Source organism: Ammodytes marinus (assembly GCF_949987685.1).
Source record: "Ammodytes marinus genome assembly, chromosome: 6".
Classification (NCBI taxonomy): Eukaryota; Metazoa; Chordata; class Actinopteri; order Uranoscopiformes; family Ammodytidae; genus Ammodytes; species Ammodytes marinus.
In genome coordinates, this window is record NC_137235.1 from 20,894,717 (window position 1) to 20,955,772 (window position 61,056).

At 40.7% G+C, this 61,056-nt stretch overlaps 2 protein-coding genes across 4 annotated transcripts; one reads left to right on the forward strand and one right to left on the reverse strand.

The window, feature by feature from the left end:
* Positions 1 to 13,570: 13,570 nt before the first annotated feature.
* LOC307251462 (fibroblast growth factor 20-like) lies at positions 13,571 to 15,324 on the reverse strand (the record flags this gene model as incomplete). Its single annotated transcript, XM_080028833.1, has 3 exons — positions 13,571 to 13,816; positions 13,980 to 14,083; positions 15,000 to 15,324. The coding sequence occupies 3 exons, from the start codon at positions 15,322 to 15,324 to the stop codon at positions 13,571 to 13,573; spliced, it is 675 nt and encodes a 224-aa protein (XP_079884959.1).
* Positions 15,325 to 19,415: 4,091 nt separating this feature from the next.
* On the forward strand, positions 19,416 to 58,778 carry LOC307251825 (calcium uptake protein 3, mitochondrial-like; the record flags this gene model as incomplete). 3 transcript variants are annotated; one of them, XM_080029247.1, is made up of 14 exons in its annotated part: positions 19,416 to 19,690; positions 32,632 to 32,779; positions 34,513 to 34,544; positions 35,915 to 35,993; positions 38,484 to 38,531; positions 39,762 to 39,844; positions 41,248 to 41,319; positions 42,327 to 42,368; positions 44,679 to 44,774; positions 50,860 to 50,954; positions 51,103 to 51,274; positions 53,340 to 53,448; positions 53,570 to 53,727; positions 54,844 to 54,912. In XM_080029247.1, exons 1-14 carry the CDS (start codon positions 19,427 to 19,429, stop codon positions 54,910 to 54,912), a joined length of 1,467 nt encoding a protein of 488 aa, XP_079885373.1. In that variant the 5' UTR covers positions 19,416 to 19,426. The 3 variants fall into 3 exon arrangements, with proteins under 3 accessions (XP_079885373.1, XP_079885371.1, XP_079885372.1); XM_080029245.1 differs by lacking the exons at positions 42,327 to 42,368; positions 44,679 to 44,774; positions 54,844 to 54,912 and adding an exon at positions 56,666 to 58,778; XM_080029246.1 differs by lacking the exons at positions 42,327 to 42,368; positions 44,679 to 44,774.
* Positions 58,779 to 61,056: the final 2,278 nt, after the last annotated feature.

Genomic DNA, 61,056 nt, shown 5'->3' on the forward strand with positions numbered 1-61,056 from the left:
GATAATAAAGAATATAGCTTTGGCCATTACTGTATTCAGGGTCTGCTGAGCAGTTAGAGGGGTCATAGGTCTGTGACCCCTCAAGCTAGATTATTGCTATGTCCAGTTAATATTGTTTGTGATTACTCTTTTTATAATTTTTTTTTTTAAATGTAATTTACAGTCACTACATTTTCTTGTGTGATTAAAATGTGACTTAGTTTCAGTAAAAATTCATGGCAGTGTTCAAGCTGTTGGTTGGTTCGGAATGACAAAATCAAATGGAGAACACATCCATTCTTATTGACTTCATTGTGATTCATGAACCCCAATGGCCTGAGCATATGACTTCTAAATGTTGTATATCCACGTGGGTTGAAGACCCACTCACAGTGCAGGTGCAAGGGCTTTGCTTTCCTTGAATCCAGGAGAGACCAGCACATGGCTACAAACTATAGCTTGTCCATGAGAGGCTGTCCTAGTTAGAAAAATAATGACAATTACAAAGGTTTATGATGTGTATTTCCCAGAAACAAAGGCAGAAGTTGTGTGAAGTTCTTATACCATAACTGTGGATGCTGTAGCCGTATGTTCAGCGGGTCCACCCTATGAGAAAAAATCTGAGCTGAAATACTAGTTAGATGAAAATATTAATACCACTTTCATTTGAAGAATATTAGAATCGAGATAGAAAGAAGGGTGAAATAACTAAAAAATACCCCTCCAGTACCTCTAGGCTTTTAACCTGCATGTCAACCAGCAGAGATACGTATAAAGACCTCTTCATTTTAACGTGTTTGTGTGCAAACTAAACAAACAAGCTAGCAGTTCCACTCTTTACCTTGAATTAAGCTAAGCTAAGCTAAAACAAACCATCTTCTGGACCTAGCCAACAACAACAACAACAACAACAAATAGCATATTTTCCAAAATGTCTACCTATTCCTTTGGTGGTTCAGTTGGTGCAATTACCTGCTCTTTTGGTCAATCAGATAAAACTTTCCTTGAGTCAGGCACTGCACATCAAATTGCTTCATTTATTTTATGTAGCTCTTAATCATGTAGATGATTATTTTCCTACATAAATAAATAAATCAAGTAATATAAAAGCAGATAAACTAAATGCAGTAATTGGCTTCTACTTTGTCATCTCTAAACCTATCGTTATTGACACAGATTTGACTACTCCCCCTCTCCCTTTGTCACCCCCCCCCCCCCCCCCCCCTCCCGCACTCCTCCTTGCCTGGCATGTTATAGGGTGTTTCCACTCCTATTTAGAATTTAAGAGCAAATGTGTCTGTGAATCCATACCATTGAGCAAACATGTCCACCGTAAGCCACATAAATGATTTCACACCAAAACCACATGGGAATAAGTGTCTGCTGTCTCTATCTCTAATCCCCTCTGTTCCAACCTATCGGTTCAGTTCCCAAGACATCTATATCAGCTCTCTGAAATAACAGGAAGAAAAATAGTCTACCATTAAGTTTGGTGCAAATAGCTATAGTGCCCAGAGAATCACTTATAATCCCGTCATGATTGCAACTTGTCCAATAATTTGGTTTATCACAAAATACCTACCTGCAAAATCAATGGCATTCCCATCAGAATCAGCTGTAATGTGTGTGCATTGTAAAGTATATTCGCATACTAAAACTAAACTAAGATAGGGATTATGGTGAACATTACACCTGCCTGCAATACAAAAACATGTTAGCATCGCCACTGTTAGCATGCTAATGTTAGAATTTTGTTGAAATCCCTGCACTTCCTAAACTGCTGGATATAGACTGTTAGTCTTGTATTAACAATAGCATGAACTCTCCCATCTGGAACACCAAAAAACTGCCTGCAGGTCTTTGACTCCTTTCTTTCCTCTGCCCTCATTTGACGTTCAGGAATAAAACCCTGGAAATTTCACAGTGTACAACTTAAAGGAGGAAATGAACCTAAACTCACTTACAACTTGCCCGAAAGATGTCCAGCTTAGGCGGTTATTCTGCTTGAGTGCATCATTACAATGATCATTTCCTGAACAGGTTTTTTTTCTCAATCTGCTTCTGCTGGGATCACACCTGCAGGTTCAACAGAGTATGTTTTTATTTATCCTCTTGTGTGTGCTGGCATGCGTGCATGATTCAGTCGGCAAACTGGATGCTGTTATATGCAAACCACTGATGCATGTACATCTTCAACGCCAATTATAGCGTGTTGATATGTATACATGTCCTATAGTGTAATTACTTTCTATGCTCTGGCACTGATTTGACACCTCAGGGCCAAGGAGAAGCTTAGGGCGCAGTCACACTAGACCATCTGTTCCATGCCCAAGCCTTTTGCATCCTAAAGTCTAGAACGTCTGGCTAGTGTGAGCACGCCATCCGTATTCCAGCACGGAACACTTCCTTGGCCACAGAATGCTTGGGAGAGGTGTGCCAGGGCACGGAACAGATGCTAATGAGATGACAAGCGCACAAGCAGGCGCACAGGTGGTGTTCCTAACATGAATTTATTAAGGATGCATAGTCGGTTAAACATTAGCTGCCTTACTAGTCGGAACCGAATTTGCCCATCACTTGGACTTGAACATAAAATGTGTGAGAATTAATCAAAATCAAATCAAATCAGTTTTATTTGTATAGCCCAATATCACAAATAGTCATTTGCCTCAGTGGGCTTTACATTCCATACAATATGACACCCTGCCCTTACACCCTTAGCTCGGCTGAGAAAAAACTCCCAGTAAAAAACCCTTTACCGGGATTTTTTTTTAAAAAGAGAAATCTCAGGGAGAGTCGACAGAGTAAGGGATCCCTCTCCCAGGACGGACATACTGCAATAGATGTCATAAGTAGAGAAAAATCACAAAGGAGTTTGATCATTGACCATATGTTTACATGGTAATACTAAAGTAAAGTGTGAATAGTGTGGATGCAGGACATTAATAATTATAAAAGAGGGAGAGAGCTAAAAAGGTGTGAGCAGCATAAAGCAAAGCAAAAAGGTTTTCTTGACCGCTGCCCTAAGGCCCGCTGTAATTATTCACGCTCGTCAGATGATTTTTTTCTTTTCCTTTCCGTCAGCTATTATAATGCTGCCTTTACGCACGGCAGTGGAGACGAACCCCAAACAACACACAGCGAGACTCGGCGGTCCAGTGATAAGGAAACAGTAGCCCATTTACGTTTAACAGAAATTTTATAAAGACACACTTAAAATAACGCTCTCTGCCCATACAAAAAGTTCTGACTTGGATTACTTTATGCCGGGGCTATCGATGTGTATAAAACCATCCGGTACGTATGGTCTGATGACGGGCCGTTATATTAATAATAAACAGCGCGCTGCACATTTATATGAGACTGTCCACCCCAACCCATAACATCACGGCTACATTTTTTTTTAAACAATAGCTTATCCTTAAGCTATTGTTTTTGGTCTGTTTGGTCTAATGTGGAAGTGGAATATTTTATGCAAATTTGGCCGAATGAAAATTTTCACAAACAGTCGTATTGCCTACAAGTAGACTATGCTCCAAATCCCAAACGCGCACGTTGACGTAGGGAAGGAGCAATCGTGCCCAGGCCAGCAGCAGTGGGAGCACAGGCCAGCGGGGGAGTAGGGAGGGCCGGGGGGGGGGGGGGGGGGGCAATCGTACTGGAGCAAGGTACAGGCAAACTCGCCTAGTGTGAGTGCGCCCTTAATGGCCACATGCATTGTAAATTAACAAAAATGCACCATGATTGTCATCATCTACAAAACAAAAGATAAACACCCCCCTCCAAAACAATGTTAAACATTTAAATCTATAATATCTTGGGTTGTGACCAAACAAGCTTTCTTTTTCCACGATGTGTGTAATTTGTGGTTTGTGGATCTGAGCTGAAGACAGTGGTTAGATGGGTATTTGACATGGAATCTGCACGTTGCCTTCTGCTCGACAACATGTTCTCCGCCTGCCTCAACTGTCGATGATAACAGGGTTGAAAATATGTGCACCGGTCGGTGTGAATCTTTCATCTGCAATATGTCAGGTAACAGTCTTTCATTGAAACAGGCAGAGAGAAAACAGCAGGAAGGTGGTGAGGGGCACTTCAGTTTACTTTGGCGTGTGATGTGGTTTGACTGCATAATGTTGTGTCTTCTTCTCAGAAAGTGCAACACTTATTTTGGCGAACTTCACATGTTTAAGACTTTCTACATTTATGTATTCCCTTTCCATAATAATGTTGCTTTTGCTTCTCAAATACATATTTGTTAATAAGCTTTAACCTTTTGTTTTAACCTTTAATATTTAGTAAACAAAGTATCTAGTGCTCTTTAAAGGTGCAGTGTGTGAAGGGAGTTGGCGTTTTTCTGAACAGACACGGTAGAAGTGGAATGCAATATCCATGAGTATGTTTTAATGAGTGTATAATCGTTTGAAAATATTTACTTATTTATTTGTTAATTTATTTATTTTATTTGTATTCATTGGTTTAGTTCAGGGACATATAAGTAAATAAATAAAATATGTTGTTATTTTATTACCTAAGAATGAGCGTTTTACATCTACAGTAGGGGAGAACGGGGTAATTTATCACACGGGTAGGTTGTCACAATCGTTATATCTCGGAACCAGAAGGCGCTGTCTGTTAAATGTTGGTATGTAAATATCCACAACTGGGATCAGAGGTCACCTACCTTGGAGTTAGACTGCTGCATTTGAGGTGAGAGGACGGTTTGTGTTTTTCATGTCAAATTGAAAATATTTAGCTCCTCAGTATTTTTCTTCTAGGCTTTTACACAATGGGTTTATAACAAAACACTTGTTACCCTAAAAAAGTGTGAAGGGTAAGCTATAGTTTAGATAGCAAGCTAATTAGTTGTCAGATGGTTGTTGGCCTTGATGCTAGCAATAAATTCCAGTTGGGGTATTTTTGGGGTAATTTGTCATCACTGTAACTCAGATAGTGAATGTGTGTATCCTAGTTGAGTAGGCTATTATTGTTAGACCTATTTGTTTTGTTCTTTATGTTGTTACATACAGTAGGTTGGTCTTAATATGGATTTCCTTTTTGTTAATTCCTTGCTCATTTTGTGTTAAGATGCATAAAGTTATGTATGCCTATTTTTCAACTTGACAATGAAATTAAACTTTCTGATGTAGTTCTGCTTTCTTGCCTTCTTTTTAAGATGTTTCCCATAAAGATAACATTGTGACAAACAACCCCATAGTGTGTGACAACCGACCCCTTGATGTGTTAGAGTGAGGGGTTCACATTTCAAGCCAACACCTTAAGCTTCAATTTAATGTAGGAATGACTATTGAAAGATTTTACTAGAGTAAAAAGTGTGCCTACTTACCCCGGTCTCCCCTACATAGGTCGCCATGTTGCTTGGCCATGTTTCAAGAGTAGCACATTACAGACGAAACTAACGGCCTTATGAGGTATTTATATATAGTGGGTGTCTGCTAGAAATGCACCTTTTGAATATGAAGACTAAGTAACTAAATACATCTTCCCCTCATCACTTGGCACTTGGCAGTGGTGGATGATGCCATCTTTAGTAACTAGATTCTTGTCCTTGAAGGCCACTGTAGATTTTGTAAATTCTCCGAATGGGAGGGGTATAGATGAAGTGCTGCAATCTAGAACTTTCACCACTAGATTACGCCAAAACACACATTATTAGACACAGCACCTTTAAATGCTAAAACATACATTGACTGATTTTTGGCTACTTGGGGGTACTGCAAGAATAATCACCTTATACATGTAATAATGAGAACTGGCAAACAGTGATTTATGCTTCCAGCAGGCAAAGATTGTCACTGGCATTTATCTGTTGTTGTTATTGTCTTCCTGTCTTAATGTTACCCTCTTTCTAGTTTTGTTCTACCAACCGCCGAGAGAAATATCTGTTTCTTTAGCTGCTAGTTGCTAACTTTGTCCATCTGCCATTTAGTGCTAGGCTGTGAAGTAATGTATGTTCTTACAAAGCTTTTCTGCCAAAAGCAGCTATACCGAGTTTGATGAAAGTGCCAAGACTGAACCAAAAACGTAACGTTTCTGGTTGTGAAACCAAAACAGTAAGTAGGAAGACACTAAAACACTTAGTGGACCTGGCAGGAAAAGCAACACTTTTGACAATTGCATTTCATTACACCTTTCACATCTCAAATAGTTATTTTATCCATTGTTGACATACAAATATTGATAAATGTTTTCCATTGCAGAAGTGGAAGAGTGAAATGTGTGTGCGGAGACAGAGGGGATGGTTTGGCATTCAACACATTTTATTATAACACCAGGGACTGGTTTATGTCCCGCCAATAGTCTACTTTAAGTCTGATAATTGCCATAAATTTTACCTTCAACCATGACCAGCACCTTTCCAAAAAACACAAACACACATGGATTACCCTTTGCCGTTCACATATAGATGTTTTTTATTTGGACAAACACACATGAACTCTATGTTTTTAAATTGGGTCCAACTCACAGATTCTGTATTTTTTATCTTTGGAAACATATTAAATCTAGTAGAATTTATGTTTTGTGGGTTTGAACATTGTTCAAATGGTTCAAGTTGTGTTGCTGCACAACACAACTTTGTTAGGATGGAACCACTGTTTGGTATGTCACTAGGTAAAGAGACAAAGTCATATGTTTGATGAGTTCATAGCTGTCTGATATGTCTAAGAATTTGGGAAGGATACGTCGTTTCTTTTGGTCCGAATTCAGCACAGCTGAGTCACTGCTACAGCACCATTAATCTCACACACAGAGAGGTGATGACAGACTGTGTGCACGTCTTAAGTGTGCGCGTGTGTGTGTGTGTGTGTTGACGACTGCAGGAAGAACACCTGTGTGGACTCTGCTAGTTAGATATGTATCAGTGGAGATCACTGGCTTCTACACCTGCCTGAAAAACAAAACACACACACACACACACACACACACACACACACACACACACACTTCACGAGACATAAAAGGGACAGTGGCTGAAATATCTGTGAATTGTTTTCTGCTCTGACAAATTCTCTTTCATATTGATTTTGATCACAGCACAAGAGGCAGTATGTTTAGAGCCATTTGAGCATTGAAGATTAGAAAATGTTTGGATAGACAAAAATGTGAATGTATTTGTTGTAGAGCTTTCTTGGACAGCACACTATAAAGATACATTTAAGGAAGATGCAAGAAAGGAAAACGTGAAATAATTGTTTTCTTTTTTTTGTCTGGTTTTGTCTGTATGGGCCATTACCTGCTGGATCCAACGGTGGAGATCTAACCAGTCAATGGAAAACCCCACAGAGGACAGACAGAGAATGAAGAGGGGGGTTGAGGCACAGCACTACACACAGACACACACACACGCACAGACACATACACGAGTCCTCACACATCAGTCAGACAGCCCTCTAGTCAGGAGAACCCCTGGCTCACCTTCACACAGATTCACAGATCACACACACACACACACACACACTCTCTCTCACACACACATACACACACACCAACACACACACAAAATTGTACTGACATGAATCTACGCCGTCACTTTGACTCACATAAACATGCATCCCCCTCCCTGCAAACACACACACACACACACACACACACACACACACACACACACACACACACACACACACACACACACACACACACACACACACACACACACACACACACACACACTTCAAAGGAAGTTTGTAACCTGACAGGCCGGCAAGACTAAGAACCCACATACAGCTTTTTTCCCTAATTCTTCTTCTCAGAAACCCACCTGTTTCTTATAAACTTTCAAGTCATACCTTTTGACTGGTTTTACTGTAAGATCTCTCTCCCTCTCTGTGTGTCTGACAAACACTCTCAGTCAGAGTGCGTATGCTGGTACTCAGGCTCTGTCTGTCTGATGTTCCCTCCATCTCATCCTACACTGTATACCCTTATCAGTGGATTATACATACACTGAGCCGTGTCCTAACTCGACACAATGTAGCCATGCTCCTGCCTGTACAACTGGGCAGATGTGAACCGCAGCGCCCTGTAATCTTATCTGAAACACGTTGCAGAGGCCGAGGAGCCTGTATGCTGGCACCGACCTATACATGACGATAACTCCTTGATGTGAAATGCAGCTGGAGACATAAAACAATTTGAGACAAATGTGACAGAACTGGTGTTTTCCCAGCGTAGAAGGCAAACACAGGCCAGATGTTGGAGGGAACAGGCTGACAGGTTCAACTGAGCTCTGCTTCACTACTGTGTAAGGTCAGTCAGGCTTTGTTGAGCCTTTTTTCTTTTGCTCCTATCCCTAGTACGCGGGGGTCCTGTGGGTGCCACAGAAGGAGGTTCAGGAATCGCACTTCACTCACATAACCTTAAAAAGCCTGTTAGAGCACTTAACCTTCACTAAATAGAACAAAGGTTACTACACATTACATGGGTGGGGTGGGAGAGGGGGTACATTCCTACGTGACTTGAAGTCCCCAGGTAATTCTAGTCCCGTGCAAAGAGGGCTTAAGATGTGCCAAGGTAATTCAAAAGATTGACAAGTTACTGAGCTCTGGTAACTGAATTACGCTTACTCCAGTTTCACCCCACTTTCAGAGTTTTACCTTAGTCTGATTACACCGGAATTATTCAAATACTTTTAAAGACACACACATGCACGCACACACATGGCCACACACACGGCCACATGGACACATACACACACACACAACAACAACAACAACAACAGATTGATAGAACAATTTCACTTCTAGGCCTGTTTAGTAGCTGTTTTGCGGCTATTGATTATACCTAAAGTTTATCCTCAGCAGATGGATTTTGTCTGGTTATCATTTGACTGTTTCTAAGCCACTCCCTCTTATGGCGTTATCCAGTACATGGTACCGGCCCTAGCCTAGTCTACTCACCTCTTTTGGTTTTCCACTATGAAAAAGTACCTGGTACCTACTTTTTTGGTACCTACACCATTGAGGTACCAGGGACCATTATCTGAAACAACGCATACCACTGATTCAGTTTTTGTTCTACTTTCTTTCAAAACTGGCAATCAACCACGCTGTGGTTGCTCTACAAAGTACAGCCGTTCTTCTTGTTGGTAGCCGACAAGAAAAATGCAGAGAAAGCTGGACGGGTCAACACGCAATGGGAAAGTCAACCAGCAACTCACCGATGTGACGGCGGTTCACATAAGCATGTTGGTTAACGTTACACGCTTTCACATTATCACCTTGATGAAGACTGAGTAGCAACACATAGATGCTAACGTTAGCCAGTAACGTCACTATAATGACCAGCTATCATGGGTACTATCTTGTAAAGGATAACCACCTGCAGAAAAGGACCAGGGACAGACACAACCCTCAGAAGTCTAATTTCTCACTGAAGTACACTAAAGCAGTCTTCTCTGTTATAGCTGGTGACCAACACATTTGCAGAAATGAAAACAGCCACAAGCTTATTTTATCGTAGGTAACTAATTAATCTTACATCCAAAAGTTAGTTGAAAAAAGGCTAAGCTATTAGCCATAAATTGAAAATCATCACTGGTAAATGTTCCACGTTGAAAGAACAGCATTGGTTTTGTACTGCAATATAGGAAGCAAATGTAATTCTGCTTGGTTTTACTGCTACACAACTGTTACAACTGTAGGTAGTAAGCTAGTTCGGAGGACATAGCGTATCCTTCCTTAATAATTTGTTTTTTTGTTCTTGATTTTGTAAAGAACAAAAAACCAGGCACCACCCTTCAAAGTCTGATACTGAATATTGCTCTTTCTAAAACCCCATGCACACCAGTTCCACTTGTGGGAAATCCAATGGTTGAAAGACCTTCCATGACAACAGGTGATAATGTGTGATTGGTCTCAGAATTTAGGGGAAAGGGTTTGGATCCTGGTCAATTGAAGATGTTTAAAATGAATCTACAATTCCAGACAACTGGAGAAACTCCATCTGCTTAGGATAGATCACGGGATATGAATTAAAATGACATTTGATGATGAGATTGTTTTGTACTACAGCAGTTTCCAAGGCCAAGTGTCTGTTTTTCTTTTCATTGACAATACACTGCAAAACAATTATCCTACATCATTTCCTAACTCTAGCTCTCCACTTTGTATCATACATGCCAGAGTGACATCTGGTTATTTCTGTCTTATGGTGTCATAAGAACAAGAGATGACTCACTTAAGGCAGGCGGATGAAGAGAGAGATAAAGGCATGATGAAAGAGTGTACCTGTGAGCTAGACCTGCCAGTCACTTGTTTAATTGCAGTGTCTGTCAGAGGCAGCGCGTGCTGTCTCTTTTACACGGATGACTTCATGTTATTTTTCTCCTCCTTTCCCATTACTCCCATCACTCTGTCTATCTCTTCTAGCTGAGCCCTACTCCTAACGATTTGTCAACTACCTCTCGTTGTTGCTTTTCCAATGTCTTTCTGCGTCTGTCTGAGACATTGTTTTGGCCAGTTTTAATTACAAATATAAAACTTAAGATTGTACTTATTTTATCAATATTAAACCTGTAAAGCAGCATGCTGTGTCTGTAACACCGTAAACTGCCCACAAGAACTATTTGGAAATACAAAAATGCATGAAAATAAGCTGAAAACAATTAATCATAGCGTAATTCCTGCTCTCATTTTTACTTAAGTGAGTAACTTGTCAAGAAAGTTTGATCTGGAAAAGTCTGAATGTCACAAAACGCAGAGGAGTTTGTAGTTTTTTGTAGTTTGTATTTTGTTTTAGTCTCTTACCATCTTTAGCTTCAGAGGTGTCACTGCAAATGAGCCTAGCCCTCTTCCTCCCAAGTTTGAGGCAAGTGGGAATACATGTTGCTACAAATATCATTTCAGAGTATTACAGAAAATGATGCTGCAAGTAATGTGCTGTGTTGATGGCGGTCACAGGACAGGGGGGGTTGGGGGGAGTAAAGCTCAAAACCAGCTTACTTTCTCTTTTTGATATTATTGGAGCTTCTAGATGATGAATGTAGGCCACCCATTCCTTTGTATCTAATACAGGCTGTTATCTTAACATTTGCACACCCATTGGTTTATTATTCAGTCTCACTAACAATACAAGGACAGTTTGCAGGTTTATGTGGTGTATGTGGTGCCATATACTGTGTGTTAGGGCTAGACCTACTATATAAGGGGTACTCATGTGATATCCATGTCATGTATTAGTCTCAGGGAATATTACTCAGACCATACAATTTTTATTGAAACTTACCAAAGTGACATCACTGAGTAATCTATATCAATATATGGAGTTGTATTGCAATAATTTTGGGGAGTTTAGGCTATTTGCTATTCAAATTAAGTCTATCCCTGCGGCATTTACTCAGAACATTACCTTATTTGTGTGCCTCTTGCATGTCTCCCAAATGAATTAAAATACAACATTTACACCAGCTTTAAGATTAATATGAAAAGTATTATCCCAGTGTGTCAGCAAGCCACTCACGTTCAGATAAAACCAAATCAAGTCAAATATCTACATTTCAAACAGACACTGGGCATTAATGTGCTGTGGGAGAAAATATGTATCTTCACTGACATATTGTCGCAAGGCCATTTTGCAGTTCTTTGCTGTGAACACAGAATCTGATTGTACCTCTTCGGTCAGAATGTAAGAGCAGAAAATGACAACATAATAGAAGTGAAAAAATCTCTCATCACTTGCTTTGAATATTTTTTTATTTTATTTGATCTCATACCTGTAAAAATATATTCTTAAAATAAATAAATATATGAAATAAATATACTGTATGTCCTAGAAAACGAAAACTCATAAATAAGAATAAAATCTGTAACAGGTTTTTGTTAAGGTGTCTCTGTCAGCCCTGTGCTCGTTGCTTGACTGCAGTCAGTGGGAGAACAACAGACCTTCTTCACTGGGCTCTTGAACTATAGTCTCTGGAGTTCCAACAGAACAACGCAGTATTCCACCACTGGATACCACAGTAGACGTCCTTGTAAAACTCCATTGGATCTCTACTTCTTCTCTTTTTCCTCATGCACTTGCACTTTTTTTTTAGCAGCATGTCTTTGGAGCAGAGGGAATCCATTCATGCCATCATAACAGCCAATCCCATACAGTTTTTCCACAACAGACATGGTTGCTTTCCAGTGCATAAAACTAACATTTAGTGTGAACCAGCCACGTTGTATAGTGGGATAATACATTTTTAAATCAATCATTTAATTAGCAGCCACAGTATTGTTTTGAATTCAAATGAAAAGGCCTACTGAAACAAGTGGTATTGACAAGACTCACCAGTCACAGCAATAAAAACATACTAGCTGCCAATTGTTAATTCCCCTTATTAGTTCCCACACGTGTGTCCTTTTTATCATGCAGTTTGGACTACTGTAGTAGGTAGTTGGATTTAAAGCTCCCATATTATGCAAAATGCACTTTTTCGATGTTTTTGAACATAAATATGGGTCCACGGTGTGCCTAGAGACTGCTAAAGTATATAAAAAAAACTCTCTCCTTTTCTCACTCTCCCCCTTTCTGAAACCCTCCACCCCTCCCCCCAATATACTCCAGTCAGAATTCTCGCCGTCTATGACGTCATAGACGGCACAGCCACCTCCCCCCCACATTAGTAACCAGAAACTTCCACCGTGCAGTGGTCTATGATAACCCCACCCCCATATTTCTTATTGGTCCACGGCCCCGGGATCCTCTGGAAAAAAATTCCTTCACCGCCATGTTGTTTTCCCCGCTAAGCGACAAGATGCCTTTAGTACAGCAAAGCATGCTGAATGTTACATAAACCAACACAGAAGCCTTTTGCTCATAATCCACTAATTTATCTTAACCACAGCAGTCTATTAATGCCTCGTTTTTAATAACACAATGGATAGGAAGCTACTTGTGCTTTTTTTCAAACGGTGAAACTAAAATAGGCACGGCAAAAGACGGTGCGAAGCTATGGACTGAGGGCACATGGACCTATAAAGAAAGAGAGGGCGAGGCCAATGGCTTCGCTTCCTGACAGGGGCGGGGGAGCTCATAGATGGTATATAAAACAAGGGGAGCTGCAGCTCGTTTTCAAAAATAGGCCATCCTGAGATTAACTGAAAATCAGGGTATAGAGGCATACTACAAAAAATTATCTGACCGTTTTTTTCAGCAAACAACTAAAGAAAAACGTATCAGGGACCTCTGAGACCATATAATATTGACAGAAAAGTGTATAATATAAGACCTTTAATCAGTGGAAACTCAAATGACATCCATTAATCATCCACCAGGGCCTCTGCATTGGCCAATAAAGTGGCAATATTAGGGGCCAGGGTAGCCTCTGGGTCTGTCATGTGGCCTTCATGTCTTCCACAGTGCATTTGATTCAAACTCCCCCGTCCAGTGTTTGAGAGAGGGTTTCTATCCTTCCTCCGTGCCAGCACTGGGGGAGTGTTGATTTGGTGCACTTCCCTATGATCCTGTTTTGTCCCGATCAACAAGATCTTCCATCTTCCTCGGCGAGGGTTTAGGATTGGGTGCACTACTTGGGTTGCCTTTCAGCTCAGACTGGCTCTCAAAGGGTCAAGTTAACGCCCATTCCGCCTCATCTCTGGCCCAATATGTCCCTGTACAGCTCCGGTACTCTCTCCGGGTCTACGGGCCTCGGGAGAAAGTGAGTGAACCTCTGGTGTCGTCTCGACCTCGTTCCATCTCGAGACGTCCCATCTTTGTTCAAAGCCACAAAGTAAAACGCACCCCTCTCTCCATGCCGGTAGATGTTGGACGTGTAGGTGTTGTACCAGTTTTCTTCAAATTGCTCCCTAAAGACGCTCTCTGCCGACAGCTTCTCCTGCAGGAAGAAAGACAAGCGAGAGAGAAATATGAGTTTAGTGATGCAAAATGTGCCACCTGCTGGACAGGACATGTCATAGTCATCAGATATGTGGAGATTTTTCATCGGTGTGAAGACAGATGTGTGTTTTTAGTATGGATTTAACAGTATGTGTACTCACCGATCCATACAGTTCTCCCTTGTTGTTCATAGCGAGGTAGAGACCACTGTCCACCCCTCTGATGCTCACCAGACCCACAGCCAGACTGATGAATTCCAAAATACCTGCACACACACACACATTACATTGCATTACATTACTTTATGTTCACTTGGCAGACACTTTATTTTTTCACATTAAACCTCATTGACACATCTAAGTGCTGTATACAATATGGCATTAGTCCTTCTACATTTTGTTCCACTTCTTCTACATTTCCCTGACTTGTGATAAAAAAAATGATAAAAAAAGAAGCCAATTGGAACATATTTAAAGGAGGCCATGCTTGAGACTATAATGTGTATGCACTCACTACAACCAAAAATTGCTGCAAACCACGCCATGTATATCCACACCAGCTGACTCTGAAAAGCAAGGCTGGTTGTCTGGAATGGCCTCTGGCATGAAGTTACATCCAAGTCTCAGACTAAATTAATAAAGTGCCAAAGGTGCTGCAGGAGAGGGCTACTTTTGATCTGTTTTAAGCTGCAGCTGTTTATCATGATAACTGGAGATAAGCTGGTAAAGAGAAGCTTCATATCTCATTTCAAAGAGAAAATGTGCTAACAACAAATATCAAGTGTCCCACTTGGAAAGCCTATTTATGCAGATGTAATTTATGGATCCATTATGACATTTAGCTCCAGTGGATGGGAGCAGTGTATTGGCATCATGTCCCCCTATACGTTTGTTTTTGCCAGTTAAAATCAAAATGTAATCTATTACCCATTATGTAGAAAAGACCAATGAGAATAAAGACATTCAAATTTAAACATTGCACTAAACTTCACCCTGTTAATTTTCTGTGTTCTCTCTTTCACTGTGTGTGTGTGTGTGTGTGTGTGTGTGTGTGTGTGTGTGTGTGTGTGTACCATAAGTGTACCTGGCAATTTAATAGAGAGCCTGTATAGTAGAAATGTTACAATGGAAAAGTGCCACTAGCAATACTACTAATATGATTATGATTGAAGGGGTCTGTACCGAATCTGCTGTGGTCTTTCCTGGTGCCCTGCACGGTGCCGTCGGGCCGAATCTCCAGGTGGAAGCCGGTCCTGCAGTAGAGCTGCCGCCGCCTCAGAATCCCCTTCAGATGGCTGAGATCCGCCAGGCTCCGGGACAGCCTTTCCGCGGACACCAGGTGCTCCTGCTGCTGTCCCTGGCCACCCATCATCAGTCCGGTCACCGAGTTGTAGTCCACCGCCCCACTTGGGGTGAGAATGAAATGAGAGCCAACGGGAGCCGGTGCAGCGCCAAAGCTGTCCAGAAATCCGTTGGCGAAGCTCCCAACCTCCGCCGCTGCCCCCATCGCAGATCGTGGCGCCCGATTCCGGATTGCAGTCCAGGAGATGCGAGTGATGAGTAGAGAGACTCGGTACGAGCCCGCGAGCGAGGTTTTCTTCCCGTGAGCGGAGAAGAGGAAAAGTTGGACCGTGCGGGCAGAGAAAATGTCCAATGACTGTGCATTGGTTTTGACGCAGTCACCAGCACCGTTAATTAGATTGTCATTTAATTTAATTTAAGATTTAACTCCCGCGTTATCTTGATGTGTGCAGGTATCCCCAGTTGCTGCAGCGTGTGTCCCTTCTGCTCCCCCTCTACTGCTATTTATCCCTCTCTCTCTCCTGTCCTCTGTCCTCTCCTCTTCACCTCGGGATACTCCCCTTTGCTCCGGAGCACTTCAGGGTTTTCTCTCTCTCTCTCTCTCTCTCTCTCTCTCTCTCTCTCTCTCTCTCTCTCTCTCTCTCTCTCTCTCTCTCTCTCTCTCTCTCTCTCTCTCTCTCTCTCTCCTCAATTCACTTCAGCCTTTAATTTCTGCGGTAACATACGCTCTCTTGGCTCTCTTGGCTCTAGCAGCTGCATGTAGTGCAATGAGGCCAGTATACTGCACTCCACATCTATTTAACGCATTACTCCCAATGGAAATACATACAACCCGAGTTGCCTTTTTATGCAAATGCTCCCAGAACTCCTCCCTTTACTGCTCATTTCTGTCCCCGTTTGAAACAGTGGCCATTCATCCCTCTGCTCATCGTTCTCCTGCCTCACCTTTGATGTTCAGTTTCAGTGCAGAGAGCGCGGGGACTTCGAGAGGGAATTAAAAACCATCAATAAAGAAATAAGGCTCAGGCATATTATTCATGCAGCAACGCAACGGCTTCCCTGAAGCTCAGGTCATATTGCTTATGGGCACCTCGGTAATGGCCAGTTCCAGATTGAACTGTGTGAGTGCATGTTAGAGGGGTGTGCGCAACTCAGCAGCAACTCCTGTGTAAAATAGCCATAGAGAGAAAGAGAGAGTGTGTGCATACGTCAAACACCATGAAAGTGTCATTGCCATTACCCTAAACGCTTTACAACCCCACGCCTCCGTTTCGAAATGACTCAGGTGCAGCGGCAGAGAGAGGAAAGCCCCTATTTGCGTAATTTTCGCACTCGGCTGTTGATTTATTGCCCCTGTTTTATTAAACCAATCCGCCCGTTTACAGCGTCCGCACAGACGCAAACACACGCAGACAATCGCAACCACACACACCTGTGCAAACGACATCACTTGACTGTCAATCCCCTCATTGATCTTTTCACGACGCTTTGAACAGTGCAGGAGCCCATATATCCTTAATTGTGGTCTTAAAAGACGAATCAAAGACACAGATGCTTCAAAGTTCAGGGATCTTGTAAGGAGATCAGGCAATAACACCCAGAAGAGGGGAATATACCTGTTTGAAGTGCAAGCTTAGATAATACCACGAGACTTGACACTTGAGGGGCTTCAGAGGAAAAACAGTAGCTAGTAGATAATAATTTATTAAAAAACTTGGGTTTTAGGCATACGTCTTTTTATTGATCATACTTCAGTTAGTAATGCAAGATTGATTTACATATCTCTTTCCAAATAGTTTGGCCTGATTCAGGCTGGGTTTAAGCAGTGGCACAGGGGCCCATGTTCTATTATGCCTATATGGCATTGATTTTGGCAGCCACTAAGACACGCACTCGCTCGCTCGCGCTCGTATGCACGCACACAGCTGCCCCCTCCCTCGGGAGAACGTTGATAAATGAGTTAAAGGTGCACATACTTGTTTGTGGGCCCGCGCAAGCGCGTGGTCGCTAGGCCTATACACGGGTAATTTTGTACACATCTCACTGTTGGGGGAAATAGTTATATAATATTAATTGTTATAGCAGACGATCTCGTCTATTTGTAGACTATGCCGAAATCTGAGTGTGCATAGACGTGTGTCACGCGTCCATTTCCCTCTTTCCCTTGCTTCATTAGTATTTATGACCTGCACAAAAAAAAGGAAAGGAACTTTTTAAGGAGACATGATCGATCGGAATCGCCTCCTGGCTGATCAGCTAAGCTGATGCATTGGATATCGACCCTGCCACAATGAAGACCTCAACAACAACGCCAAATTTACATGCACTCTTCACAAGGAGCAAGATGCGTTCCCAGGGCCACGTGGTGTGCGTTCAATTATATTTTATATAGGTTTACTGCTCTGTTTGTGACGGAGTGAAGCCAACCATGAGGCAGTCATGGAGGAGGAGAAGAAGGAGGAGAGCCCCAGGGTTATTACCCCCCCCCCCCCACACACACCCACCCACACACACACACACACACACACACACACACACACACGCACACACACACGCACACAAGGAAATTACAACCTAATCGAATGCCTGGATAATGGAATAACTGAATAAGTAGCCTAGAGGTTATTAATGCAAGTGGTTTCAAAACAGCGTCGGGAAACTCCAGGGGTCCTTGAAAGCAGAATTCAATGGGCCTCTGAAGATGTACTTGTTTAATTTGATTGTTATTTAACGTGTTATATGCCATTTGTCAAAATGCATAAGCATCTAAGATTTTACTCTAACCACTTTTATGTTTTAATACAAAATCCGCCACAACAGAGGCTTTCATCTGATATTTACCAAACTGCAGGGCCTCATATGCTTTATGTATACTGTATGTGTCAATACTTGAAATATAGCAGATTTTATGCAGCAGTCAATATAGAATTGTGTAAAAGTGTTAAATTAAATATCACAAGATATCACAGATATAAGTTGTAATTTCGCCTTCATTATCTCCATCAGTCAAACTTATTGTTATGTAGGTCACATACATATCTTGGTTGGGTTATGGGCAAAATAAAAACCAAAGGGACAAATTAAGGGCATGGTTGTTATAACCATTTAAAAGGGTTTTGATAGTTGTTGTTTGATCTATTTTCAACTTTTGGCTAAATGGAGTTTATGGTTAGGGTGATCCACCGTGCTTCATGTGTGAACAGGTGACAGGCCTATATCTATTAGACCTCTCCCCTTTATTCTCTCAGCATCAAAGTCACAAGAAAAGCCCCATCAGGTTAACATAAGTCCTACTCGCGGAAACTTAAATGACAAGATCATCTTTGATATTTGTTTGATATCTTCTCTCCATTGGCTCCTTTGATCCCACACTTCCCATTTTGAAATTTGATACTGCACTGACCCTCAATGAAAAGTGGAAGAAATGTTGATATTATCTGTCAGTTATAATTTCCCCCATGTAATGCAAGATATCTTTCAACTTTATTCCAAGATAGACTCCCTTGTTGTCAGATATATGAGGTAATGGACTTGTAACAAATGTGACATGATCTAAATTAAATTTGCTTTTGCATGTGATTCAGTCAGTGCCAGTTTCTCATGGGAGTATGCCTTTGCTGGGGCGGAAATAGTATTTTAATTTTATGTTTTTTATAGGCCTACTTCATTCATCAAATTTGCGTGGGAAATGTATTCTACTTGGGAAAGTTGTGGCTCATTTTAGAGTGGAACCTTGTCCAAAGTTTGATCCCCACCTAACAAAAGGTAAAGTGTCCCCTGGGCAAGACACTGAACCCCAAACAGCTCCAGATGGTTGGACTTGGCCAACCCCCCTGGTAGCCTTCTGCTACTGCTTTTCCTGATTTCTATTTTAACAGAAATTTAAAAAAAAATAGGTAGGCCTAAGTCTACATGATAGGTCCTACATTTTTAATTTAGCTAAAGATTGTATGTAGCCTGTAGGCTACCCCAATTAAAAGCAGTTTTATGGGATTTTCATGTGTAGCCTATTACAAATGTTTTAATAGCATAGCCTATATGAAACAGGGTGAATAGAGTCCACTCTATGTCTTCCACTGCATGTTAACGGTATAATTGACCGCGGATTAAATGAGTCACTTACTCTCACTCAGTGAGGCATCTAATCCTCTTCACCCCTTGTGGGACTTTGCTCTCAGCCTCAGCATCAGAAGAGCGCCCTCACATCTCGCGATGAAAGCTAAGAAACGCGATAGTTTTGTGCAGCTGCCCGCAAAGTTATAATCACAGCAACAGCATACAGCAGAACAGCGGTAGCAACAGCAGCAATGGCCGCTCTCCGCAGAGTGGCAGCGCTGGCCGGTAAACTAAGCCTCGGGTCGGCGGTGAGAAACGAGCTCGTCGGTGGTCACACGGCCAGCGGAGGAAGGGCACGGAGGTGTCTTGCTGTCGGGATGTGTCTTGCGACGGGAGGCGCCGTGGCGCTGTACTTTTACAACGATATGAAGAGCGACAGAGGCAGGAAGAGGATGGGGAGTCCCAGCATCAACGCTTTGCTATCGTCCATCCCGACGGTAGAGGCCAAGGACCAGGTAGGGTGTTTCCTTGAACTGGCGCTCTGACTATTGACGGGAACAAGGCTTTAGTGACACGTAGCCTAGCGACATGGTGGTTCTTTGGCAGAAAACGGGTTGCTCTTAGTGTGGACACAGGGGCCCCTGTGTGGAGCACTGTGGTGTAGCCTACTGTAGTGTAGCCTATCGACAAACAACTGAGAGAAAAGGAGAGAAAGAGAGTGCTTTTCACGTCTCCTCTTCCACTAAGATTAGAGCAACATTGCCCGTTAGCCGGCCCGCCTATTTTTTTTTGTATCCATGATGTGGCTTGTTACTTTATGTTTTCCTATTTGGGTGGATAAACTGTGTCATTTACTCCCAGCACGCCCAATGGAAACAGTTCGCTCACTGTTTTGGTTGCGGGACGGTGTGCGCGCGCAGATGCAGGAACTGCGCTCTCCGCTCGAGCTGGTGCTGAAATGACAACGCGCAGAGGATGCTACTGTAATGTCCGGCAGCTGTGTGCTCACTGCTGCACATTGTCAGGCTACAACAAGGATGCTTTGATCGGTAACATTTTAAATTCAACGCTACCACTTAAAGATACTATCTGCCGACATCCCTGAGTAGTTACTTATTCCTGCGAGGCCTTACTATTGAATAGATTCACGTAGGCCTAGTAGTGTCTATGGTTTTATGGGAACTGTTGAGTTAATTAGAAACAGTAAGCTCAGTGGCGTTTCCAGGACATTTTGATAGGGGTGGCCAAGGTGGTACACAGACCTAGAGTGGGGTGGCCATTGCAACCCTGAATGAATGGCATGTGATATGCATTATTACCAATTTGCAAAGATGATTTATAATCCAAAACTAGGGCTGGGCGGTATGGACCAAATCTTATATCACAGTAGGCCTATAGGTTATTTTATATCACAGTATGGATTTATATCACGGTATAGTATTATTCCTGTAAATTCAGTGGATTAAAATAACCGTACTGTACTTTAATCACATTAGTTTAACTTAAATGTCCATACAAAAGAGAAACTCGTGCAAAATACCACACCAGTCTGGCTTTAGTCAGGGGGGGGGGGGGCACAGGGGTGAGATTTGGCCTAGAATCGCCACTGAGTAAGCTTCATACCATTTAATTGAACCAGTAGCTTATCCAGGGAAATAAGTACGCCTTTAGCAATACCTCAAATTAACCCATTTTTCAAAAGTTTTTACTGAATGTATCAGAAATAAAAATGGCTCATTATGCAGAGGAGACATTCAGTTGATATATAGCCTATTAATAGGCTATGTAATCAGGGGCCGTATTCACAATTTTTTTTTATCTTAGCGCTAAGAGTACTCCTAAGGAGCACTAAAAGTTCTTAGCAAGGAGTAATTTCTTAAAACCTATTCACAAAGCTGATAAGACCAACTTTTACTAAGGAATGGGAGGGACTCCTAAGCTAATGCCTCGTTTCCACCGAGTAGAGCGGGTCGGATCGGAGCGGCTCAGAGCGGGACAGCTCACTTTTAAGAATCTCGGTGTTGTTTCCACCGCCGACCCTACCCTTACTGGTAGGGTAGGGTTTAGGCTGAACTGCAATAGCCGCCGCCAGAATGTGGGTCAAACTATCGGGCTGTGGAACAACTGTGGTCAAGCCAGTGGTCTCTTGTTTTTGCTTGGTCAACCAGCGCCGCTTCTTTATTTATTCCCCCCGTGTTGTTGTGAGCACAGAGACGGCTCAGTGCAACTGATAGAGACAGTGAGCGAATAGCGCTGGCTGCGGAAGCTACGTGACATCGTAGCAGTGGGACACAGTGTAGCCAACTGATTCATTTAATGACGAGGAAAAACACCACACAATAAACAGTGCCGCGCTCACATTTTCGCCAAAACTCTCTTCACTCTAGCCGAGGTGACTACACACGGCGGAAATTATTCAAACCAGCCGCTTCTTTATTTATTCCCCCTGTGTTGTTGTGAGCGTGTATTTACTACTATCTATGGCGTAAACACATAGAGACGGCTCGGCGCAACTCATAGAGACAGTGAGCGAACAGTGCTGGCTGCAGCAGCTACGTGACTATGGGACACAGTGTAACCAACTGATTAATTTATTGACGAGGAAAAACACCACACAATAAACAGAGCTGTGCTCACATTTTCGCCAAAACACAAGACTATCTTCACTCTTGCTGAGATGACTAGGCTACACATGGCGGAAATGATTATTTCTACCAATCAAATGACGGCTGTGTGTAGCTCCGCCTTTTAGGCACCCTTTTAGGTGGCTAGTACCCCTACGGAGGAGAACTGAGATTAGAAGCGGGTCAGAGCGGTTAGGTGCGCTTAAACCGTACCCTACCCAACTTCTGGCAAATGAAAAGCCAAGCTACCCGGACCGAACCGCTGAAACGAGGCATAAGACTAGAGGGCGGTGTTGACCCTGTTGCTATGGATGATGTCATGTTCATACCTTCTATGCCCACAGTGATTGACTGAGAGGGAATGAGAGCTAAGAGTGAATTTATGATGGAAACACTGTGGGATATATCCATATCGTGTTGCTGTATTAAAGTAAGGAGTTTTTATATACAATTAATGACAAGTGACACTGATTTAACATGAAACCAAAATACTGCAGGGTTTCCCACACATTCGTTCACAATTAACATACAATAGCGCCACATAGGTCTATTAATTTAAAATTTGACAATGATTTGAATCGGAAAAAATATCCTCATTGAACAGCTGCACGCCATGCACTCTGACTGTATTTCTTTCAACGGCGGGCTATGCAGCAATAGTCAGACAGCAACAAACCAGGAAATTCACAATTTAGAAACAAAAGCCGGCGAAATCCTAAAGTGCATGCGGAAGGAAAAAGGCGAGACGCGCAACTATACAGTAGCGGACCTGTGGAACGGAGGAGATGGAAGAGCCAAATATTGGCCTACTCTAGTAACAAATTAAATCAAAACGTGACACCAACAGTAACTTTTAGTGCATCGTAAACCCAAAGCAACTGCAGGAAAAGGAACTTAATAAATATTTTTTTATATAAATATAATAAATATATATATATATATTAGAGGTGGGCATAGATTAATTTTTTTAATCTAGATTAATCTAGATTAATTTTGGAATTAATCTAGATTAATCTAGATTAAAATGGCTCATTTGAATTCAATCATAATATGTGTGTGCTCCCTAAATAATGACTTAAAGTACGTCTTTGAGAACGTGTTTCTCAAGCCAGGTGGCGCATCAGACCAGGGGCTCATCTCCTGTGCAGGTGCACACCTAATGCATCAATTTAACTTGCGTGCAGAAAGAGGATGTCACGGAACTCATGTCCGTTAGCTTTTCAATATAAGACTGTCAAAATAAAAGTCCCGCAAAACAATCGTTATTTTGGGGATTAACTTCTCCGCGTGAGAAATTTGAGTTGTAGGCTAGCGTGTGAGAGTGTGAGCTGGTTGATATGAGTGTGTCTCACGGCCAAAAGGGTGAGACTTGGCAGCTCTGTCAGTTGTCGAACAAAGCGGACGGACGTGGTCTCTATAGCAACGAGATCAGCTGAGCTATCACTGATAAAAAAAAATATTGTTTCCATAATGATTTCCATAGCCTTAAGCCATAGGCTAGCCTACATGTTGTGTAATTCAGTGATTTTCAACCTTTAATGAGTCGAGGCTATGCATTGGCTTTGGCGATTTCCCTTGCCTCTTTTTTTTCTCTCCACACAAAGCTCTCCCATTGCACACACGCATGCCCCGGCCGCTTCCGAGAGCACAGACTGTTAGAACTCCTACAGTAAACCAATTCCGCATTGCACAAGGTGCAAACAACCTTGGTCTTGTCGAGGTTTCCATTGGGAAGCTTCTTAAAAATACATTTTCCCTGAAGCAAACCCGGCGGCTTCCTAGCTGCATCCATGTCAGCACGTTACGTTTGATGTGGTAGGCTAGACAGGTGCGAAGTCGGACTCGTTCTGACTCGTGCACTACAGTGCAATTCGGCCAGGTATACATCCGTGCTAAAATAAGAGGAACAAGAGATTAACGGCGATATTTTTTTTATCGCCGATAAGAGTCTGGCGTTAACGCAGCACGTTAACGCCGTTATCGGCCCACCACTAATATATATACTTTCTAAACATAGCTTTACTAAGATCATTAAACTCTTACAGCTATTAAGGTACCTTTTGTAAAGCTCACTAGTATTACATCTCTCCAAAATGCCATCAAATGGTTGTCTGTGATTAACTCTTAGTGACTTAGGAGTCCTCTCGAGGACTCTTATAGGCCTTTCACACCGCCGCAAAATCGGAGCTAGTTCTGGGCTTGTTCGGAGTTAGAGCCAGTGTTTTGGTTTCACACCGCCAGAGAGCCTGCTCCGGGCCGTAAAAACCGGGGGAACTCATACCCCAGGATTGAGCAGGGTTTGATAAGAACTGCTTGCGCGAACGGTTGGGGGAGGGATTATCCTGACCAACCAGAGCAACTCAAACCTCATGCCCGCCATATTTAAAAACACCGCTACTACGAGACGTAAACATAACATAATTACCGAACGTAGCGATCAAATTGACCGGCGAGAATACGCTGTATGGGTCCTGTTTGCTTAAGAAAGCAAAGCGAGAGCCAACAAGTGTAAAAATAAGACGTATTCGCCGCTGGTGTTGTGCTTAAAGCTAGCGGTAGCTTTAGCGTTAGCCACAAGAGCAGCGGCGTCGGGTGACGTACACACACGTTTACAGTGACGTCATGACGTTGCTCTCTTGCCGGCTCCATGGCTGTCTCCGGTCGATGTGAAACCAACCGGTTCATAACTGGGATAAGGCTGTAACCAGTTTTGAACTGACCCCAACACCAGCCTGGAACTGACTCTTGGTTCATTTTGGTGTGAAAGGCCTACGAGTGACTTTTCATAGATTTTGGAGCTAGTTTTAGTGCTAAAATGCTTTGAGAATTACACTTATATTAAAAAGTTAGGAGTCCTAAAATTTAGGGCTGGCCCGAATGCCATTTTTCAGGCTTCGAGTATTAGTTGGTTTTTCCGAGCGAATATTCGGATGTTCGTTCCAGAAAAACACACCATCAAACCAACATTAATAATGCCAATGTACTCACTGAAACCGAGTGTGTGAGCCGAGACAGCAAGCTGCGTTGTTTGTTGGTGCTTTAATAACTTTCGAACAGTAGTAAAGTCGGAGTTCCTTACTTTTTCCCCGTGGAGGCAAACAGCTGTTTTTCCGTTCCAAATCAGCTGTCCTCCGCGCCATCGTAACCCATACAGGAGCTTATCAATTCATCCAGGAACGTGCATCTTTTCAGCGATTTATAAATCCATACAAAGATCCAATATTGATAGTCTTTTGTGTCCATATTATATCCATTATTGACTGCCTATTCCCATGATGCAAGCAAGTCATGGTTGATGATGGCTGAATAGCATGGCTGAATGTAAACAAACAGCTGAGCTAAGCTAACGTTAGCATTATGTCAAGCATTACATTTCCTCCCGAAATCGCGCTAATGTTGTGGTAGCCTATAGAGTTATTAGGAACACAATCTATTCTTCCTCCATCTCTTTCTCCCTCCTGCGCTTGGTGCCGCTTTTAGTTTGCCTCACTCTGGTAACATCACGTAGCCTACTACAGCTGATATCACCGGTTGCACTTTGAAAGGGCAACTGCCAACTAGGTCAAAGTTCAAATAATTCGATAATATATTTGAAATGAACGTCTAATTTGTATTTTACAATTGTTTTATAACTTGTATATCCAAATATTATTTGCTGACAAAATATACTGCAGTTTGAGCTACCTTTGCAAAAAAAAAAAAAAAAAAAAAGAAAACACAAATATCCCGAATACTGAATTGAGCTCCGAATACTAATTTAATAAACGAATACTCGGATATTCGAATAATTCGGGCCAGCCCTACTAAAATTAGGAGTGAAAAGCCCCTTATTTTTGAGAGTTACTCCTAAATCAGCACGTTAGGACCTACTCTTTACTCTTAGCCTTAAAATGTTTTGTGAATATGGCCCCTGACAGCTCCGATGCAGTGACGGAGCGGAGAAGGACCGGACAGGCAGCTGGTGGAATTTGGCCTTTATAAGCACACCCTTAGCTACCCTGAATCTAACTGCAAGCTTTTTGAAAGGTGGGGGTTAATATAAAGAGACGTGCACTAAAACGGAACATTTCATACAGAGGCTGAAAAGAGGAGATTCAGCAATGGCACTGTGAGAAATTAGTGCTGTCAAACAATTAAAATATTTAATCGTGATTAATCGCATTAATGTCATAGTTAACTCGCGATTAATCACACATTTTTATCTATTCTAGCCTAAATGTCCCTTGATTTCTTTTTGTCCCATTATTTTTTCTCATTTTAATGCTCTTATCACACCCATTCTCTACACCCTTGTAATTCTGTGTATTTCTTCAAACACATCATAATTTCCAATTCAGTGCAAATAGACAACAATGTAGACCCCTCGCCCCCCCCCCCCAGAACAGCATACACAAACATAATGGGAACTTCCTCTTTTATTTAAAAACCAAACCATAAAACAACATAGGCTAGCCTATATAAAACAAATTAGTATTAAGGCTAAATTAAACTGGTTGCTGCCTAAATGTTTTGGGAGTCATTCATCCACGACTTATTTCAGACTGTGTGTGGAGTGGACACACTATACACTTGTGTGCTGGTGGTTGATATGCCGCTGCTGCAGCCGAGGCTTCAGTCACCATTGATAGCGAAAAAGTAAGTGAAAATGAATGACTGGCGGCTGCCACTAACGTTCATGGAGGTTTTGGTGGGGGCGCAGGATTATAAGGTATTTTGCAAATGAAAAGCTTTCTTTTCTGTTCTTTTTCCACGTAGTCCCCGAGTCACACACAGAAGACTAGTGAAGGTCGCGCAGCTGAGCTAGGAAGTGCTAGGTTCCGGTTTCTGCTTCAAAATAAAAGTCAAAATTTACTTGACGTTTAGCCGTTTTGCCAGTTAAATGATTTTAATGTGAAGTTACGCTGTAGGACATGTTCCGGTTGACTTAACAGTAACTTAATGGCGAGCCATATGAATAGTTTGTGGTGTTTCAGTTGTTCTAACATTACTAGTTGATGCAACAGCATGGGAAAAAACCACAACGTTTGCTAGGCCATGAAGAGCATTAATCGCGCGATAAAATTTTTTACAGTTTTAACGCCGTTAATAACGCGTTAAACTGACAGCACTAGAAATATAAAGTTTTTTTTAGACACAACACCAAGGCAAGGCAAGGCAAGGCAAGTTTATTTATATAGCACAATTCAGACACAAGGCCACTCAAAGTGCTTTACAGGGGCAAGATTAGAATACATAAAACACATTATAAAATATTTAAACACCATGATAACAGTTTCTAGTAGAAACCCAAATTACAATTTTGAACTTGAAAAGGATCATGTGACCTTTAAGAGCTGGGTTGGCTGACGGAAAAAACAAACATCTGCTATTCAGTCAGAAGAACAATCCTAGGCAACAGGAACAGGTTTAGTTGTGGCGACACAACATCGTTACTGCACAAGAACACAGTGTGCTACACTGATGTCATTTCAAACAACTGCCATTAATTAATTCATTAATTTTTTTTTCCCGCAAAGAGCTCACATTACTTTTTAATTTATGTTGTGAAAGGAGCTATCTTTGCAGAACTCCGTAAACTTAATTTGTTAGCGAGAGTCACAGCCACGGGCGTCTACGCTCTATACACTTGACTACAGTGCATTCCTATGAAGCCGAGTACTCATCTCCTATTCATGCCTTCAAAAGCCCCCTTGGTAGAGTCAGCATCAAAGCTTTATGAATGAATCTGCACGCTCATTAGCATGTTAGCTGAGCAGAGCAGGGACCTCGGTGCGCCGGGCCCTGCGGCCAAGCAGGTTTAAATTTGGAAACCTCTCTGCTAATTGCACAGCTTCATGCAGCACAATCTGTTGGCGTAGCAGCTATCCTACACTGCAGCTAATCAATTTAAGGCCCTGGCTCCTCACACAGAGAGAGAAAAAGAGTGACAGAGTGAAATAGCGATGGAGTGATGCTAATCAAGAGGAAAGTATGTGTGTGTGTGTGTGTGTGTGTGTGTGTGTGTGTGTGTGTGTGTGTGTGTGTGTGTGTGTGTGTGTGTGTGTGTGTGTGTGTGTGTGTGTGTGTGTGTGTTTGTGCGTGTGTGCGTTGGCGAACTTAGCGTGTGCCCCTGTTATTGTACTGCGCCACCAGAGGTGCTGACTGTTTATAATCTCAGAGAGCTAAATGGAGAGAGTCGTTGCCATAAAAGATGGATTCTCCTCATTACAGAGGTTCAAAAGCAGTGAAGAGGCACTTACAGTTGAGATTCTGCTGTCTGTACGAGACACCAGAGTTTCTTTCTTCAGTAAAAGCTATCACAGCTGGGGAAGTCACATTCAAACTGTTATCATTGGATCAAATTAACACCTTTTAATTGTGTGGATTATTGAAATTTGATGGCTAAAAAGTTTACATGTGGCTAGCACTTTTCATACCAATAAATATGATGTGTATAAATGTACCACTAATGTAGGGGAGAATGGCCTAAGTTGTGCCACTTTTTACTCAAAGTGACTTTAAAGTGAGGCCTTGACAGTAAAGTCTCCAACTCAAATATGTACATATATTTCAGGGTGTTGTGCATCCCTGGCAATAAAAACTTTGGATCTGGAATAAACTGTTGAAGAAATATAGCTTTCGGGAAAAAAGTTGTCTTGTGGCTGGCACAACTTACCCCCGGTGTGGTGTTGTGCCGTTGGAGAGAATACCATGGGGTGAATTGTGCCATATCTCATAAACTGTAATGCAAAGACAAATCCATAAGACAATTACTTATTTAAGGTTTATTTAAAGTAAATAAAGTAAATATTTTACAAAGATTGTAGGACAATTTTCTTAAACAAGGCCTAGCAGATCTAATGGTTTTACCTGCAAAGCTCACAATGACAAAGTCACCATCATCATCTTTCTGGCCATCTGAACTCTCATCAGTGGTGTCGTTAACCCTTTAGGCGCCGGGTATTATTTTTAAAAATACTAGATTTTGACACCTAAATTTCAGAAGGCTCTGGATTGAAAGTGGTTTGAGATAGAGACAAAGTGTAAATGAGACAAATATTGAGAATGACCTAAAGTTTATCTAGGGAGTCATTTTTTCCATCTAATTAGCATATTATGACGTCATATGGCGGCGGCCATGTTGGATTATGTCATTTCCATGAAATACCTGATATTTTGAAATAGAGTTGAACTTATTTCATCAAGTTCACCCCCTCCATCCATTTGTTATGATGTCCACTATGTTGTAAGCCAACAGTTGTAAACTAGAACTAGAACTACACCACAAAACAGGCACTTTTTATGATTTTAGATTTTTTACCCATTTTAATTTACTTTTGTCTTCTATTATTATGATTATTATTATTACCATTATAATATGATAATATGAATATATATTAGTGGTGGGCCGTTATCGGCGTTAACGTGCTGCGTTAACGCAAGACTCTTATCGGCGATAAAAAAAATATCGCCGTTAATCTCTTATTCCACCTCCTGTTCGGCTCAGGGGAGATAATAATAGCCGGGGGCCGTTGTTGACACTTGAGGAGCCTTTATTCTCTCACACACCCGCCGCTCTCTCTCTCCATCACTTGCCCACGACACAATCGGGTATTGGAACGCAGGGTGGGTGTGTGTGGCCACCGGTCGCCACGTGACTATAAGTTTCCAAGTTTTAAACACTTCTATCTCTTCAACGTCAACGTCACCGTACCCGAATCCTAAATATCCCCATAGCAGACGCTATATTTCATCGGGGGGGAAACTTTGTTTTGCGCCACAGTTCGGCCGTAATGCTGCTGCACACACACACAGACACAGGCGCACACACACACGCTGCATGACAGAGACGAGGGGCGCTACCAAAAAGACGAGAGGAGCGGTTGGAGCAGTTGGAGCGTTTAGAGACACATGCGTGCACATTTATTTACATAAAATCGCAATCGCAGTCATTTGTGCAGTTATGTAAAATGTTTCACTATGGAAAATTACAGAAAAAGTAACGCACAGTGACTTTGATGAGTAACTTTAATCTGATTACTGGTTTGGAGATAGTAACGCGTTAGATTACTTACTGAAAAAAGAGGTCCGATGCCGGTAACGCGTTACTAAGTAACATCTTGTTGAACATTATTTATTTTCATCACCAATTATCATAGTAGAACAGCTTCCTCAAGCAGTTTGTGATGCATGTTGGAAACAGGAGAAGAGCCCCTGGTCTGATGCGCCACCTTGCTTGAGAATTACGTTCTCAAAGACTTACTTTGAGCCATTATTTAGGGAGCATACACATATTATGAATGAATTCAAATGAGCCATTTTAATCTAGATTAATCTAGATTAATTCCAAAATTAATCTAGATTAATCTAGATTAAAAAAATTAATCTATGCCCACCTCTAATATATATATATATATATATATATATATATATATATATATATATATATATATATATATATATATATATATATATATATATATATATATATATATTCATATTCAATAGTTTTTTTCTCTCTGTTGTGTACTTGATGTATTTGCATTGAATATAGTATGTATTGTTGTTTTGCTTTGAATTTGTTTGAACTCGACGTCATTGTAAATGAGGGTCACCCCTCAATTGGTCTCGAGGACAAATAAAAGTTCAATTAAATGAAATTAAAAATTAGAGGTGGGCATAGATTAATTTTTTTAATCTAGATTAATCTAGATTAATTTTGGAATTAATCTAGATTAATCTAGATTAAAATGTCTCATTTGAATTCATTCATAATATGTGTGTGCTCCTAAATAATGACTCAAAGTAAGTCTTTGTGCTCCTAAATAATGACTCAAAGTAAGTCTTTGTGCTCCTAAATAATGACTCAAAGTAAGTCTTTGAGAACGTGTTTCTCAAGCCAGGTGGCGCATCAGACCAGGGGCTCATCTCCTGTTTCCAACATGCATCACAAACTGCTTGAGGAAGCTGTTCTACTATGATAATTGGTGATGAAAATAAATAATGTTCAACAAGATGTTACATAGTAACGCGTTACCGGCATCGGACCTCTTTTTTCAGCAACGAGTAATCTAACGCGTTACTATCTCCAAACCAGTAATCAGATTAAAGTTACTCATCAAAGTCACTGTGCGTTACTTTTTCTGTAATTTTCCTTAGTGAAACATTTTACATAACTGCACAAATGACTGCGATTGCGATTTTATGTAAATAAATGTGCACGCATGTGTCTCTAAACGCTCCAACTGCTCCAACCGCTCCTCTCGTCTTTTTGGTAGCGCCCCTCTCTGACATGCAGCGTGTGTGTGTGCGCCTGTGTCTGTGTCTGTGTGTGTGTTTGCAGCAGCATTACGGCCGAACTGTGGCGCAAAACAAAGTTTTCCCCCCGATGAAATATAGCGTCTGCTAAGGGGATATTTAGGATTCGGGTACGGTGACGTTGAAGAGATAGAAGTGTTTAAAACTTGGAAACTTATAGTCACGTGGCGACCGGTGGCCACACACACCCACCCTGCGTTCCAATACCCGATTGTGTCGTGGGCAAGTGATGGAGAGAGAGAGCGGCGGGTGTGTGAGAGAATAAAGGCTCCTCAAGTGTCAACAACGGCCCCCGGCTATTATTATCTCCCCTGAGCCGAACAGGAGGTGGAATAAGAGATTAACGGCGATATTTTTTTTATCGCCGATAAGAGTCTTGCGTTAACGTAGCACGTTAACGCCGATAACGGCCCACCACTATTAAAAATACATTTATATAATGCTGCGTCACATGGCTGCACCACTGCTGCGCATGGACGCACCGGGGCCGTAGAAAGAGTGCACACTAACTCCCTACTTTTGCTTGCCATATTCTCTCAATAACTCCTAAATCCAGCTTCAGCATAAATAGCTTAGTGGCACACTATCTCCGACTTCACACCCAACAACTGCGCGATTCATTTGCAGCCTGGACGCGGAGGTGTGTCACCTCTCTGCTCGGACTGCTCCGAGGAGCTGCTCCGAGACTGACCGCCTGTCAGTGCTTTTGGTCGGGGAGGGGCTCGCGGCAGCACCCGCTGCTCGTTGAGCAATGAGCACAGTAACTGCAGAGTGAAACGTGCTTTCATGTCAGAGTCTCCAAACACCACAAAAGTTTTCAATAAAACCAGAAAAAATCGCTAGGAGGATATGACAAAAAAGTTTTGATGGGATTTTTTTTTTTTTTTTTTGGATGGGATTTCCGGATTTCCGCGAATATTTTGCATTGAAGGATGACGTTTTTCTGAGCTAAGGTCTAGGTATGGGATGTCTGCCAACTAGTGGAGGGGAGTTTGAACAAAATATAACACTCTATTTAGAGAAAACAGCTGTTTGATTCAGTAAAGCGTCTTGTCGCAATTTTGCGACTTTGGCGCCTAAAGGGTGGAATGGAGATGTCAGTCTCTTCTGAGCTACTGTACACAACAACTTTCTTTTGGAAACCAGCGTAAACAGCCATGCCAATGGCACAACTCGTTTTCAAACGTGTCTATAATTGTTCCGACACAATAATCAAAAAACCTTTATCATGGAAATTTTACTTTTAGAGGCAAAACACAGGTTTTTGAGCTTAAATGTGCTTATATGTTATTCCATGTATCTCCCTTCTTTAGAGGATGAGTTAAATGGATGGCTCTTCTTAAATATGTGGTCACATTTCCAATTTCTTCTATGGTTTTCTAGAAACAAGTGGTGGCACAACTTCCCCACCGGCACAACTTAGGCCACTCTCCCCTACTGATATGCCAACAATGCACTAGTTTGGTAACTTTGCCTCCTGTTCCGACAGTCAACATCAGTGTATTTTGTTTTCCAATTTGGTTTTCTGTCTGCAGGCCCGTCCCTTTGACTTTGAGGACGGAGACGTGCACATGTCGTCCCATGAGCATCGCTTCCGCATGTTCAGCTCTGTGGAGTACGATGGGCAGCTGTACATGACTCCTCAGAACTTCATCGAGTCAGTCACCATGAGCGAACCCAGAAGTACGTTGTCGTTTTCACACACTCAATTATTCACTTTTGACGCATGGGGCTAAAAACTCTTTGCCCAGGGCCAGCAAACACCACATTTAGTGGGCTTTGTATCCACATTTGATACCTGCACTCTGTAAAAAGGGATTTGGTGTGTAAGTCTGCTGGACTAGTGTTATCATGCTGATTTAACTCATGGGCTGTTTCAAGCATTTTTCAAGCATGCAACAAAATAGAAAATGCTCACTTTAGTTCATGACCGACCAACTGAATAAAGAAGGCCTAATTACAACCTTAGCATGTTGGTCTGCAATAGCATACTGTTCTCTACACCCTTGTAATTCAACAAGGGTGTGCAAATAGCCCACAATGTAGATTACCCCCCCCCCCCTTTTTATTGAATATTTTGGTGGGAGCCAGGGCTAGCCCTATTGCAAATTACAAGCTTTCTTTTATTCTATTTCAAAAAGCCACGTCAATTTGACTGAGACATTATTTTAATTTCCTTTGTCCTGTTCTCACATGCCTTAACATGAATCATATATTGGGGCTGCATCTATATTTTTAACTAATTACAATACACATGGAATTAAACTTTTGGCATCATGCATTACATTTTCTTTTGGAAATTCACTACGGACATCTTCCTGCTGTTTCACCATCTCAAAATATCCATTTCTATACACTGTGCATGCATCCAAATAATAACGACAGTTAGTTTGATAATGGAAGCTTCCATATTTGTAAACTTGTTGTAAATGTGCCTACATGTGCCTATAATAACCGACTAATTTGATTTGTTTTTATTTTGTTTCTGTCCAATTCTGATATAAATTGATTTCCCAGTATGAATGCCAGTGCCAGGTGTAACATTTTTTTTTTTCATTAGATGTTTTACAACACTTTTCAATCCTGGGTCTAAACACCTCTTTGCTGTTTTTGTCAGCCTGCTGCCACTTATAACAGATTAGTCCTAGCCAGCCAGCCAGCCTCAACGCAGATGGCTTTACAGCTATTGTTTAGTCTGAGGTTAATGTTAGTCAGACACACACACATGCACACACACACACACACACACACACACACACACACACACACACACACACACACACACACACAAACACACTCTATGACTCGTTCACATTCCATTTGCTCACATTTACCATTTACGCTCTTAACCAGTAAATATCCAAACCTGACAAGTAACTTGTTTTTCTCCTTTGTAAAATTGTCCTGACAAGTTATCACAAAGACACAAAAAAAAACAAAAAAAAACTACCATTCCTTTCTTCAGCGGGCATGTGATTGTGTTGCGTGCAAACTGTGCACCTGTATGCAGCGCGTGTTTACATCTACGCTAGCTCACTGACATACGATACAGCCGCACATACCCTCTCAGCAGCCGACATCCTCTAATGCCCCCTTTGAAGTTGAATTAGATGAACTTTGTTGTATAAAACAGAACAAAAGTAGTATGTGCTTTTACAGGGACATTCCGCGTACTACAAAGACAAGCACAGGGCACTTTAGACGGTACAAATGGGCCTGTGATGATGACAGTGTATATACTGTGTGTGTGTCTGCACGTGTTGGAGTGCGTGTGTGTGTGTGTGTGTGTTGTGACTGTACCCGGCACATTAAGACCCATTTCTACATCATACAGATGCTATCTGATCAAGCCCACCCAAACTCTCTTCTCTTCTTTCCCTTCTTCTTCTCTCCTCTTTTGTCTCGTTCCCTGGCAGACAAGAGGCCCTGGAGGTCCCTGACCAAACAGGTGGGAGACACACTCTTAATGCTTCTTACTTCTGCTCCTCCATGTTGCAGGCATCTGTTGCATGTTACATCTGCTGCAAGCTTTGTACACTCAGCAAAGTTCAAATCTGGATTTATGCAAATGTAAAGGTTTCACATGTAGTATTAGTGCATGATTGAAGTAACATTATTAGAGTTAGTGTCACTATATGTAAAGAAATAACGAACAGTGAGGCCAATTCCTGTATTTTTGCTGTAGACTGGAAACATTTGGGTTTGACACCAAAATATGAATATGAGACAATATATCAACATTTCAAGTTTAATTTCCAGGTATTCACATCTGGATCTGATACACAACTGAGAAGATAGCATTATTTGTAAAGGAACACCACATTTTTAGGTGAGCAAAAGTATTGGAACAGATAGACTTAAAATAAATTAAAGTGAATAAGACTTAATATTTTGTTGAAAAGCCTTCGCTTGCAACAACTGCATCAAGCCTGTGACCCATTGACATCACAAAACTTTTGAATCCTTGATGATGGCAGCAGCAAAATGAACTTAGAAGTCTACAGAAACATTCTGTCTGCCAATTTAAAGAAAGATGCAACCAAACTGATTGGAAGATCCTTCATCATGCAGCAAGGTAATGACCCTAAAAAACTGCAAAAACAACAAAGGAGTTCACCAGGGGCAAGAAGTGGAAGGTTATAGACTGGCCAAGTCAATCTCCAGACTTAAATGCTATAGAGCATGCATTTTACCTGCTAAAGAGGAGACCGAAGGGTGTAACCCCCCAAAACAAAAAGCTACTGAATGAGGCTGCGGTAAAGGCCTGGAAAAGCATCACAAAAGAAGAATGCAAAAGATTTGTTATGTCAATGGGTCACAGGCTTGATGCAGTTATTGCAAGCGAAGGATTTGCAACAAAATATTAAGTCTTATTCACTTTAATTTACTTTAAGTCTATCTGTTCCAATACTTTTGCTCACCTAAAAATGCGGTGTACCTTTACAAAAAATGCTATCTTCTCAGTTGTGTATCAGATCCAGATGTAAATGCCTGGAAATGAAAGCTGAAATGTTGATCTATTGTCTCATATTTATATTTTGGTGTCAAACCCAAATGTTTCCAGTCTACAGCAAAAATAAAGGAATTGGCCTCACTGTTCCGATACTTATGGAGGGGACTGTATATCTAAACACATCTCTCTCTCTCTCTCTCTCTCCCTCTCTCTCTCTCCCTCTCTCTCTCTCTCTCTCTCTCTCTCTCTCTCTTTCTTTTTGTGTGTGTTACTGTAAATAAACAGACATATGGACTAAAGATTAATGTTTGTATGTCACACAACTCACTTGTACATTGTGTGTGTTTTTCGTTTGCGTGTGTCAGGAGCTGGAGAAGATTTTGACAGATACTCACCCAGTGTGGAAAGGATCCTCCAAACTGTTCCGCAACCTGAGAGAACGAGGTAGGGGAGGGTACACACACACACACACACACACACACACACACACACACACACACACACACACACACACACACAAAGCTTTTTGGTACACCTGTTTGTGTGTATACCAGGGCTTACCTGCCCATGTGTGACTAAACAATGCTTGTGGGTGTGTGTGTTTGTGTGTGTGTGTGTGTGTGTCACTATAGGTGTCTGTAATCCGGGGTTTGAGCCATGCTGTCCTTCCGATAGCCAAATAACCTGCTGAAAAAAACTAAAAATACACATCCTTTCTTCTCCTCTATTCGCCGCATAGGGAAACAGAAATGATTATACAGCACACAAGAGAGAGAGAGATAGAGAGGGAGAGAATCTCCCCCTAATTTAAGCATTCGCTTCAGCATTCCCTGTAGTGATAATTACACACACACACACACACACACACACACACACACACACACACACACACACACACACACACACAGGGAGATGCTAAATATAACTCGTCCTCTCCTCCTCTACCATGATAATGGTTTAAACCTTTTAACTAATATGTGAGTGTGTGCTATGTTTATACTTTAGGGACCAATATTCAGAAGCATTGCCTTCATCCTTTCTCCCCATATGTGGAGAGAAGGAGAAAAAGAGGCAGAAAATTGAGGAGTAAGGGAGACATGTAAAAGAGGTGGGGGGATGGGGGGGTGGCGTAGAGAGGTTGAATAAGTACATGGAGTTAAAAGGAACTATTATATACAGAAAAACTAATTTAAGAGAGAGGTGAGTGACCACAGGGAGAAAGAGGAAGGAGAGAACATTTGTAAACCTATCCTTAGCCATCAAGAGGAAGACATTGTAGTTATTCGCAGTGCATCTCTTTTCAAATTGCTGGTGGCATATTGCCCAGACCACACACACACTCACACATGCAAGAACACAAGCACCATCATAATTCCAAATACCCCTTTAACGTGTAATTATTATGGTTGTATTATCGCGAAACCCCAAATTTGTTCATTCACACATTTATGCAGTTCAGCTCTCATACAATGCATCCCTCAAATAACTCATGTGAATGAGCTCAGTGTGAGTATGCCTGTGCCTGTGTGTGTGTGTGTGTGTGTGTGTGTGTGTGTGTGTGTGTGTGTGTGTGTGTGTGTGTGTGTGTGTGTGTGTGTGTGTGTGTGTGTGTGTGTGTGTGTGTGTGTGCTCTCCTCTTCATTCCATGATGTTAAAATCATGGGGATGTCTTTGGATTTCTGAGAATGTCAAAGCTGTGTGTCAGACAATGGAATGCATAGTGTTGCCTGAACACTGCTGATGTGTGTGTCTGTGTGTGTGTGTGGGCTGTACAATACGTCAGTATTGGTTGGCCATTTTCTACACATTAACCTGGCACACCAACACTATTTAGAAGATCGGAGGAATTCAGCACTGTAATGAGTGTATGGTTAGATTTTTATGTACAATATATGCTTAACGTTTGATAGATGTGAGATCTGACTGCATTGTGAATCATTTTATTTGTTCATGTGAATGTCAAGATATAAAACTCATAGACACTCTAGCTAGTTAATATGTAAACAATTATGTCAATAGTTGTATCAAACAAAGAAATGTATTTTTAGACTGATCATTTCCTGAAAGTTGTTCCTTTAATTATAGCTATCTTGGGATCAACAACAATCCACCTTCTAACTCAGCTGCATATAACTGAAAGTATGTGAGTGTAAACACGCAAAATGTTTTTGAGAAACCTGAGTGGTTTCTGAGTGTATCTCCTGGTCTTTCCACAGCTCAGGCTACACAGGGGAAAGAGACTTCAGTTCCAAACCAGCTCCTCTGCACAAAGCAGCTGTGCATCAAGAAAACACAAGGCTTACACTGGTCTTAGGCGGTGTCATGTTCAACCACACACATACACACACACACACACTACATGGGAAAGCAGTCTCCCGTAACACTCAAGCGAGTCACCCTTAACTATCTGAGCGATCAGACAGAATGCAAAAAAAGAGCAAGAGAGATGAGATGGAGGAGCTACAGAGATTCCTAAATGGACCCGAGGCAAGAAAGGATCATCTCCTAAAACATTTTTCACTTGCTTATCCAAACACCGACACGTTCGCCTGCACACACCCAAACCAGCCAGTGTCTTTAGGTTGGACACTCTGGGCGTAGAAAAATAAACGGTGTGTGGCCAAATTGCTTTTGGCAGTTCACCTCGAGAAGACACATTTTAAGATGCTATCTTCATGAAAGGAAGGATTATGTGTGTGTGTGTGTGTGTGTGTGTGTGTGTGTGTGTGTGTGTGTGTGTGTGTGTGTGTGTGTGTGTGTGTGTGTGTGTGTGTGTGTGTGTGTGTGTGTGTGTGTGTGTGTGTGTGTGTGTGTGTGTGTGTGTGTGTGTGTGTGTCAGGAGGCCCACAGTCTTTGAACATCTGTAAACATTGCACGTGTGTGTGTTGAACGTGACCTTTCCTCTAACTCTCTCTGTGTTGGTCTCCTTACTAGGCATCATCTCATACACAGAGTACCTGTTCCTACTCTGCATCCTGACAAGTGAGTCCATTCAATCGCTCAACACACCCTCCCTTCACTTCATCTAATTTTCTACTTTCTTACCCAGTCTTTCTCTTACTTTACTTTCATCAGCATGCTGTGCTTATCTTGCTTGTTATAACAAGGTTAGATGAGGTACATGATACAAGCTACACTCCCACACCCACACATGTCGGGATTTCCCCTTCCCCTTGGGGTAAAACAGAAATTGAGAGGGAGAAAAAGGTATCTACTTATAACCTTTCAAAACTTACATGTAGACTGGAATGTGAGGCCCGTTTCTCGGTTATCATCTTTCTCTTATTACTCTCTAAGAAAATTACGACGGAGTATTAGGGCCAAGTTAAGAAAAATAAATGAAAATAGTCATGGATAAATTTTAAGAGAAAAAAGTCGTAATATTGTGAGAATGAATTTGTAGTTCTAGGTTGAGTTTTATTTTAGAAAGTCAATATCATCATTTCCTCTGCATTAAAAAGAGGAACTTGGAGCATCTTGTGAAGTTATAGCCTACTTCCTTAGCAGATTTGAATTGATATTGTCAATGTTTAATGTTCTTGTCCTTATTTAACTAAATAAAGTTAGAACATTAGCAACATTTCCTCGAAAAGTTACATTGAGTTCTTTGGGTCCAGTGTAGGTCAGTCCATGTCCACATCAATTGAAAGTTCAGCCATTTATCATGACCACACATTAATCAGCAAATGGTTTGTCTTATTGCTGTTTGATCAATTTAATCAACATCCATTTAAAATCCAGATGGATAAAGAATAGTAACGATGTGAATTTCTGGAAAAATAATTGGAAAGAGCTGTTATTGATAACTGAAATTCAGTTTTTACATCTCTAACTACTTATGTGCTTCTCATACCAGCATTCATTTTTTAATGTATTAATTAAATGTGTATGGGGGCGATTGTGGTGTAGTGGTTAGATCAACATGTTTTCTGGTATTTCTAAAATTAAGACATAAAGCAAACCACTTTTTGTCTGATTTGGTAGGTCAACACCATACCCACTGTATATCATATTTAGACGGATAGAGGGGTATAACAAATACAAAGTCAACCGTAGCTCATAGTCCATAGATGTATCCACCTGCCCTGTCTTCCTCCTGTCTCGCCTATATGCCACTTCTTCCCATGCTATTTTTGGATTTAAAATGGCCTTTAAAACACACACACACACACACACACACTCACCCTATGTGCTCTCTTCTCTGTTCTCCAGAGCCCCACGCTGGCTTTAAGATTGCTTTCAATATGTTTGATGCAGACGGCAACCAGATGGTGGACAAGAGGGAGTTCTTGGTGGTGAGTCTCTGATACTGAGAGAAAATCAATCTTGTGACTGAATTTATACATGATTATTAATGTCACATTTAATTAACTCCCATCAAAAATATGCAAGGTTAGAAAGTTAGAGCTTTTGACAATCTGTGTGAAGTGAGAGGTAAAAGCTTCCATTTGAAAATGTAACTTTTTTCCGTTTCTGTTTTCACGTGGAAAATTACAAGAATTAGATCCTACAAGACCAGAAATTAACATAATCTCAGGATGATAAAAGGATGCATTTTATAAATTTAAAAATATGGGTTTTTGGGATTTACAATGAATTAAATTAAAAAGCCATCGAATAAACCATGAATCATTTTATTGATATACCATAAGAGAACGGCATCACCTTAATGAGCAGCAGAGAAGCCTTACTTTAAAAGCACTTTTACTTTTAGATTAAAAAACCTATAGATATGTCTCACTTTCTCAGTGGGATGGGGGCAGACAGATTTCCAACTGAAAACACTGCTGCAGGCAGGAAGTGATCAGACTCTCTGTGGAGACCGGTGGGTGTGGGATGGCACATCAGCGGGAGCCGGTCTTAATGGCTGCTGATCCTGTGAGAGGGCAGGTGCAGGACTGAAAAAAAAAATCACACATTGAGGAGTTGGCAATTGGCTCTAGCCTTTTTTTGCTCTCTTGCCAAAAAGTGACATCTGTAGGCAAAACAAGGAATTATTTAAATTAAGAGTACAGTCAGCAACTCGCAACAAAGCTAGTTGACATAATCACTTTTTGTCAAAATCAGTGAATGTTTCCACGTGATCCGCTACCTGTCCTTACTGTGTGTGCGCTGTAAAAACAAATCCAGTGTTAATACACAGCCTATGCTTTGTAAACAGGTATGTAAACAAAGGTGGCCCCTCATAGCTAGCAACATGCTCGTTTACAGAGCCTAGACTGTGTATTAACTGGATTTTTTTCAGCGCACAGACACTTCGAGCAGGTGGCGGATCATGGGCAGATATTCTCTGATTTTGACAAAACATGTTCTTGAGAACAAGCATTCTCCTCCTTTAATTAAACCCGAATAATCAATAAAGTTGGTTACGGTTAGTTGGGTGTCAGATATAAAAGCTCCAGTTGGTGATACATTCCTTGGCCAGTGCATTATAAAGGCAGGAGACAATGCATTGACCACTAAATCCACCAAGTTCAGGGAAAACTAGCTAAATACTAAAAGTGATAGCTGTGCAGCAGGCTGAGCTTTAGCATTGGTTTGCCCTATTGTGACCATCAGTCCGTTCCAATGCCAAAGCAACACACTGTTAATCATGTTGCCAAAAGACCAATACTTGAATGACATCACAGACCAGCATGAAAGAGTGAATGACTCTGTGAACTCAGCGAATGTTTGAACGTATGAAAATTCATTACAGCTTCAGGAGATCTTCCGGAAAAAAAACGAGAAGAGAGGGAGGAGAGGAGATGCGGAGAAAACTGCTCAGTTGGTAAGAACGTTGGAAACAGAGGACGAGGGTGTGTATGTGCATGAGGAGCGGTAAAATCCAATTATTTCCCTAATTACCTTTAGTACAGCCAACAGTGAATCAACAGGTTATTTATCTTTATTGACTTGGACTTCAGTAGTGCTGCTCTCAACAGTGGGGTAAATGTGAAATACTCATTTCAATTTAAAAGTAAACATTACTTCGCTTTTAAAACTCCATTTTAATACTTCCACGAGTGTAGTGGGACACAACACCTCTCCCCATTAAGGTTGCTGCAGTTCCAAAATACACAAGTGGGTGTATTGAAAATAACACATCATCATCCAAGTTAATTGTCGTCTGTTTTTAAGCAGTTAAGAAAGTCAGCTAAAACCTTCTGCCATGTTTTAGTGCATGCTTCCTTAAATTAAAACAGTATTTCACTCTGTGTTTTTACTCTGTTTTTAATGTGACAACTATCCATGCTGTACTTGTTAAATTGGATACACTCTTCAAGAAAATTTCCTTTTCAACACTTATGTGACTCTGCTTTACTTCACTGAATGATTCAGAATTGTGTTTTATGTATCTGCAGGCGTGATGGCTGTACGTTCATTCAGGCTCGGTGAATATTAGCCTTACATTTACTGTACATGTCAGTGCTGGAGTGTATTTCGGCTAATAGGTAACAAAACATATCCAACAGGTCACGGAGGAAGTCCTTTCTCCTTAACATATATATTGCACGCACTGCAGACGCTTTCATTCAATATAAATGCATACAACCTGGTATAGACTTTTTTCTCGCACGCGTACATTTTCACAGTTCATCTGTGGGAAGTGCAGTGCACAGTGTTGTAAAGCAAAGTGTGTGTTGAAAATGACACGTCCAAGAGTATATCCACAGCCTCTTGCATGTACTAACCTGTCTTTTACCTTCTCTCCTCCTCTCCTCTCCTCTCCTCTCCTCTCTGACTGCATGCTCTGTGCTCCTCTTTCTCTTCCTCATGTCTCTGTCTGCGTGTCAGAGTATGCAGCTCTATGGATATCAGGTTGCCCCCATGAACAGCGTATGTATCCAAAAGCATAACCCCTTGTGTCCTTTTTGTTCTTCTTTAGATGGTAAATACTTAGATGGAAGGATGCACAGAGAGCTAGGCATTTCTGAGGTTACTGCCCGCTACATAGGTTCATTTGATATACAAAGGTAGTACACCAGACAGTTTAAGAAGATAATAATACAACCACATGAGGACTTAAACATCGTGGTGATGAACAATTAATCATGGAGTCATGGGTGACAGATATTTAATGGAAAACATTTTAGAATCTCCTCAGATATGTTCTGAGCTGTGATTTAATACAAATTCTGTTGGTATTTAGAAACGTTTTTTTCCCCTGTTTTGTTGTCTTCATTTCTCAATTTTGGGACAGATAATTAAAAAAATAGCTTCATATGGTAAATACACCAGAATATCAATTCCTCTCTCATATCTGTCCATTATGGCTTAATTGAGCAGCCCGTTAGCTTAGCTTAGTTTAGCATAAATGAGATAGAGTATTAGAAGGAGGGAAGTATGGGAGCAGGGATTACTGGGCATGATATACAGTAGGTCCATTTAATGGGTGAGTTTCATTATCCCCAGATTTTCCAAATATCCAACGACAGTTTTGTTTGGTTTGTTTGGACAATTTTCCTTGATTCTGGGAACTCTGTTGGGTGTCAATGTCAATTATGTTGAGACACTTAAGAAGAGTCTTTTTTAATGCCCCTGTCACCCTCTTGTGTGTCCTGGTTTGGTCTTTGAAGAAGCCTTAACCCTGATCCAGTCTACCTGATCCTGTGTTATCAGTAAAAAGTACACAGAAGGATGGCTAGACAGAGAGAATGAGAGGGACAGAACAACGCTTCCTTCTATGACAGGGTGTCCATCTGTCAGGCCAGCTGACTGATTGATCGAGAGACGATGGCAGAGGGTGGGATGAATAGAGCGATGGACGGCAGCAGAGGAGTAATAGATTTAAGGGGTCAGGAGAGATGAACTCTTACAAAAAGAGAGTGATGTGATTTATAATGACTCAAGGCACTCTAATGCTCTAAACACAATCAGACACTGTCCATTTTAGACTGTTTGAGGACACTTGCTGCCCATTTGGCAGTGTGTGTGTGTGTGTGTGTGTGTGTGTGTTCCTGTTCAAGCTTTGTTAATGCAAAGATGGAGCAGAAGATTTTTATTAAAGCAGCTCTACGCTACAGACAGAAAGTTGGTTCTATCATGTGAGCACATTCACTTTTACATCATAAATCTGTGTGGAATGCTCAAAATTAAACAGATCAATTAAAAAAGAGAACAACATAGAATAACCACTCTAAACTCCATCACAGATTCTGTTGATCACTTTTGAGGCTGTAAATAAAGTATCAGAAATTGTCCGATTTGGGTGCTTGCGATACCTTTTATGGCGCAGGAATTTTTATTTATTATTTTGGATGCTAGCAAATAGGACTATGAGCTTTCCTTTTCTCTCTCTCTCTCTCTCTCTCTCTCTCTCTCACACACACACGCACACACACAGACACTCCTTGTCAGTGTTGTGATGGATAGCTGCTTTGTCACTGTGAAGTTAAGAGTGGTGCGAGTCATGTTAAAATGCCGCATTCTCCCTTGAGAGAAAGACGAGGTGGGTGGTCAGGAGCTTAGCACCGTGGCTGCCTTGTATAAAAGCAGAATATACTCCAACTGAAGCAGCTCTTTTTTTGTGTATAGCGTGTGGGACAGCAACATGTTCAGCTGGTACACTTATAGGAGTGATGAGGGGAAACTCGCTTTGGGGGTGGACAACGTGCATATTCGCCTCAGCTATGTATTAAATGTGCTAGATTTGTATTCAAGTATTTTCATTGTGGTTGCTTGTGTGCGTTGTTGATTCAGCACAAAGGCATTTCAGTGATTTAAATATTTGAAGTCTTGCTGCAGGTTCCTCCTGATTGTTATGTTCACACAAAACATTTTCAGTTTCTCTGTAGTGTAGCTCCCAATTCCTCTTTAATTTTACAGGTTTTTATGCTTGGTGCTTATTACAGTGGATGGGGTGAATTCATAGTTAATTCAAACATGATAAAAAAAAATTATTTAAATAAAGCAAATAGCAACAGTGCCAATAGTAAACTATCTGTTCTAGTCAGTTTGGCAAAACAGGAAGGCTGAGGTTTTCCTATATTGGGCAGTTCATTTAGCAGTGGTATTTATGATTGTTGTATGTGACAATCTACCTCATGAACCTGTTTGTACATATTGAGAACTGATAGAGTGATCACTGAGAGCTGAGTGGGTGAGTTGAGTTGAACTGACCCTGGCCCTGCTTGACTGCTCCTACAGGTGCTAAAAAAAGACAGTCAGGAGTTTGTGGCACGGAGTAACTGGGACGTTCTGAGGCGAGGCGCCAGTAAAGTCCTCTTTTCTGACCTGGCGGAGGTACACAGACCCAACTGTCCATACATCCCTCCATTTTTCATCCTCCATTCCTCCTTCTTAGTTAAAGACCCACTTCACCCGTGGAAATATGAAGGTGTATTGAACTATGAGATCCTATGTAGTATAAATGTGCAAACATTTTAGAAATCGGTTCATCCTAGCCTGAGAAAAGGCAGAAAGAGTGTTTCATGGTCTCACTGTCTAACCCTAAATTTTCCCATGCGTGACATCACACATGGTAAAATGTAGGGTTAGGATTAACAGGACAGCTTGGCCAAGGGAAGACTGAGGGAGGACAAACCTCATTCATTACATTATAATAGCGATTTTATAATGATAGAACGCCGGTTCTATATGGGTGAAGTATAGTGGAACTGCATCAATCTTGGCCGCATTGACCAGACATGTTTACCTTAAGTAAAAGCTATACTTGACATGTGAGCATGAAGGCCTTAAACTCTGGCTTCTTGAGCAGGCGTGCCCAGCTACTGCCAAAAGATTGAAAGTTACTTAACAAAAATGTCATTGCTAAACTTGAAGATAGAACCAAAAAATATTTGTAAATATGGGCTTAGTTGTGAGCTTAGTCAGTTATGATCAACTCTTTTATTCTGGTTTGGCTTGATACTGATCATTCACATACAATGACTTGTCATCTCTGTCTTTCGTATTATTATACAGTATAAGCCTACAGTAGACAACTCAATATATGCCATAGTTCTATGTCACTGTCTTACAGACCTAAGTATGATATAGAGAATACTGTAAATCCATTCCATTCCCATTTTCCCATGTGAAATCATTTCTGTTTGGATGAGCTCTATAAGTGTTCTTTACATTAAACACAATGCGTCCACCAAATTGATATCTTCTAAAATGGACAGAAAGACAGCAATATTTCTTGTGATAACTCAAAGCTCCTTCAAATGTTTGAAGTGTCTTCACAATTCATTATGAACTTATTCCTGATTAACAAATATGTCAACGACCCTTGTCTTTATATTTGTTCTTGATCATTTTTACCTCTAAAATATTTTATACATTGCATAACAGAGTGACAGTATTGATAGATTAACAATATTGTTATGTCTGCATTTTAATAACCTGTTCTGTTTCTCAACTGCCTTCTGTAATTTGGTCACTTCATTATGCTTATGTATGTGTATCTGTGCCTTGTTATCTGTGCTGTGTTGTGGCTAGTGTTGTAACGTTGTCAGTTTACACCACAACATGTTAGATGACACTGGTGCAATGATACAAGGCTGACCGCAGACCACATACACTTACCCTGTGCATTATAGTACCACACACTCAAACTGAATCACATAGAATTTACGGTTCATCTTAAATACAGTATGTTTCTATATTTTGTATATATATACAAAACACACACTTCAACAATTCAAACTATATGACTCGAATCTCCTGTGGCTAGAAGGCTTTTGATATCAGAATGCTAACATTTTAGACAAATATAAACATGAGGGTGTATCCTCTGGGGATTCAGGGACCACACATTTCTGTATAAAATCACATGGCAATGCATCCATCCAATAGTTGTTGAGATACTGTAGTAGCCTATGGACAAAAGTACATACGAACAGTCAACTAAAATGTCCTTTTCGATACATTTAGAAGAAGAAGATGTTGAGTAATAGCAGCTAACAGTGCTAGCAGGCAGGCTAGCTGAATAATGACAGGCTATGTGTTGTGGTGGCAGCGGAAGCTAAGATGGAGGTAATGACAGTGGAGCGTAATGGGACTGACCTTGTATTTACAAGGTTCAGCCTTTCATCTCCTGGGATATCAGATGGACAAAGCTGACAAATCAGACAGGCGGGGAGGACGGGCTGAGAGAAATAAAAGGAATAAAAACAGCGACAATAAAAAGTGTGAGGGATTCATATTCAATCAAGTCAATCGAAGGGAAAAAATCAAGACACAATAATTAAAACAAAGAAAAAAGTATCATTTAAAGAGGAGGAAATTGTTGGAATTGTTACACATCTTTAAGATAAGCAGAACAGATAAGGAGAAAACCTGAGGGTGGAAGAACACAAAAAGAAGAGATAACATCTGAGACAACAAACAGGTGAGAGAGGCCCACAGAAGATGACACAGGTCAGAGGAGAGAACAAATGTCATGGAACAAAGTGGGTGGGGAGAGAAGAAGTTCGGGAAACACACTTAGGGCGGAAAAGAAAGAGGCAGGTAGTGTTTAGAGAAAGATGTGTTTACTCAACAGATTAGTCACCATTATATCTCAGTGCTTTTGTCTGGGGAAGGAGGGACTGACTGACAGGCTGAGAAGGAGGGAGGGAAGAGAAGAGCGAATCACCTTTATGTTTGTCAGGTGAAGGAGGTACTGATGGGTAGTATGAGGTGAAAGGAAATTGGAGTAACCAGAGACGGGGCGCAGGATGAGAGGGAAAGAAGTGACAGAGGAAAATGTAAAAAGAAAGAGACAGAAGGTGGGAGAAAAATGAAGGAGGGAGCTGATGGGGCGGAAGACGAATAGGTCGTGGGAAGGGAAAAGGAGGGTTAGCTGTTTCGACCCGTGGAAGGTGTGACTGACTTGACTAAAGACAGACAATATATGAGCGCTTCCTCAAGTGTTACTCACAGAGAGGGGAGGGTAAGGAAGACCGTTTAGAGTTCACATCAGTAATTACTGTTTTTACCTCCAGCTTTTTGATCAAAGTCTGTTAAAGCTCATATAGACATGTACAGATGGACAAATAGACACAACAATACACCAGGTGTTGGCTCGTGCCTTGTGGGCGTGGTAACCATTACGTCTTCATGGGGGATGATGAGCTCACACTGGTGCTGCCACGCTTCCAGGAATGATAAGCTTGTTGTGAACAGTTTTGCATGACATCTACCCGAGGTTAGGCTGAGATGGTTTCTTAAAGGGGGTTGATATCAAACCAATATTTTTTTATTCAACCTTATGATATGCTGACATATACATAATAATTAATTATTATTTTTGATTTGTTTCCTTTTTATTAGGGATGATGCAGTTTTACATAGTTCCATTACAAAGAATGTAACTGATGTCCTGCACAGAGAGTTTATAGCTTTCGCTAATTTACAACCCTTTTCCCTATTTGGGCAACTTAATCAACATAGCTACAAAGCTTTCATTGATCAAAATATTAAAACCATAACATACATGGATACAATAAAATACACATACAGCAACACCCATACTGTACTATATCATCACATCACAAAAGACTGTAACCTTAATAACCTGACCAACTGGATTCACGCAACTCAATTGACTCTGAGATTCTTTAATTTCCAGCAGACAACTGCTTCACAACAATCATTAGATGATTATTATTAAATCTGAATTCATCAATCATATGTACCCATTGGCCAAAACATAAAAGATTATCCATTGTAGTTATGTCTTTTTTCGTTTGTTTTTGCGTTTCTATTACTGAAGGAACAAAATGGCAAAGCAAACAGTTAAATTATGAAAGAAAAGGAGGGATATGGTGAAAGGAGGGGAGAGCAGATGCGGTCTAGATGTATGAACAGCTCATGTGTCATGAAGACATCAGTCTTTATGCATCACTTATAAGATAAAAGAGCAATACATTTTTTTTTCTGTTTGTGCATAATCAAAGGCTCAATGTAAAAGCCCCTCGAATAAGTAAGACGGAACAGATGAACACTGAAGTGTGTAAAATAAAGTCTTCATTTGCCTCTACCAAAGAATAGCCAAAATTGGTAGCCAAAACTGCGACCCTTAACAAAAATGGTTTTGGCATCTCCATTAGCTGCGAATGTTTATATTAGTGTCACCATTACAATACAAATGTATCATCCTAATTTTTTTGCAACTTTTCTTTGTAACTTTGTAACTTTAACTCTTAACAGATCTTGCCTTGTTTTCACCACAATCAATATGCTAAGATCACCCTCCATCATTATCTGATTGGTTGATTTTATTTGACCATTTGATATAAAATATCAACAGCACTCTGTGTCATACATTAAAATGCATAATTAGTCAGGGATGACACAAAAAAGCCAGAAGGCTTATTTCCATCTATGCTCCTCAATCAGCCAAAATGACACATTAGAAGTCACAGCACAACAACAACTAGAGCATTTGTCAAATATGTGTAGTTTGCCAATTTGAGCAAACATCTTTCTTCTCCTTTTGTAAACCTGTGTCGTATTGTTTGACATTTTCCTCTTGTCCCTCAACGGATTATAGGATTTTACTCTTGAGGTAGAACCACGAATGGCATCGTGGTGATGATGATGATGATGATGATGATGGAAATGGCATAAATGCTTTTCCTCCAATTCCATCCAATCTGCTGTTTGCATATTCCTCAGCATGGCCATGGATTGGACAGGGAGGTTGCCTGGGTGGGGCATGGCAGAGAGAGAAAGAAAAAAAGAGATGATCGTTCGACATCCTCTCCAACAGTCTTTTCTGGAACTGCCCAAAAGCACGGTCACCTTTTTCTGAGATAGATATATTAGCCCGCATAAACATAGACAAACAGTGAAATAAACACTTTAAAGTCACCTTGTTTTTTCAGGGGATTTAGAAAATGCTAAGAAACAGATTTAAGCTTGGTCAAACACAACAAACACCCCAAAGCGTGTTGAATGGGTTTCAAATGACCTGTATCATTAAGTTAAAGTTAAGATAGGAAAAGGGGAAAATAGATAAACCATAAATATGACACTATGATTCTCAACTGCTGACGGAAAAAGGTGGAATCGCTCACATTCTCTGCATTTGTGCTCATGTGGGATTTGTTCGGTGCTGCTGTTTGTGATTTGAGGTCCTGTTCGGGCGTGTCAATGTGGCATCTGCAGATAAAAGCATGATGTGGTCGCTTTAATGTGTCTGCGTATGTGTGGCAGCTTAGTGTTGTGTTTGTCTGTCTGTCTGTTTTGACACTTTGTTGTTCTTTCAAGTCTTATTTTCTCCTACTCTCTTTCTTCTGTTTTTCTTTGTCGACTGTACTTTCCCTGGTCAACACTTTTCTACATATCTGCATGACTGTGTTTTCAATCTTGTCTTTGTCTTTGTGCGTGCTGCTACCGGAGCACATCTTGTTTCTTCACTCGACCATTATTGGTCTGTGTTTCAGGCTGCTACAGCTACACTCAGTACTGGTCTAGGCGGCATGGACAAAAAAATAACTGCATACCTCTCATTTTACCCGTTTACTTAGTTTTTAATAAAAAACGCAGTTTGGATGATTTTGACTGTTCAAATTAAAGGTGTAGTTAAAGTTTCTGGAGAGTGCTTGTTCTCAAAATCAATAGGCCAATCGCTATGAAAATACAGGTAGCATGTGTTAGTATTCTGTAGCAAGTGTGACAATAAGCCAGTCGATATTTAAATAGGTGTTGAAGCCCAATACTCATTTGAGCCGAAGTATAAGCCGATCAGAAGCTTAGCCTATAACAATAGCATTGATGCTAGCTATGGTGGGTCGGTCCGGGCCACTTTTTTAACATAATCGTTTTCAGAGCCTAGGCTGGATTTTTTTTCAGGACACACAATGTGAGGACAGCTAGTGGATCATGAAGATATATTCACTTCACTATTCACTGATTTTGACATAAAAATATTTGAAAACAAGCTCCAGAATTGCTGACTCCACCTTTAAAACGAAGAGGAACCTCTTTTGGTCCATTTAACTCATTTCATCATTTTATCTTTCCATTTATTCAGCCCATACTTTATCTCACTGTAAGCTTTGGCAGTGAAATGTCCCACTTGTGCCATCATGGTGGCCATGTATTGTGCCTGCCCATTACTATCACATTAAGGAGGTTTAAATTCAGCGTTATTGCTGCCTAGACTGGTATGCTTGAGGTCACACTGGCTGCTGATTGTCTGTCTGAGCTGATACACGTTGAATTGACAGATGCTCACCTGGCTTCCTGCTAGCCTGGCACCACTGATGCCCTGTTGGGTTGATGATGATGGGCTCGTCCCTCCCACTGCCTCTTCTCTAACTACAATGCTTGATGTTTAATGATCAACCTCTCATTTAACCCTCTCTTTTATTCCTCCATCTTGGATGATTCGTAGCGAACAGATGAGAGTATGACGATTGACACCACCCTACTGGTCCATTTCTTTGGGAAGAAAGGGAAGGCAGAGCTTACATTTGATGACTTTTACAGGTACTTAAAAAGTGTACAGTGGACATATTAACATGTGCAAACCAAACACTATACAAAATATTAACCGAAGCACAGAATAGTAACTTATTTTGATAAATCTTTCAGTGAAATCTCTTTCTTCTTTTACCCCTTCCTTGCTGTTTCTCAGGTTTATGGATAACCTTCAAACAGAGGTGTTGGAAATAGAATTCCTGACCTACTCCAAAGGAATGACCACCATCACCGAAGTAGACTTTGCCAAAATCCTCCTGCGCTTCACCAATGTGGAGAACATCAGTGCCTACCTGGAGAACGTCCGCCAGTGCATACCTGACGAGAAGGTACCTAATAAACACACACACAGACAGTTCTCTACTGGGAGAGGAAAACCAGGACAAATAAACATCTTTGTAAAACACTGAAGATACACAAAATGTATCCCTCTCAGTGAGGATGTATCTGTACAATGTAATGTATGTTTGCGTATAAATGATATGTGAGGTCACAGGTCTTGTGTAAGTGTTGCTGTCATCAAAAGTAGACACTGAAACAACAGCTGTCAAAAGAACCTTTTGATGATGAAAACGTCCACTGGTAACACTTAACAATAAGGGTGCGTTAATGAACTGTTAATTAATGCTTAGTTAATGCTTAACTAAGCACTAGTCAACTAAGCATTGTTCATGCTTAACATAGCATTTACTGACAGTAATAACCAAGCATTAACAGTTAGTTAATGCTTATTAATCATTATATATGCATCAACTCACCAATAATAGCAATGACTTAATGTATGTACCGGTAGTGTAAACTTTACACTAAGGATACATACATTTAGTTAATGCTATTATTAGTTAGTTAATGCGTGGATAATGTAAGTGAAATGGACAAGGAAACAGTTAATGGAAGGGTAACATGTACAGTGTTATCCGTCCATTAACTGTTTCCTTGCTCATCTTACTAAGCACATGTATTGCTTTTTGGGATTAAATGGATTATATAAGGATGGCAAAGTAAAAATCAGTCTACAGTAATGGGGGTCATCTCTTTAGACGCGTTGCGGCTTCCTGGGCTTAGCGCCGCCCAAGACGATTGTGATTGGATTAAAGAAATAAAAACTGTCCAGCCCAATTTTCACCCCTATACTCGAGACGATATAGCTAGCCCATACTACTAGCTGTAGTTTGGTCTGGCTGTGCGAGACTATCTCTTCAGCAATGACAGCTTCAGTAAATTGATCTAATAATATGGGGTAGGTAATAGCCAAATGATGCGACAATACAGCTCCAACCAGGATTTGAACCAGGATTGGCAATTTCTCTTTAGATAATACAAGATAGCTTTCCTAATTCTTTATCTGTCTTTTTAATTTGGTCTTCCTGTTTTATGGTTGCTCCTGCCTTCCAGCCATCTAGGGTCCGTTATTTCCCACCGCTTTCTCTGCCTGAGGCTGTTGTGGCTCTCCACACTTCAGCGCACAATAGCTTCACTCACACACACACACACACACACAAACACACAAACACACAAATATATATATACAAACAGATACACTAATAAATACATAGACACACTTGATTGCATTTCCAGCTACATGTAAATGTCTATCTGTCTGTCTGTCTGTCTGTCTAGCTATACATTGGCATGTAGTTCTTATGCAATCCAACTCTATTTCTGTCCCTCCCTTCTTCCCTTTTCATGCTGTGGGAGAAGCAGGAGGTTTGTCTCGGCCTCGTACAATACACAAACTGCACTAACAATCTGTTTATCCTGCTATTTAGTTAAAACTTTGTTTCTCCACAAGGGATGTCAAGGTTAGGATACATGGCTACCAAATTATTTTTTGTATTGATCCGTGTATTTTAACCTGCATCTTTTCATGTGGACCTACAAAGACTGCACCTTCTTATTTGTCACAGTCTGTGGATAAAAAAAAAAGTGAAATGTTTGTTATTAGTCTAGCCATCAAAGGTTTGATCTTGACTTGCAGCAAAGAGCATGCAGCGTTTGAAGCTACTGGTTGAATGGCTTCAGCATTATAACTGTATGCAGATATTTGAAAGTTATGAAACACTGCAAGAAGGCTGCCTTTGAAATGTTCCATATCACAAACCCACAATCCTGTCATTAATGACCTTCTATGTCATTAATCGGACTCTTTCATGATTGACAGTGTGAGTTTTGGTTGCTTCTTTTATGCTGGTTAGTAAATATTTCAGACAACAGAGTGGATGTCCCTCCTGGAATGCTGTATGCACGTCTGTCACGGTACATTTCGATGGCGGCCTGTGCTAAAACACTCATTTAACCTCATGTTCCCTCTACTTTTTATTGAGAGAACAACATTTTCATTAGTACTTCTCCCTTCAAGTCAGTTTCATGCTTCTTTTTCTCACACGTTTTTAGGGAATCACCTTTGATGAGTTCAGGTCCTTCTTCCAGTTTCTCAACAACCTTGAGGATTTTGCCATCGCCATGCAGATGTACAATTTCGCTGCTCGATCCATTGGACAAGGTAGGAAGAGAGACATGACAGCTGGAGCAACAGGTTTATGCCTAAACACCCAGATGATGGGTTTTCCCATATCTTTTTATTCCAAAAATATCAAAGCCGTCTTTACTCTCTCTTTTACCAGATGAGTTTGCGAGAGCGGTGTATGTGGCCACTGGGCTGAAGCTGACACGTCACCTCGTGAACACCATCTTCAAGATATTTGACGTGGATCATGACGACCAGCTCTCCTACAAGGAGTTCATCGGGATAATGAAGGACCGGCTTCACAGGGGAGCCAGGGTGAGGAGCTGTGTGTGAAAGAAAGAGAACTTGACAACTTTAAGGAAGAACCCATTCACAATTTTAATGAATAAGTAAAATGCCTCCCCCCCCCCCCCCCCCCCCCCCCACCCCCCATGTGATGGAGGAGTGCACAGTGCATGTAGGGGGCGTGGCCTCAGTACCTCTGCAGTAAGCTGCTCTGTACTTGCATGAAATCTGTTTGTTTTAGTCAAGATTATGCTAAAATATATTTTACCCAACTATATTCAAAATCACTGTTTAAGCCTCTGTAAACCTGGTCTAGTAAAAAGCAATATATGATATCAAGTTTGGTGTCTCAATAAGCTTTTTAAATAATCAGATTGAAATTAAATGTTCATAAATATTTTAAAATGTAGTTGACAAAACTGCTTTTTACTGTCTAGAATAAAAGGACTGACATAGCATAGTTAGAAGGATTAAGTGCATTTGGGTTGCCAGGGCCTTTAAGGCTTAAATTTAGTAAATTCCTGTTTATTCCAGTTTATTCCCAAAATTCCCATACATTTCCAAGGAAAGTTTTCAACTTTGGAAATTCCCGAAATTTTGCAACCCTAACTTGAAGTGATGAAAAACTCTTGAACTGAACTGGAAATCATTATGAAGGACTTCGCAGTGCTGTTCCCAATGGGGGATACTGCCATCTAGTGGTGTCTTGTAGTGCAACACTACAGTCCACTTCATTTTACAAAGGAAACAAAGCATATACATGAGATGTCATCAATTTGCCTGATAGACAGTAGTGCCGAACGAACATACATATACAAACATAACAACAGTAAACATGGAAGTTGTTATATTAATGAGCTTTTGCACTTGTTTGAATGCTGCGTCGGCTTCACAGTCTTGGCTTATTAACAGTGTTCTCTCTTTTTCTTCTCCCCTTGCTTTGCTTGCATCCTCTGTCTCCTCTCGTTCTGCCACACTCATCTGAGCTGCCATTACTTCAATTTCTACCCTCACATTATCTTCATCCATCCCATCCTCTGTCTTCTTTCTTTCCTACATCTTCCCTACCTTCTACCCCTCCCCAATGTTTCATTTTCTTCCTTGTTTATTTTTCTCTGCCATTACATCTATCCACTAACCTCTCAGGGCTATAAATCTGATCAGCGCGCCACCTCTTTTAAATCCTGCCTGAAGAAGGAGCTGGCAAGCAGATAAGTACCACCAACAACAAAGTTGAATGAAGTTCATGATGTTCATTGTTATCATTATTTGACTTAGATTTTTTTCTACTTTAATATATATTTGTTTTTAAACTTATGAACCCCATATCTGGATGTGACTTAATCACCAGCTGCAATAATACTCCTCGCCCTCCCACTTTGACTTTTAAATGTGCACTATGCAGTTTCAGTGCAGGGGGATTTGTTTACATTTGCAGAGCCTGTAGTTAGTTTTCAAAACATATTTACGATAAATGTCATTTTTAGTATTGGATAATTCTATCATCATAAAAAAACACCTTGGACCAAATGTGAGACTATATGTTTGTAAAGGAAACATGTGGCCCTGCTTCTGTAAACAACAACAGTGAGACAGTTACTTTTAATGTAGCTTTCTGACGACTTCAGACGGTGTTCCAAGCAGAATATTTTGTTTATTCAGTTATGAGAATATACCTCGCACAATTTTAACACACACAAAGTTACATATGGCGCTTTTCCACCGCACATGTAGCTTTACTCGACTCAACTCGACTTAACTCAACTTGGTTTTGGTAGCAGCACGGGTCGTTTTCCAATGCAAATAGTACCTCCTGAACATGGGCGGGGTCGTCATACAAAGGGGCAGAAAGACGACTCCGGAGCCAAGTAGCAAAGCAAAAATTACGAGCAGTCGTTGTACTAATAATTGAACCAACTGCCAAAAATACGGATGGAAAAGGTTTAGGAATTCCCTCCTTGTATCTGTTTGTTAAAAGAAGTAGAAGAATATTGCGACGGGCCATTAAAAGGGAGGATTGGTGTCCTGATGTGTGACTCTACCACTCAGTCAGCTGCAGGGATGGGTCACATGCATCACTATGCACGTAAACATGGGCATGATAAAGTTGACTGTTTTGTGCTTGTTTCAGGATACGTGTTTTCAAATACATGTCTCCTCTCATCCTCTCTTTCTCTCAGCACAACTGGGTGAGCTTAGCGAATATAAGGACATTTCATTACGTTTTTCCGGATATGTGAAGCAAATCAAATAAAAGAGAGCCAGAGAAGGCTGCACGCGGTGAGACAAAATACACTCAAAAAGTCCTTGAGAGTTAGAGAGTATATACAACAGAATGATGCCGGCAGTCTGTCGACGTCACCTTTTAGCATCGGCTCAGCTCGCTTGGAACCTAGAGCAAGGCGATACCAAAAAAAAACAGCCTCTACCAGGTTCCAGGTACCATGTTTTTGTGGAGGAAACGCCAAAAATGCGAGTTGAGTCGAGTTGAGCTGATACCACGCAGTGGAAAAGCGCCAATAGTGCACCTTTAAACATTTGACCTGGAATATGACATAAGCACCATAACAGTCAGATGATATTTACCTTATGAACTTTGTTGGGTAAGTCTCCCTTTTATAATAAACATTTTCTTCATAAGTACATGCCTTGGCTAGTTTTATTCATTATATTTTAAGTCACGGTAGCTGTTGCTTCTTGTACGTCCTGTAAAGTGGCATATTGTCAAATTAATTTCATAGTGGGTCAGTAGCTACTGGAGTTGTAAAAGTGGGCCTCTGAATGTCTTTATTTAGGAAAAGTCCAGAATATGTAGACAGCACTTAACCATTTGCAAAGTATTTTTGAACTTATCTAGATACAGGAAGAGATCATGGAAAAAAAGCATTTTTATTTTCGTTTCACATTTAAAAGAACCACATTCTGGCCCCCAGCGTGACAGTGCCTGTCTTTGCTCTGTGTTTACCAGGTGAAGGGCCGACACCACTCCTCCTTCTCCAGTTGTGTTCGCTATGAGGCCAGAAGACAAGTGCACCATCTCTGGAGAAGGTGCAAGGAGAAGCTGTAGAGAAATGAAGAAGACATGGAAATAAAAATGGAAGATGATGATGGAATAAATCGTATTCTCGTACTCAGCTGCTCTGACTTTTATAGTCTGTGGCCTAAGTCCACAATATTGTGTTAAACAGGGCATATCTCTAATGTAACTTCAAAGAACATGATATCTACTAGCATGACCACACCCAGCTGACTGGCACTCGGTATGCTGACAATGAGCGACACCGTACCCTTTTCAATGACGGTTTTCCTAGTCATCTTAATCTGATGCCAATCAACCCGAGGATAATTTACAGTATATTAAAAAGGAATAAGATGAGAATACTACTTTACTTTCAAAGCATGGCTCCGCTGCAACTGTCAGCTACTGCAAATAATCAATATTTCTATTTCAGATACATGTGTACAATTTTTATGATAAGCAATAAAAGAGAAAAGCTCAGCTTACTCGTTCCAACCAGCCTAAAAATGCCGGTAGTATTCATTTTATAACAATAGTATATAGGCTAGATGTAACTGATAACGTTTTAAATAAGAACACATTTTTGAAGTTCTACAAACTCATTGGTGATTTCCCTTGATGAATGATGTTATACACTCACCGGCCACTTTATTGGGTACAGCGGTTCATTTTCTTGTTAACACATATAACTAATCAGCCAATCACATGTCAGCAACTCAATGCATTTAGGCATGTAGACATGGACAGGACAACTTATTGAGGTTGAAACCGAGCAACAGAATGGGTAAGAAAGGGGTTTTAAGTGACTTTGAACATGGCAATGTTGAGGGTGCCAGGAGGGTAGGTATGATTATTTCAGAAACTGCTGATCTACTGGGATTTTCACTCTAAACCACCTGTAGGGTTTACAGAGAATGGTCTAAAAAAATATCCAGATAGAAAGGCACTAGTAACTCAAATAACCACTCGTTACAACCAGGGTATGCAGAATACCATCTCTGAACAGTGAACACAAAACATGACCATCCTTGAAGCAGATGGGCTACAGCAACAGAAGACCCCACCGGGTGCCACTCCTGTCAGCTAAAAACAGGAAAATGACGCTACAATTCTCACAGGATCACCAATATTGGACAACAGAAGATTGAAAAATCATGCCTGGTCTGATTAGTCTGGATTTCAGTTGCGACATTGAGATGGCAGGTTCAGAATTTGGCTTGAACAACATGAAAGTATGGATCCATCCTGCCGTGCACCATCAATGTTCAAAGTCACCTAAACCCCCTTTCTTCCCCATTCTGATGCTCGGTTTGACTTCAGTACATTGTCTTGACCACGTCTAAATACCTAAATGCATTACATTTCTGCCATGTGATTGGCTGATTAGCTTTTTGTTTTTATAAGCCATTGAACAGGTGTACCTAATAAAGTGGCCAGTGAGTGTGTATTCCTTATTTAAAGTAAACCATAGGCTTTTTTGTAAGTAAGAAAACAATTAATTGCTGAACTACAAACTAACAACTGAAAGAGCACAACAATGATTAAATAACAAAATGTATTTGACAATGTAAAACCATTCAAAAATAAAAACAGTAATATAAAGTAATATATTAACACATAGCTGAATACTTATATTTTAGAATTAAAATGAAGGCGTTGTAAATAGGAATTGTCTTCACCTCATTCCAATCATCTCAGTCTATTTTAACTTTTTCTTTCTCCTCTATTCCAGTCAGATGCCTATATGCCGATTTGCTTTTTTAACTGAGTAAACACTATTGCAATATTAAGAAATACTAGGTTAAATTATCCTTTGATTAATAGAGCTCCTGGGTCCCTTTGACCTTGATGTGACAGCATGAAAGACAAGAGAAGTTATTTATTTATTTCTGTCTTACCTCAAAATCGTGACCTGTTTTGCATTTTGTTGGCCTATTTATATAGCCTACTGGTGCCTTCTATCCATTCCCTTCCGAACCCAACAAAGGTTAAAGCAAACCAGACTGGGTAGGCTATAGCCTGTGTGTGCATTCATTTCGTTGTATGTGTATCTGTAATGTGTCACCCAATGTTTAATGTTGGAATATGTTATGAAGTATTGAAGATAATGTGTTGAATGTCTTGGTGTGGAATACGAAGTAGGCTAGGCTATATTTTGATTTTAAATAGAGATAGCCAGGGATGTGTGTTTGCAAAGTTGTTTCTCCCAATGTAAATCAATGTCATATTTATGACTCATAAATATATGTATTTTTCACACACACTCACACCATTGCAGCTAGTGGATTATTGTTCATGCATGAATAAACTATTTAGGAAGACATGCGTAATCCGTGGTTTTCACTGAGCACGCGCGACGAAAGATTTACGCAACAACTCTCAAATGTCCCTAGACGGACATTTCAACGGCTCTTGGCTAGACCGGGCTAGACCATGGGCTAGACACCTGACTTTTGGCGTTTAAGATGAACTTTTCCTGCCAAATAGGACAAATGAACTGCAGGGTTGCGGCTGCTACATTGGTAAGTTGACCGTCTCAATGTTGGTAGCCTACTAATGAGGCATCAAGAAAAAAATTATTACATCACATATCGGGGAGAATGCCTGCCAACTCATCTCGTACTTAGTTATTGTCGTAGCATGCTAAATAGGCTAGTTTTCTCCTGACCCTTAATTCCTATATTAATTATTGCAAATATGTGTTTGTTGAAGTTTATCTGCCGCAATCAAAGTATAGACTCAGAAAAATTCAGGCTACATAGGCCTAGTTTAGTAATTTTTAAATGTTTTTCAAAACCACACAACGTAAAAGTAGATTGTGATGGGTTAATTTCTTCCGTCGCTGTCTGAGCTCGAGCTGTTAAAATTGTTCAAAATACTGCCCTCACGCGCCCTAACTGTGGACAGTCATGATATGGAGAAGATTAATTCTGGGTTTCATGCTATTTTGTCTTGAAGTCGTGTTAGCTGTTATCTTTCTTTGACTGTTGCAGTTGAATGTTTGTTGTCGGCGTTCATCTTTTATGGGGTTTTTATTTTATTTGTTAACCCTGAAACCATTCAAATGAGGCTGTCTAGCCTTGGGGTAGTAAACGGAACTATAGCCATGCGCCAGGTTTCTGTCAGGAACAATACAAACGAGGCACATGTTTGCATGGTAATTTGCCTACATGGCGTAAACTCAAATTTTGCTGTTTATATTGTATATATTTTATGCTTAAAGCGTCTTCCCTGGTGTCGTGCTGATAATTGTCCAAACAGTCCGTTCCTATGCCGAGGTTATGGGTCATGTGGTTCTTTGTAAAATCAAGAAATGTTTAAAGCGCACGGATTCACTTCGCAAAGCATTGTGGGGGATTAAAATTTATATTTAACAATACATCAACAGCGTTACTTAGTAGCAGTTAATGCTAAAGCGCCATTGTAGTGGTTTTGTTCGCGGTTTACTTTGTTTAACGTGTTTAAAGTTGTCGTTCTGGTCATGTATGACAGATTAGGAACCCTGAGTGAAAATGATGGTCCAGAGAATGACTAGCTCTTTTCACCCTCCTTAAAGTTAAGACTATACTTTCAGGGATCATTTCTATAGTTTCTGACTTGAGAAATGTGTTTCTAAAGTGATTGGTCTCGCTAACCACGATGATGAGTCGTGATATTCCCTTCTGAGCGTGAAGCGGACATTGAATAATGATTTATTTCATATGTTCTTTGTCATTGATGATCGTTCTTTGCTTCCTTGTGGAGCTTTGAGGTAGGGAATATGGTCAGAGTGGCGCTAACTTTGTTGAAAATAATTAAAAAATTTAGATATCTGATATAAAACTTGGAAGGGACTGATTATGCAAATTATTGCATAATGTCATACATAATATTTCTTGAAACAACATAAAGTTAATATGATCATAGTAGGAAAATTGATTTTGGATGTTTATCAATGTTCTGATATTTTATCCAGTAATCAATTCATTAAAAATAAACAATACTGTTTCAATAATAGGAAAAACGGAATTTGGTTGGTGAACTATGTGCACTTAGTTGTGTTAAAGTCTGAATATGTAATATGTATATATTGTGTCATTATTGTCCATGATGGACATCGCTTATCCTCTTGTTGATAAAATGATAAACAACAACAAAAAACTTGGTCACAAAGAAGAGTGTGAATATGAATGTTATTGTGAAAGAAAATAAATCTTCGCAATGTTAAATATTGCAGAAAGCCTGCCAGTCACACAAATACTGTACATGGTGCAGTGCTTGCATGAGACTGACAGGATCATAACAATTCAGTCACAATCTTTTATTAACATTATTTATTTTATTAATTACAGTAAACCAAC